The sequence below is a fragment of the Arachis stenosperma genome, chromosome 5 (assembly GCF_014773155.1).
Source record: "Arachis stenosperma cultivar V10309 chromosome 5, arast.V10309.gnm1.PFL2, whole genome shotgun sequence".
Lineage (NCBI taxonomy): Eukaryota > Viridiplantae > Streptophyta > Magnoliopsida > Fabales > Fabaceae > Arachis > Arachis stenosperma.
Window position 1 is genome coordinate 90313517 of NC_080381.1, and position 72089 is coordinate 90385605.

General features: G+C 39.7%; 1 protein-coding gene and 2 non-coding genes across 3 annotated transcripts; 2 read left to right on the forward strand and 1 right to left on the reverse strand.

Moving 5' to 3' along the window:
* Positions 1-4284: 4284 nt before the first annotated feature.
* Positions 4285-4391, reverse strand: LOC130984296 (small nucleolar RNA R71). Its single transcript, XR_009088239.1, has one exon. It is a non-coding gene; the product is annotated as a small nucleolar RNA R71 (small nucleolar RNA).
* A 13128-nt stretch (positions 4392-17519) lies between these two features.
* LOC130980961 (uncharacterized) lies at positions 17520-19029 on the forward strand. The gene is made up of 2 exons (XM_057904600.1): positions 17520-18006; positions 18068-19029. Exons 1-2 carry the CDS (start codon positions 17520-17522, stop codon positions 19027-19029), a joined length of 1449 nt encoding a protein of 482 aa, XP_057760583.1.
* Positions 19030-31663: 12634 nt separating this feature from the next.
* On the forward strand, positions 31664-31767 carry LOC130984005 (small nucleolar RNA R71). Its single transcript, XR_009087967.1, has one exon. It is a non-coding gene; the product is annotated as a small nucleolar RNA R71 (small nucleolar RNA).
* The last annotated feature ends 40322 nt before the right edge of the window (positions 31768-72089 follow it).

Below are 72089 nucleotides of genomic sequence, written 5' to 3' on the forward strand. Positions count from 1 at the left end.
TAAAATATGCTAAAAGCTATATGAAGATGATGCCAAAAAGCGTATAAAATATCCACTCATCAAACTACCTTTTGATTAATATGTTATTATTATTAACAAAATAATATTATTAATAAAATAATATTTTAATATTTTAATATTTAAATAATAATATTTTATTCAAGTTTCAAAAATTACATTTTGACCCCCGAACGTTTTGGAAATTGCATTTTGACCTCCTTAACTTTTAATATTTGAATTTTGGCCGCTCAACTTTTTCTTAATAAACATTTAACTCCAAACTTTTTAATAATTATTTTTTGACCCCAGATAATCAAAACCAAATGTTCTTCTTGTTTTTCAACAACCAAAAATCATTTTTTTCAAAAGTTCATCGGATTTTCACTTGATTTTCACCTGGTTTTTCAATCATTTCGATAACCAATTTTTACCCGATTTTTTTCAAACCAGAGCAACGTTTCAGCCATCAAATACACATAAAATAAACATCAAATATCATCAACAACTTGATTTTCAAGCATTAAACAACAAGATCTCATGTTCAAACCATCAAACAAACACTCAAATTCAAGCCTCAAGCAATAAGATCTTATTTCACACCTCAAGAACACAGCCAATCATTGATTAATTTATCATACCTTACCTCCTTTACAGCTGCCAAGAACTGAACCAAGAACAAGCTTCCAAAAGTAATTTTACGCCTATTTTAACATAAAAAACAACTTTAGAACCATATGATCCATGAAGGTTGAAGCTTCATGATGATGAAAAGAAGGTTTTTCTCACCTTAAGACAGCTAGAAATCACGTTTTCTTAGAGCTTTTGGTGAGTGAACAAGAGATCCTAAGAGAAAACATGAAGAAAATATCATTAGCTTGATTTCTCCACCATGGCTGAAACTTCATGGAAGAGGAGTAGCCATCATACCTTGATTTACTCTATGAAAAATGACATAGAAATGAAGAGGAGGAAGAGGTGAACACTTTGGTTGGATTAGATCTTTGATAGGGGTTTTAGTTTGAGAAAGAACGGAGGTTGAAGCTCAAGTGTTCATGGAAGTTTTCATGAAAGTTCTTCCATTTTTCTCTCTTGAGATTTTCGAATTTGGGCTTGCCTTGGAAGAAAAGGTGATGGTAATGATGATTCTAGGGACTCATGGTGTTAGGATAAGCATTATCCAAAATTTTGGTATAAAAATATCTCAAGAAAGGATAATTATTAAAGCTAGGTGTATTAAAACACACGTGTTTCTTACTTTTCCCTTAAGAAACCTTTGCTTGAAGAGTAAGAAAGAAAACATGTGATGGCTATCCCCAGGAGAGCCACGTGTCATAGGGTGCTGAGTCATCAGAATTTAATAATAAAATATCATTCTGAAGATAATTACTAAAACTAGACACATCAAATTACACTACTAAAGGATAAGCATGAGCTTTACTAGTATAAATGATACTAGTAACAAGATAATCATGAGAATAAAAGATATATGATGAAGCATTAGCATTGCCAAGTTCATCTAAGAATACCAGCATTATCCATTACCGGTAGATTTCTAGCTTAGTTATTATATTACTAAACATAGATCAACGTTAACCACAGCAGAGGAAATAATAATATAACATTCCAAATAAAATAATAATATATAAATATTATATTAATATAATTTTCTCTCGAAATTTTAGACCGGCTTGTCACATAGAGACTAACCACGGAAATTAGAATTTTGAAATTTGGACTCGAAGTGGCTCAAAAATGCAACTTTTCACGACGTGCCTGCTTAGATCAGGAGAGGTGTCTGGTGCAGTCAAGCTGCTGACTCAGCAGCTTGATGATGCCATACCTGTACAGTAGAGGTGCTTACATGCACTGAAATTCCTAAAAATTCCATACAAATTCTGTTTGATCCCGAAAAAGCGTCGTTGCTTCGAGGCTAGGCCGTTACATATATAAATATCGTTATTTATAACTGTTTTATCTGTTATTATTTGTGAATCAATTATCGAAGATTCCATTTATTAATCCAAATATTTTCAAAAAAAGTACCTCACAAAATAACTACACTTTTAACAACGAATCAGGCTCATATAGTAAATAATAGATAATAATTAGGAAAACAAGTTGGTAGCACTCAGTTTTCAATATGATCTCGACATACTAAAAATTGGATCATTACATTGGTGATCTAATTGTTTCTTTTATTTTGATTTATGCATTAATATGTTTTCAAGATTGAGTTTCGCTCTTCATTCTTTAATGATTAGAAGTATTCAAAAATATTCCAATTCTATTTTGGATTCTGTCATTACTTTCGAAAATTTAATATCGGAATTAGCGTGAAACTCATTCTCATAATTTTCAATTGTCAAGGATGACTAGTTTATGAATATGTGACATTAATTCAGTGATGCGTTCGCATCTGTCATTTTTTTTCTTGCTTTTATTTCTTGTTTTCTTAGGTTTAATTATAGTTTCAGCTTATAATATCATTACTTTTAATTATCTTTTTCTACTAAGGTGTTTGCTAAGTGTTTTCAAGGAAATATAATTAAAAGGAGGCAAATCAAGTAGTAAATAAAGGTTAATCAAGAGACAAAGCATTACATGAAGAATCAAGAGCCGGTCACGTATAATCAAGTCATGCAAAGCCACGCCCTGGAGTACAATGCATAGGCGTGCCACACCCAAGCAGGGGTGTGCCACGCCCTATGGACATCAAGCGAGATATGCCATGAGACAAGGGAGGCGTGCCATGCTAGTAAAGAATCAAGCCCCTGGGAGGACATTCAAACAGAGACGTGGCACGCTAGTGATCTTGGGAGCAAGCCCAATCCAGGCGTGCCATGAGCAATAAAGGGCGTGCCATGCCTAGTTCAAAATGCATATTCTAGTATGCTTCCATTGTTATATTCTCCAAGGCCCAGCTTCAAATATTTGATTTCAAATTGAAGATCGAAGAAGATTCTATAATTAATTAGTTTTGAATTTGATTTAATTCTATTTTGAATTCTAGAATTTGAATTAATTAGAGGTTATCATAATTATTTTAATTAAGATAAGATTAGGATTTAGAATTTGAATTAGAGGAAACCTAGGTAAAAAATAAGTGAATTACATTCACAGCCATAACCTAGTTCCTTCGTGACAATTTCATTGTTGATTTTCCACCCACCATGAGTCACTAAACCTTTGTCAAAGGGTTAAGAGCTCTGTTCATGTTTTGATAGTTAATTAATCTAAATTTTCTGTTGTGTTAAAGTATTGCATTGTTCTGTTTCATGATTGAGTATTTCGTTCTTCATCACTAAAGGATTAGTAGCATCAACAGGTGTGCTAATTCTGTTTTGGATTTGTTTACTAATTCAACAGAACTGATATTCAAATTGTGTTTGAAAACTTCTTCAGATGACTTTTTAAATCGACTAGAAATAGTGATTTTCTAAATGTGCGACACAATGCATGATTTTCAATTTTCCTTGTTTTAAATATGTGACATATAATTTGGATTAGGACAATTCTTGAAATTGTGTTTTCTTATAAGACTCAATCGGACAGGACTAGCTTGGATTCGTGAAGTATAATTTGACCTAAGGACTACTTTTGAATCTTATGAGGAACTGAATCAGATTTTGCACTTAACCTTTTTAATTAATCGATTGACCAATACATTGGAGGTTGGTTAATTGGGAAGAAATCGATGAGTTGAGACATCAAAAATTGATTACTTAAGATTCGTCGTTAACAGAGATTTTCATGCTTTTGAACTATGTTAACAAAGGGTAATTACCCTGGAAACATGAACATTTCTGAAACCCTAGACATTCTCCACCATTTATTTCTTCCAATTAAAAATTACTGCCTCCGAAGCACTCCACTTTCATGGTTCCAGCATTCAAGAATTCTAGGATTTTTAAAAATTCAAGGAGGACTCTTGGAGATTCTATCACTCCTACCACCGACAGTTGTGGTAGTAGCATAATGAGGTCTGCTCTTGAGGCCAACAACTTTGAGTTGAAGCCTTCTCTTATTCAATTGGCATAGCAAGACCAAGTTAGTGACAATCCATAAAAGGAACCGAATATGCATGTATCCAATTTTTTGTAAATATATGACACGATCAAGAGCAATGGAGTTTCCTCCAAAGCTATAAGATTGAGGTTGTTTCCATTTTGTTTAAGGGATAGAGCCAAACAGTGGCTACAATCTCAACCTTTGGGAAGTATAGCAACTTGGGAAAAGATAGTGAATATGTTCTTGACCAAGTACTTTCTTCCTCAAAAGCTAGCAAGGTTGAGGAATGACATTCACACGTTCACTCAAAAAGAGGGAGAATAACTTTGTGAGGCATGGGAGAGATATAAGGAGATGCTAAGGAAATGTACTCATCATGCTTTCCCTAAATGGTTGCAACAACAAAAATTCTGTGATGGAGTATCTCAAGCTTCCAAAACGTTAATTGATTCTTCAACTAGAGGATCATTGTGCTGGAAAACACCCGAAGAAGCTATAGAGTTAATAGAGACAGTGACTAATACCCACTACATGTATGCTAATGAGAGAATAGTAAAGAAAGAAGTCATGGAGCTAGACACACTAGATGCTCTCTTGGCACAAAACAAAGTCATATCTCAACAAATCAATTCACTCACTAAACAACTGGGTAACATACATGTCTCGATTGTAAGGACATAAACCACTACATGTAACTTGTTTGGAGGAACTCATCAAGATGAAGATTGTCAATTATTGAAAGACGATCAACTCTCTCAGGAGCAAGTGAATTATATGGGCAAGTTTTCAAGAAATACACAAAATGACCCATTCTCAAAGACATATAATCCAGGTTGGAAGAACCATCCAAATTTTGGGTAGAGAAATCAAGGCCGGAGGAATTTCAACACTCCATATTAACAAGGGTCATCCTCAACACAATCACAAAATTTTCAGAAGCCTTTTCCAAAGAATTCATGCAACAAACCAAGGATTTTATAATGGAGACAAGAGCCAACTTCAAGAATCAAGAGGTCTCTATAAAGAATTTGGAGATGTAAGTGGGTCAAATTTCCAAGCAATAGGCAGAGAATACCCCAAACTCTTTCCCAAGTGATACAATTCTAAATCCTAGAAAGAAGTGCAAAGTTATCAATCTGAGAAGTGAAAAAATGGTTGACAAGGAGTAAACAGTAAACAAAAGAAAAGAAGAACCATCAGAGGAGAAAAATAGGCAACAAGAAAATATTTATACACCACCACCTGAATCTCCAAAAGACACCACAAGGGAGAGAACGTATGCACCTAGAATTCCATTCCTACAAAGGTTGTAAAAGAAGACTCAGCAGCAATAATATTCCAAGTTCCTAGAGTTGTTCAAGAAGCTACAAATCAATATTCTATTTGTAAAGGCCTTCGAACAAATGCCTTTTTATGCAAAATTCATGAAGTAGTTTCTAACCAAGAAATAGACCCTCAAGGAAAATGAAAATGTGATCCTCACCAAGGAATGTAGTGCTATTATTCAAAGGAAGTTGCCTCATAAATTAAAGGACCCATGGAGTTTTCAAATCCCATGCACTATTGGAGACATTACTATTGGGAAAGCACTATGTGACCTAGGAGCAAGTATCAACTTAATGTCACTGTCCATGATGAAGAATATGCAAATAGAAAAAGTTAAGTCTCCCTCCAATTAGCTCATAGGTCAATAAAGCTCTCTCATGGAATGATGAAAAACTTGTTTGTTAAAGTAGGGGTTTTATATTCCCTGCAGATTTTGTGGTTCTTGACATGGAGGAGAGTGATAATGCTTCTATCATTCTAGGAAGGCATTTCTAAGCCACTGGACATGCATTCATAGATGTTCAAAGGGGAGAATTAACATTAAGAGGCCATTATGAGCAATTGAGTTTTAAGGTCTTCAAAACCATGAAACACCCTTGTGAAGCAGAGAATTGCATATAGATTAATCTGATTAATGTCTTAGTAGAAGAGACCATTGAAAAATGACTACTCTTTGATACTCTTGAAGACCATCAACCTTTAGTGCTAGAAGCTAATGAAGAAACGCTGGAGGAGAAGGTCAATGTGGGACAATTATGGAAAGAAGTTGCATGTTTCTCTAAAAAAGGTGGTGAAAGATTCCATGACTCTTAGAAGAGGCATAAAGAGCTACTGGAGAAAGATCCACAACATGACATACCCAAGGAGATCCTATTTTTATACTTTTATGATAGGATCTCTAGAGACTACAAAGTTGTGCTTGACGGATGGGCTGGAGGCTCAATAAAAAGCAAACAATAGAGGAAGCTTGGACATTCATAGAATAGTTAGTAGCATGTATCAAAAAGAGAATTGACATGAAGATGAAGAATGCATGCATTAACATGGATGGCACTGAAGTGTGCCATGAAGTTCCTCAAGCCTCCTAATCCCAACCTACGGGATGCAACGTGAAGCTAATGACGATAAAAGAGAACTTATTGGGAGGCAACCTAACTTTGGTTAGTCTTTACTTTTCTCTTTCGGTTTCGTTTTTCAATTCCTGCATTATTCTTCTTCCCCCTCCTCCTCTGCATGCATCTTCACTTTAATCATCATGTTTATTTTTCTGCATCTTTTTATTTTCTTATTTCGTTTAGGCATCACATTTCAAAGATAAAAATAAAAATAACAAAAAATTTGCTAAAATATTTATTCATGCATCCAATCGCCTAACGCCACACATACTTAGCATTCTACGTTCCTCCATGCTCTTCACTACTTGATAGCATGACCAAACCCTAAGTTTGGTGCTCACCAATCTATACATGGTCAAACTCCAAGTTTGGTGTTGCAATTAAGACCAAAAATAAAGATGAAGAGGGCAACAAGGACACAGAAAGAATGAGGAAATTTGGTGTATGGTGGTTAGTATTTCTTTTTTTAAGTTTCCATTACTTTTCTTACTCTTTATTCTTGCATAATGCATATTTTCTTTACTGCATTACCTATGTGTTCATACCCTGGACCGAGCTGTATTACCCTGGTTGGACGACGTTAGAGCGACCAACCTCTCGTAAAGGTTGGCTCGCAACCGATGATGCATGAAAACTTGTCTCTCAACAAATTTCCCTTCAACAAGTATAACAAACTCACAATAGAGTGAGGTCGAATCCACAGGGATTAGCGGATTAAGCAATCAATGGTTAATTGATTATCCCAGTTAGACAGTACAGATTTGGATGATGAATAGCAGGAAGTGTAAATGGCATAAAAATAAAGAAAGCAATAAAGTGTAGAAAAGTAAATGTAAGAACTAAAAATAAAATAAACATTGGGATCAAGAGATATTGCAATCCTCCGGATCAAGTTCATTCTCATCTCTTCCTCAATCAATGCATTCATTGATCTCCTTGACAATCTTAAGTGATTGGATCCCAATTCCTTGGCAATCCAATCTCTCTAAGCTTGAAAAATTTCCCAATTCCTTGATTTAATTACTCATGGGAAGAGATGAAGTTTGGTCACTGATTATACCACACACATTCATAGATCAAAGTATTGGTAGGATTACATGTCACAATATCCATCCAACCCCCAACCTAATCCAATGTGAGAGAGCATTTCTAGCATGGTTTCCTCATTCCTCTTCCAAGGTTCAGAGGAAATCCAAGTATGAGCAATTTCTCTTCCGAGACAATTACCCAATTGGATGAAGATCAAAAGCTCTCTAGTAAAATCAAGAGAAAAGAAAGAAGAAAAAGAATAAGAACTACAATTGATCCACTGAATCACAATAGAGCTCTCTAACCCAACGAAAAGAGTTAGTTGATCATTGCTCTACCAAAATAGAAAAGAAAGAAAGTGCAAAAAAGTAAAGATGAAGATTAAAACTAACATTGAAACTTCCAAATTCATGAATGAAAAGTACAAAGAAAAGAAAGAGAAGGAAAAATGTGTGAGGGGAGGGAGTCCGAAGACCCCTCTTCAATCCCCAATTCTAGAATCCCCGTTCAGGCCCTTTTGAATGTACAAACTAAGGCCTTTATATAGGCTCTCCTAAATTACAAAATGAAATTAAAAGCAAATTACAATTAAATAAAAATTCCTATTCTGGATGCTTCTTGTGGCCTTGATTGGTTGACACTTGTGGGCTTGCTTCCTTGAGGTTGGGTGGTCCTTGAAAGAGAAGTGAATGAAGTTGAAGTCCAAGTGCTTAGCGTTAGTGCTGCCGTTAGCCACACTAACGCTACAAGTGTGGCGTTAGTTCTAAAGTTATTGTGGCTAACGTTACACTTGCTACCTAGTTGGTATTTTTGGGGCTTAAAAGATGCCTCTTGTTTGTGCTCCAATTTCATGCCCACTATAGACTATTATATATCTTTGGAAAGCTCTGAATGTCAGCTTTCTAACGCAACTGGAATCACCTCAATTGGACTTCTGTAACTCATGTTAATCTCCTTTGAAGTGGACAAGGTCGCTGGCATAGTCGCTAGCGTTATTGGAAAAAGTGAGTTTCAATAACGTTAGCGATCAGGGGCTTAGTATTGCCAGGTTCTGGAGCTCAAACTTAATGTCCACCCCATACTATTATATATTGTTGGAAAGCCCTGGATGTCTACTTTCCAACGCATTTAAAAGTGCATCATTTGGAGCTCTACAACTCGAGTTATACTTCTTGGAAGATGAAGAGGTCAGCTGGCCTTACTACAGGTTGATACCATGTCCATCTTTGCACTTTCGGGGCAGGTTTTCTCCCTCAAATTCATTGTTCACCATGTAGTGCCATATATGATTGGAAAGATATGGAATCCTACTTTCCAATGCCATTGGAATCACCTCATTTGGAGCTTTGTGGCTCAAATTATTCTTGTTTGAAGAAGGTATGGTCAGGCTGCCAGGTGAGATTTTTGCCAACGTTAATGTCCACGTTAATATAACTAACGTGGCCATTAACGTGGGTCTTCCTTTACTTTGCCAACGTTAGTGGCAATCACCTTTTCCACTAATGTTGGCCCTTTTCTTCCACGTTAGTTCCCACGTTAATGTAACTAACGTGGAAGCTAACGTGGGTCTTCTTTGCTTCGCAAACGTTAGTGGCAATCACCTTTTCCACTAACGTTGGCGTTTCCCTTTTCTTCCACGTTAGTTCCCATGTTAATGTAACTAACGTGGAAGCTAACGTGGGTCTTCTTACCCTTCGCTAATGTTAGTGGCGTTCATTTTTACCACTAACGTTCCATGCTCTCCTTCTTCAAAGTTAATGGCACTAACTTTCTTACTAACGTTGGGGCTTCTCTTTTCTTCCACGTTACCTGAAGTCAATCAAACAAAGTGCATTAAAGTCTTGCTCTTAATCATGGGATCATGCATCATCCAATTTATCCTCAATTCATGCAATAATTCTCATGAAATCATTCAAATTCACAATGTTTGCTTGAATCATGGTTGATTGCATTTTCAACCAAATACTTGCTTATTTCCTAAGAAAATGCATGAAACCAACCTAAAGCATACAAAAAATGGCTAGTAAAAAACTCTTTGAGTTATTGTTTCTTTCTTTTTCTTCCTAGTAATTGATGCTCAGAGCCTTGGGCTTGATCTTTGTTTTTCTTTTTCTTTTGTTTTCTTTGTTCTGCTTCTTGGATCAATAGATGTTTGAGAAATTCCATAATACTTCTCTAAACTTCATTTCCTGTCTATGAGCTCCCATGCAAGTTTTCACAAACATGCAACCTCAATACACAATTATACAATCAGAACCTCCACTCCTCTTAACCTTTTTGCTTGCCCCATGATTTATAAAATTCTTCAACATTTTCCTTTCAAAAGAATGATTTCTTTGTTGCATTCTTAGAGATATTGGGTGCAAGTAAAACTCAAGATGATAATCATGATATCATAGCAACATTTACAAATCAAATATCAAATTATGCTTATTCACAGGAGTAATCACACTGCATACAAAGAAAATATAAGACAATCATACAATTTAAAGTGCTGGAAATAAGTAAGAGGAAAAAGGAACTTTACCACCTTGTAGTTCATCTTCATTGTTGTTGCCCTTTTCCTCCTATTCTTCCCCTTCCCACACCAAACTTAGAATGCTTGCTTATACTCAAGCAACAATTAAAACAGTGGTGATGGGGTCTATGATGGATCATGAATGTCTTAGAATGAAGTGTGAGTATGCATGTGTTTCAGCAATCAAGATTAAGGATACAATAAAGGCACAAGAGATACAAATAGAGACATTTTGATTGCATTAACAAGTGGTGTGCTTGGTACCTTGCATGAAAAATAAGTGGCAACACCAAACATAGTGTGACACTCTCAATTTCGAATATTGCAAGTACCCAGTGAAGATTGAAAATCAAATTGTTGCATGGCAACACCAAACTTAGAATGCAATCATATGCCAAATTATTGAAAGTAAACTAAGCAAAGCAAGGAAGTGTTACCTACAGTTGGGTTGCCTCCCAACAAGCGCTCTTTTAATGTCATTAGCTTTACATGTTGTTCATGACTTTCTTCCTCTTCTTCCAGTTTGTTAAGAGGAATGACCTCAAGAGGAAAGAGGAGCCAGTTAATGCCCCTTGCTTAGAGTGCCTCTCCCCAACAAGCTTTCTTTTGTTGTTAGCTTGAGGAAACTTGCTTGTTGGGGTAGGGGTGGGATGGCTTTTGGTTGACCTTTTCTTCTTCATGGATATTGTCCTTCTTTTCTTGGTCACCATCCTCTTTTTAGTGCTCATGTTGATTGCCTTCACCACCTTGATTTTAGTACTTGGGTGTTGTATGATGGTTGGAGCATCCTCTTCATCAAGAGCTTCTTGACTTGGTGGTTCAATGAACTCACCCTTTATGCAACTCTTTGTTTTATTAGAATAGTGTGGACTCTCTTGATTGACTTCCTCCCTTTCTTCTACATGATATTGCATTGAGTCTTTTGGGAGTGAGTTTGCATGTTCCTTTGTCACCACTAGTAACCTCTGTGGGTATAGAGCCTATTCCGAGGGTTACCTGAAACTAGAGGTCGATCTCGGACGAGATCTTTTATATTGATCAGAGCTGCTGAGTCCGATCTTACGGGGTGTTTGGAGTCGCGGTGTTCGACGTGTGAGACTTGGTGATAATGCTGATCCTTCGTCCCCGGAGGGTGGGGGGTACCTGAAAGGGACTCTGATGCTTAAGTTAGCAAGGGTATTAAGCAGGTATTGAGTAGTATCAGAGTATGAGTTATACCTGGGTGCTCCAGTGTATTTATAATGTCGTATAGTGACCTTCTTCGAGTTGCTTTAACCGACTTTGGAATGACTCCAGGGCTCCCTCGTTTGGGGAGTTTTTATCATCGATTTGAGTAGTATCCTTTGGTGTTGTGCCCATATTTTTGTGCGGCATTCTTTCTTCTAGATCTGAGGTGTGATCGTTGTCATGGTCATCCGCTATGGTAATGGGATGACTTCCAGGTTCCCCGGCAATGGCGCCAATGTTCCGAGGGTTACCTGAAACTAGAGGTCGATCTCGGATGAGATCTTTTATATTGATCAGAGCTGCTGAGTCCGATCTTACGAGGGTGTTTGGAGTCGCAGTGTCCGACGTGCGAGACTTAGTGATAATGCTGATCCTTCATCCCCGGAGGGTGGGGGGTACCTGCAAGGGACTCCGATGCTTAAGTTAGCAAGGGTATTAAGCAGGTGGTGTGCGAAATTGTGATCACTACTTTTCACAACTCAAATAATCTCTAGTAATGGCCCCAAGAACTTGGTGCTCAATACCATGGCATAAACACAACTTTGCACAACTAACCAGCAAGTGCACTGGGTCGTCTAAGTAATAAACCTTACGCGAGTAAGGGTCGATCCCACGGAGATTGTTGGTATGAAGCAAGCTATGGTCACCTTGTAAATCTTAGTCAGGCAGACTCAAATGGGTATAGTGATATACGAATAAAGCATAAAGATAAAGATAGAGGTACTTATGTAATTCATTGGTAGGAACTTCAGATAAGCGTATGAAGATGCCTTCCCTTCCGTCTCTCTGCTTTCCTACTGTCTTCATCCAATCCTTCTTACTCCTTTCCATGGCAATCTTATGTAGGGTTTCACCGTTGTCAGTGGCTACCTCCCATCCTCTCAGTGAAAATGTTCCTATGCTCTGTCACAGCATATGGCTAATCAGCTGTCGGTTCTCGGTCAGGCCGGAATAGAATTCAGTGATTCTTTTGCGTCTGTCACTAACGCCCCACCTGCTAGGAGTTTGAAGCACGTCACAGTCATTCAATCATTGAATCCTACTCAGAATACCACAGACAAGGTTAGACCTTCCGGATTCTCTTGAATGCCGCCATCAGTTCTCGCCTATACCACGAAGATTCCGGTTAAAGAATCCAAGAGATAAACACTAGACCCTTGTTTGCTTGTAGAACAGAAGTGGTTGTCAGTCACTTTGTTCATAAGTGAAAATGATGATGAGTGTCACGGATCATCACATTCATCAAGTTGAAGAACAAGTGATATCTTGGACAAAGAACAAGCGGAATTGAATAGAAGAACAATAGTAATTGCATTAATACTCGAGGTACAGCAGAGCTCCACACCTTAATCTATGGTGTGTAGAAACTCCACCGTTGAAAATACATAAGAACGAGGTCCAGGCATGGTTGAATGGCCAGCCTCCCAAAGTGAGTTCAATCATAAAAACATGATCAAAAGCTCTCCAATACAATAGCAAAAGGTCCTACTTATAGAAAACTCGTAGCCTAGGGTGTACAGAGATGAGTAAATGACATAAAAATCCACTTCCGGGCCCACTTGGTGTGTGCTTGGGCTGAGCAATGAAGCAATTTCGTGTAGAGACTCTTCTTGGAGTTAAACGCCAGCTTTTATGCCAGTTTGGGCGTTTAACTCCCATTTAGGTGCCAGTTCCGGCGTTTAACGCTGGAATTCCTGAGGGTGACTTTGAACGCCGGTTTGGGCCATCAAATCTTGGGCAAAGTATGGACTATCATATATTGCTGGAAAGCCCAGGATGTCTACTTTCCAACGCCGTTGAGAGCGCGCCAAGTGGGCTTCTGTAGCTCCAGAAAATCCACTTCGAGTGCAGGGAGGTCAGAATCCAACAGCATCTGCAGTCCTTTTCAGTCTCTGGATCAGATTTTTGCTCAGGTCCCTCAATTTCAGCCAGAAAATACCTAAAATCATAGAAAAACACACAAACTCATAGTAAAGTCCAGAAAATTGAATTTTAACTAAAAACTAATAAAAATATACTAAGAACTCAACTAAAACTACTAAAAACATACTAAAAACAATGCCAAAAAGGGTACAAATTATCCGCTCATCAGCAGGTATTGAGTAGTATCAGAGTATGAGTTATACCTGGATGCTCTAGTGTATTTATAATGGCATAGAGTGACCTTCTTAGATAAGATAAGTTAGTTATCTTATCTTTATCTTCGAGCGAGGTCATCTTATCTTTTAAGGGAACCGCCTTTATCTCTATAGGCTTGGGCCGCCCTTGGATTCGGGTCATGTTCTTCTGCTTGGCCCCTTTTATTGGGCTTTCCTGTGACTTGGCCGAGCTCTTTAAGAAGAGGCCGGGTTGTCCTAGCCTAAAGAGGTCGGTCGCTTTGTCTGTAGAACATCCCGGGTTGGACAGCTCGACCCAGGGTATGAACAGAGCCTTAGGCTTATATATTGTCACAACTTCCTCTTTCTTCAAATGAATCTCACTTGGTATAGCTGCCTCTTTTTCTTGTTCTTCTGATTCCTCCCTTGTTCTTGACCGTTGAATTAACTCCTCTGTTTTTGGAGAGAGTGAAGTGGTCTCTCTTTGTGATCTCAGCTCTTCAATGAATTGTTCTTCAGAATAGAGTTGTGCATTCTGTCTCAATTTTTCTTCATGGTCCCTTTTTGCTATTTTCTCCTCTTTGATTGTCTTTATTATTTCTTCAAGGAGGAGTTCTATCCTAGTGAGTCTATCTTCTTCTCTCCTTTTTTGAGTTCTTCAATGATGAGTTCCATCCTAGCAAGTCTATCTAAAGGAAGATAGGTAGGTTGTAATGGTTGGTTGGGGTTGGCTTGTGAATGGAATTGGTTGTTTTGTGGTTGTGTGTTTTGAAAGTGGTATGACTCTTGTGGGTAGTGGATTGAGTTTTGTGGATGGTGAAATGGATTGTATGGATTTGGGATAGACTTTTGTGCTGAGGCATACTCAAATGATGAAGAATTTAGGCATGTGAAACTTGGAGGTGAGGTTGTATAATTGAGAGGTGATGGCTCTTGATGAATGAGGTATGAATGAGTGAAATCTCTTTGACTTTGATCTTCCCAGCCACAACTTGAGTAGTGATCAATTTCACCAAAATATGGACCATTTTGTGGCTCTGGAAAGTACCCCATTTCATGTTCTTGATACTCCCACCCACCATGAGCATAGTAAAGTGGATCATTCTGTGGTGGTGGAGAGTTTCCCATAAAATTTGATTGACTACCATATGATGGATGCTCCTTTCTTTCCTGCAAAAAGCTCTGTCTAAAACAATAATCACCAAAAGAAATTGGAATTTCCATTGTCACAGATGAGGAAATTCCCAGTGAGGCAATATCACAAACAGTTAGTTAGCAAAAGAAAAAAAAAGAAACAAAAGACTAATCTAGTAAATCAATCAACTGGTAGTTTGTTAATCACAATTAATCCCCGACAACGGCACCATAAACTTGATGCATGAAAACTTGTCTCTCAACAAATTTCCCTTTGGCAAGTATACCGAACTTGTCGTCAAGTAAAAACTCAGAATAGAGTGAGGTCGAATCCACAGGGATTAACGGATTAAGCAATCAATGGTTAATTGATTATCCTAGTTAGACGGTTCAGATTTGGATGATGAGTAGCAGGAAGTGTAAATGGCATAAAAATAAAGAAAGCAATAAAGTGCAGAAAAGTAAAATGGCAAGAAAAGTAAATGTAAGAACTAAAAATAAAATGAACATTGGGATCAAGAGATATTGCAATCCTCTGGATCAAGTTCATTCTCATCTTTTCCTCAATCAATGCATTCATTGATCTCCTTGGCAATCTTAAGTGATTGGATCCCAATTCCTTGGCAATCCAATCTCTCTAAGCTTGAACAATTTTCCAATTCCTTGATTTAATTGCTCATGGGAAGAGATGAAGTTTGGTCACTGATTATACCACACACATTCATAGATCATAGTATTGGTAGGATTACATGTCACAATATCCATCCAACCCCCAACCTAATCCAATGTGAGAGAGCATTTGTAGCATGATTTCCTCATTCCTCTTCCAAGGTTCAGAGGAAATCCAAGTATGAGCAATTTCTCTTCCGAGACAATTACCCAATTGGATGAAGATCGAAAGCTCTCTAGTAAAATCAAGAGAAAAGAAAGAAGAAAAAGAATAAGAACTACAATTGATCCATTGAATCACAATAGAGCTCTCTAACCCAATGAAAAGAGTTAGTTGATCATTGCTCTACCAAAATAAAAAAGAAAGAAAGTGCAGAAAAGTAAAGATGAAGATTAAAACTAACATTGAAACTTCCAAATTCAAAAATGAAAAGTACAAAGAAAAGAAAGAGAAGGAAAAATGTGTGAGGGGAGGGAGTCCGAAGACCCCTCTTCAATCCCCAATTCTAGAATCCCCGTTTACCCCCTTTTGAATGTACAAACTAAGGCCTTTATATAGGCTCTCCTAAATTACAAAATGAAATTAAAAGAAAATTAAATTTAAATGAAAATTCCTATTCTAGATGCTTCTTGTGGCCTTAATTGGTTGACACTTGTGGGCTTACTTCCTTGAGGTTGGGTGGTCCTTGAAAGAGAAGTAAATGAAGTTGAGGTCCAAGTGCTTAGCGTTAGTGCTGCCGTTAGCCACACTAACGCTACAAGTGTGGCGTTAGTGCTGAAGTTATTGTGGCTAACGTTACACTTGCTACCCAGTTGGTATTTTTGGGGCTTAAAAGATGCCTCCTGTTTGTGCTACAATTTCATGCCCACTATAGACTATTATATTTCTTTGGAAAGCTCTGAATGTCAGCTTTCTAACGCAACTAGAATCACTTCAATTGGACCTCTGTAACTTAAGTTATGCTCCTTTGAAGTGGACAAGGTCGCTGGCATAGTCGCTAGCATTACTGGAAAAAGTGAGTCTCAATAACGTTAGCGATCAGGGGCTTAATATTGCCAGGTTCTGGATGTCTACAACGCCTTTGGAAGCGCATACTATTATATATTTTTGGAAAGCCCTGGATGTCTACTTTCCAATGCCTTTGGAAGCGCATCATTTCGAGCTCTACAACGCGAGTTACACTTCTTGGAAGGTGAAGAGGTCAGCTGGCCTTACTACAGGTTGATACCATGTTCATCTTTGCACTTTCGGGGCAGGTTTTCTCCCTAAAATTCAGTGTTCACCATGTAGTGCCGTATGTGCTTGGAAAGATCTGGAATCCTACTTTCCAATGCCATTGGAATCACCTCATTTGGAGCTTTGTGGCTCAAATTATTCTTGTTTGAAGAAGGCATGGTCAGGCTGCCAGGTGAGATTTTTGCCCACATTAATGTCCACGTTAATCTAACTAACATGGCCATTAACGTGGGTCTTTTCTGCTTCTTGTTACCTGAAGTCAATTAAACAAAGTGCATCAAAGTCTTGCTCTTAATCATGGATCATGCATCATCCAATTTATCATTCAATTCATGCATAATTCTCATGAATTCATTCAAAATTCACAATGTTTGCTTGAATCATGGTATGATTGCATTTTCAACCAAAAACTTGCTTATTTCCTAAGAAAATGCATGAAACCAACCTAAAGCATACAAAAAATGGCTAGTAAAACTAGCTAAGATGCCCTGGCATCAACTGACCTCTTCCTAAGGAGGTCGGCCAAATCACCATAGAGTCCCAAGTAGGCCCAAACAAAAGGACACACCCACTCTAAAGGCGGCTAGCCTAAAAGATAAGGTGACTTCGCTCTAAGATAAGATTAGATAACTAACTTATCTCAAGACAGGTCACTCTACACTATTATAAATACACTGGAGCACCCAGGTATAACTCATACTCTGATTCTACACAAAAAACCTGCCTAAAGCACGTGCTAACTTAAGCATCGGAGTCTCTTTCAAGCACCACCACCCTCCGGTGACGAAGGATCAGCAGCACTTCCCACTCTTTCAGGTCGGTCACAACATCACCGACCTGCACAAAAGATCTCGTCTGAGATCGACCTTCAGTTTTAGGTACCCTCAGAACATTGGCGCTGTTGCCGGGGAACCTGAAAGTCATCCCATCACTATGGCAGACGACCATGACAGCGATCACAACTCTGGTTTGGTGGACAGAACGCCAAATAAGAATACGAACGCTACCTCCAAAGGCACACCTCAAAAAGGGGAGGATAAGTAACCTCCAAACACGGAAATTTTGGAAGCTATTCGTGAACAACAGAATTGCCTTAAACCACTTGAACAAGAGGCTGAACATTAGCGGGAAGCTGAAAGAGACCTCCGAAGGGAAACAAGATGGCGTCAAATGCTAGAGGACAAGCTCCTACTCGATCCAATCACGAAGGTAGCCTCCACAAGCACCAAGATCCATTCACTAAAGAGATCATGAAAGCCAAAGTCCTAAAGAACTTCAAAGCTCCTGACATGACCCCCTATGACGGTATGTCTGATCTAAGCCATCATCTCAACAATTTCAGAAATCGGATGTATCTGACGGATGCCTCAGATGCAATCCGTTGTAAAGCTTTCCCGACCACTTTGACCATGACGGCAATAAAGTGGTTCGACAGTTTGCCTCCAAGGTCAGTAACAAGCTTTGATGACCTCGCCAAGAAATTCTTAGCTAGATTTTCCATCCAGAAAGACAAAGCCAAGCATGCTCCAAGCTTACTAGGAATTAAGCAAGGAGATCGGGAAAGCCTCCGCAGTTACATGGAGAGATTTAACAAGGCATGTCTGGACATGCAAAGTCTTCCAACAGAAGCCACTCCATATCTAAAAAGTACCCAACATCTCTCAACGAGGTTCAAGAGCGGGCGGAAAAATACATTAATGTGGAGGAGGAGAAACCTCAAAGAATGGATTCTCCTACCCACCCCGGGACAAGGATAAAGAGTCTAGGAAGAAAGAAGACCAACCCATTGAGAAACCTAGAAAATACCACAACTACACCCCTCTCTGGGTGTTCCTTGTGGATGTCTACCGAGAGGTATGCAACACTGAGAAGATCCCACCGCCTCGCCCGATTAAACACAAAAGAGGAGGAAGTCAAACAGAGTATTACGAATACCACCGAATCTACAGACATTCTACCAACGAGTGCTTCGACCTAAAGAATGTCATAGAAAAATTGGCACGAGAAGGGCGACTAGATCGGTTCTTAGCTAATAAAGTGGATGAACCGAGAAAGAGAAGAAGGCACGAAGAGGTCGGACGAGTTGAACGCCCACCTCACACCCCTGAGAGACATGTTCATATGACAAATGGACGATTCGCGGGAGGAGGGATCTCTAAATCATTTCGCAAAAGACACCTTAAAGAAGTATATCATGTCGAAGAAGGGGATAGGTCACCCAACCTCCCCACTATTACCTTTACCCAAGAAGACGCAACAGGCATCATCCCGGGGCATGATGATCCCATGGTCATTACCATCATACTTGCCAATGCTAATCTCCACCGAACGTTGGTAGAACAAGGAAGCTCTGCAGATATCTTATTCAAACCCGCCATCGACAAGCTCGCTCTACAAGAAAAAGAGCTCAGAGCGTATCCAAACAGCTTGTTCGGACTCGGAAATGCCCCAATTCAAACCCTAGGATACGTCTCACTGCATACAACCTTTGGAAAGGGAACCCGATCAAGGATGCTAAACATAGACTACATCGTAGTCAACGTGAGCTCATCATATAACGCCCTAATAGGACGGACAACCCTGAACCATCTTGCCACAATAGTCTCCACTCCACATCTGTGTATGAAGTTTCCAACTTCAGAAGGGATCGCCACAATAAAAGGAGACTAGAGGCTTACGCGACGCTGTTACAATGAAAGTCTGAACCTTAAAGGAAACCCCAGAGGAGAGGAAGTCAACACCATCGAACTCGGGGGAGTTCGAGCTCGTGAAGAACTTCGCCCAAAACCTAAAGGTGAGACCGAAGAAGTTCAGATCGGGGATGCCCGGGATAAAATAACAAACCTTGGGGAAACCTTAAAGGGCTACCTAAAGGAGTTATTGACACAGTTCCTAAAGGATAATGCCGATCTCTTTGCATGGAAGGCCACAGACATGCCCGGCATAGATCCCGAGCTAATGTGCCATAAACTGTGGAAGCTTGGCCCATAAAGATCCCAAGCTGCGCAAGAATAGGTACAAGCCTTACTCGAGGCAGGGTTCATAAGAGAGGTCGAGTACCCATTGTAGCTAGCCAATGTTGTCTTGGTAAAAATGTCAAATAGAAAGTGACGGATGTGTACCGATTACACCGACCTCATTAAAGCCTGCACAAAAGATCCCTACCCGCTCCCAGATATAGACACTCTAGTGGATGTCTCTTCCGGATACAAATACCTCTCTTTTATGGATGCTTATTTAGGATACAACCAAATTCCAATGTATCCACCCGACCAAGAAAAGACTCCGTTCTTAACCCCAAAAGTGAACTACTACTATATAGTTATGCACTTTGGACTCAAAAACACAGGAGCTACATATCAAAGGTTGATGAATAAGGTTTTCGCCGATCACATCGGAAAACTAATAGAGGTCTCTGTAGATGACATGCTAGTAAAGACACAAAGCAAGGAATCGTTGTTATCCGACCTTACCAAAGTATTCGACACCATAAGAAGGCATGGAATGCGACTCAACCCCGTAAAGTGCACCTTCACGGTAGAAGCTGGCAAATTCTTGGACTTCATTCTCACCCAAAGAGGAATTGAGGCAAACCCAGATAAATGCCAAGCCATACTCAATATGAAAAGTCTGACCTGCATCAAAGAGGTACAACAGCTCAACGGAAGACTAGCAGCCTTATCCAGATTCTTAGTTGGATCAGCTTTAAGATCTCTCCCCTTCTATGAAACATTAAGGAAAGGGTAAAAGCTTGAATGGACCCCAGAATGTGAACAAGCCTACCAAGATTTCAAGAAATTTTTAGGACAACCACCCATTCTTACCCGACGACGGAAAGGCGAGGAACTCATATTATACCTCGCCGTAGGAAGTCGGGCAATAGCTTCAGCGCTAGTTAGAGAAGACGGAAGTGGCCAACGACCCATTTATTGCATCAATAAAGTTCTACAAGGAGTTGAACTAAACTATCAAAAGATAAAAAAGTTCGCCTATGCCCTCATACTCACTTCTCAACGATTTTGCCCATACTTTCAAGCTCACACTATCAGAGTACGGACCAACCAGCCCATAAAAGGCATCTTACAGAAAACAAACTTAGCTGGAAGAATCCTACAATAGGCAGTCGAGTTATCTAAATTCGACCTCTAATATGAAGCTCAGACAGCTATCAAGTCTTAGTATTTGACCGACTTCATCCCAGAGTACACCGACACCCCAGGCGCCCCTACAAAGTGGAGCCTTTACGTGGATGGCTCCTTAAACAAAACTGGGAGTGGCACATATGTTATTTTAGAGAATGATCAGGGAACCCAAATCGATCTATCATTAAAGTTTGAATTCCCCGCCTCAAATAACCAAGCTGAATACAAGGCCCTACTGGCTGGTCTATAGATGGCTAGGGAGCTAGGAGCTCAAAAGCTCACCATTTTCAATGATTCTCAGGTAGTCACCTCACAAATAGAAGGTAGCTATCAGGCTATGGATCCCACCATGAATAAATACCTAGACAAAACTAGAAAATAGCTCGGACAATTTAGGGAATATGAGGTCAGACAAATACCCTGAGAGCAAAATGCCCGAGCTGATGCACTCTCAAAATTAGCCAACACCAAACCAGGGGGGAATAACAGAAGCCTCGTCCAAGAAACATTGCAAAATCCATCAATCTCAGAAGGAAAGAAGCTCCTAACCATATCAGGGCAGGATCAAGGGTGGATGACTCCCATAATCAACTACCTCAAGTCTGAAACACTCCTCACATAAAAAGAAGGCGAAAAGGTTAGTACGAGAAACAAAGTACTACACCATAGTAGATGACATCCTATATGGGAGAGGAATCTCCATACCTCTCCTAAAATGTATCCCGGCCTCTTCAATAGGGAAAGTTCTTGATGAAGTTCACAGTGGTATATGCGGCAACCACCTCAGGGCGCGAGCTCTATCCAAAAACATACTCCGAGCAGGCTTTTACTGGCTGACCATGTAAAAGGAAGCAACAGAGTTCGTCAAAAAGTTCCCAGCATGTCAAAAACATGCCAATTTTCATGTGGCACCACCTGAAGAGCTCATTTGTGTTACATCGCCCTGGCCATTCACAAAGTGGGGGCTCGACCTCCTCGGACCCTTCCCCTAAGGTTCAGGGCAAGTTAAGTTCCTCATTGTGGGCATAGACTACTTCACAAAGTAGATTGAGTCAGATCCACTAGCTACTGCTACCGCCCAAAGAAGTCGTAAGTTCCTATATAGCAACATTATCACAAGGTTTGGGGTTCCTTACTACATTACCACAGATAATAGCACTCAGTTTACTGATATAGGTTTCAGGAACTTGGTAGCTGACTTAAAAATAAAGCACCAATTCACATCTGTAGAACACCCACATGCCAATGGACAGGCAGAAGCTGCCAATAAAGTCATACTGGCTGGGTTAAAACGGAGGCTACAGGACGCAGAGGGAGCTTGGGCTGATGAACTCCCACAAGTCTTATGGGCGTATCGGACAACTCCACACTCCACCACAGGAGAATCAACCTTTCGACTCGCTTATGGAATGGAGGCAATGATTCCAGTGGAGATAGAAGAAGGATCCCCCAGAATGATCCTCTACAATGAAGAGGCCAACTCCCAAATTCAAAGGGAGGAGCTCGACCTACTTCCAGAAGTCCAAGAAAGAGCTCGGATTAGAGAGGAAGCACTCAAGCATCAAATGGCTTTAAGGTATAATCAGAAGGTAGTCCAGCGAAGCTTCGCCACCGACGATCTCATCTTAATCTGAAATGATATCGGAGCAGGTCGATCAGGAGAAGGGAAGCAAGCAACTAACTGGAAAAGACCATACCGAGTTATAGAAGTACTAGGGAAAGGTTACTATAAGGTGTCCAACCTCGAAGGGCGAGAGCTACCAAAATCATGGCATGCCTGTAACCTAAGAAGGTACTATAGCTAGAAAATAGTAAAGGTCTTAAGTCAAGGCGCACACTTTTTCCTAAAAAGGTTTTTTAATGAGGCGCCAGGGCAAGACCTAAAAAATTGGCCGACCTAGAAGGGTAAGCACTCACATGTATACACTCTTATTTATATTTCTATCTTTTATTATTATTTGAATGAAAGTTATCAATTCCCTAAAAAGTTTCCTACCAAGACGCATTAATTTACACTTAAAAGCAAAATTCATCGACCAATTATAAAGAGCTTAGCAAGGTGAAGCGATAAAAGCTCGAATTAATGCAAGGAGTTATAAAAAGTAACCCATAAAAAGAGACCTGACGAGGTCTGACTAGAAATGGAATTACTAAAAATAACTCGAGAAGGCCCGACAGAGAAGTTGGCCCAATATGAAAGGATCGCTAAAAAGGGACCAAATAGATCTCACAAAGGCCAAAGAAAGGCCAGAAGTTCTTCGCTGAAAGGTATAAGTCTTAAAGAATGACATTACTTAAAAAGTGAAGGCACAGATTAAAATGGCACTAAAAGGTCATCCAAACAAACTATAAAGAAAAGGTTTCCCCTCGGAACACTACCTAAAAAGTTGTTGGATTATGACTAAAAAGCCTGAGCAAGCAAAGACAAGTAAGTCGGCACCCAAAAGACGTAAAGGGACAAAAACGACCTCAACATAGGGAACAAATGAAGATCAACATGCTCAGGTAAAAGGTGTAAGCCCTAACGAAGGATGTTACCTAAAAAGCAAAGGAACAAGTCAAAAGAAGGTGCTACTCAGAAAAACACAGTCTTTAAACAAGGCTAAACGCCCGAACGAACTAAGAAGTGTGTTATACCTAAAGTTAGTTCGACTAAAAAGCCCGGGCGGCCAGCAATCAAAATGATACAGCAGATGAAAAGATGGTGTCAAGGCAGCCGAAAGGCATAGCCTAGAAGCCCTAAGGCACCTCTAATCAACGAAAGGCTAAGCAGATACAAACATATCAACATCAAATGCATCATTATCCACATAAAACATTAAAGACTCAAGGACTGCCTAAGTGGCAGCCCAAGAGTTTGAAGTGTTGTTTCAAAATAAAAGTTGCTAGGAAGCAACAAAGTGACAGAGGTCATCCATAAGAACTTACAAGTTCAACAAAAAATCTGCAAATACATAGCCAAAATAAAGATATAAAAAGAGATCACAAAGGAGCCAATGTTGCGTCAGCAGCTGCATCTTTAGGAGAAGGAGGCCTGGTAGCGAGAGGGGTGGCATTGACAACTCCATCTGGGCCATTCAGTATTTCTACATCAGGATCGGACTCAAGAGGAATCACCTCGGCAGAAGCAGTTGAAGAGGTTGAAGCTGCAGAAGCTTTGGCTGATGGCATAAGAGGAGGATCCTCATCATCATCGGGGTCAGGTATGATCTTGCCGTCCTCCACCATATTATCAAGACTGAACAGGGTAAGGTCGAGCTCGGGAGCAAGAACCCGGACCTGGGCTTTCAAGTTTTCATATGCATCAGTCATGCTGTCCACCATTTGACCTTGGAGCTTGGCATAATCAGCATGGGTGGACTGAAGCCTTTCCCTGGCCTCCAACAACTCGCCATATGTGCAGGTGTAGCTCTCTTTTGACTTTTTAGCCATCTCCTCAGCCAGGTTAGCCGACGCCTCTGTAGCAGTAGCTCGGACCTTATTCTTTTCTACATCAAGGTCCAACTTGGCAACCCTGGCATCAAGCTCCTCCTTCAAACCCTTAATTCTATCAAACTCCGACTTGGCATCCTTAGTCGCACGAACTGGGGACTCCTGGACAACTCGGGATAACGCCGCACCAAGATTGGCCATCCGAATACTATTGCTCGTTATGAAGTCAAGATGGTGAAGAATAGACACGTCATCAGTCGAAACCTGGCCGTAAGGAGCAACCAACTCAGTTGCAAAGCCCACACCATCTAAGTCCTTATCATCCAGATCATAAGTACCAACAGTTTTCTACCCCTTGAGAGGAGGACCAGCTGTAATAGGGGAAGAAACAGCACCCGAAGTCTCAAAAGGCAGACCAGAAGAAACAGACCAACTCTGGGGGCCGGGATAACTTTCCTCGTTCCTTGGGAGTCCGACATAGGCACTTTCGGCGGCAATTGAAAAGAACCTTCCCCGACGACTTTGCCGTAAAGCTCTAGGAAACCATCTCCTTCTTGGCCTTCCGGAAGGCCTTCATGGAATCCGAAGATTTCACCATCTCTGAAAAAGAAGCCAGGAAAATAGTCACACAAATAAGATTCAAGAAATAAAGACCATGAATAGCAAAAGGTAACTGCTTCTATATAGAAAGAGGTCGGACACACTACCTAGTTTGTCACGAAGTAGGGAAGGATCCCTAAAAACCTCTTAGTGTCCAGATGAGGAGGTTCTCCCTAGTTCTCCTCCAAGACACCCACAAAAGCTTGCTCCACCTCACTCAAACTCTCCTAAGGAATTTGGCTACCACTGTATCCTTTTGCCACCATAAAGGGAAGGTGGGCTCATTATTCTCATCTAAAAAGAAAGGGCGAGCATCCCCAACAGCTCGGACCTTAAAGTAGTAGTTCTTAAAATCACGAAAAGATTTGTCAAACATCAAAAATACCTTTTTTCCCTGGGTAGCTCGGAAGGAAATCCAAGAGGCCTTCTTCTTGGCCACCCCAGGCTTGGTCAATACAAATAGGTAAAGGAAGAGAGATAGGGTAGGTCGAATGCCCAACTCCTGACACAACAACTGAAAGATCTTTATAAATCACCACGAGTTCGGATAAAGCTGAGAAGGGGCCACGTTACAGGTCCATAAGAGGTGGTGCACGAAATTGTGATCATCAACAATGGCGCCAAAGACTTGGAGCTCTCAAACGTGAATCACACTTTGTCACAACTTCGCACAACTAACCAGCAAGTGCACTGGGTCGTCCAAGTAATACCTTACGTGAGTAAGGGTCGATCCCACGGAGATTGTTGGTATGAAGCAAGCTATGGTCATCTTGTAAATCTCAGTCCGGCGGATTCTAATGGTTATAATGGTTTTCGAATATAAAGATAAATAAAGCATAAAATAAAGATAGAGATACTTATGTAATTCATTGATGGGAATTTCAGATAAGCGCATGAAGACATTGTGTTCCTTCTGAATCTCTGCTTTCCTATTGCTTTCATCCAATCCTTCTTACTACTTTCCATGGCAAGCTGTATGTTGGGTTTCACCGTTGTCAATGGCTACCTCCCATTCTCTCAGTAAAAATGGTCCAAATGCTCTGTCACAGCACGGCTAATCATCTGACGGTTCTCGATCATGTCGGAATAGAATCCATTGATTCTTTTGCGTCTGTCACTACGCCCAACACTCGCGAGTTTGAAGCTCATCACAGTCATCCCATCTCAGATCCTACTCGGAATACCGCAGACAAGGTTTAGACTTTCCGGATCTTAGGAATGGCCGCCAATAATTCTAGCTTATGCCATGAAGACTCTGATTAAGGAATCCAACAGATACACGCTCGATCTAAGGTAGAACGGAAGTGGTTGTCAGGCACGTGTTCATAGGTGAGAATGATTATGAGTGTCACGGATCATCACATTCATCATGTTGAAGTGCAGGGAATATCTTAGAATAAGAATAAGCTGAATTGAATAGAAGAACAATAGTAATTGCATTAATACTCGAGGTACAGTAGAGCTCCACACCTTAATCTATGGTGTGTAGAAACTCCACCGTTGAAAATACATAAGTGATGGTCCAGGCATGGCCAAATGGCCACCCCCCATGAAAGTCTAAAATCGCATACACTAATTAAAGATCAACCAAAAGACAAGACGCTAGTACAATAGTAAAAAGTTCTATTTATACTAAACTAGCTATTAGGGTTTACAGAAATAAGTCTAAGTGCAGAAATCCACTTTCAGGGCCCACGTTGGTGTGTGCTTGGGCTGAGCTTGAGCTTTACATGTGCAGAGGCTTCTCTTGGGGTTAAACGCCCAGTTGTAACATGTTTTTGGCATTTAACTCTGGTTTGTGACATGTTTCTGGCGTTTTACTCCAGAATGCAGCATGGAGCTGGCGTTGAACACAAGTTTGCGTCATCTACACTCGAATAAAGTATGGACTATTATATATTACGTCATCTAAACGCAAGTGAGAGCGTGCCATTTGGAGTTCTGTAGCTCCAGAAAATCCATTTCGAGTGTAGGGAGGTCAGATTCCAACAGCATCAGCAATCCTTTTTCAGCCTGAATCAGATTTTTGCTCAGATCCCTCAATTTCAGCCAGAAAATACTTGAAATCATAGAAAAACACACAAACTCATAGTAAAGTCCATAAATGTGAATTTTGCATAAAAATAATAAAATCATGCCTAAAAGTAGCTAGATCTTACTAAAAACTACCTAAAAACAATGCCAAAAAGCGTATAAATTATCCGCTCATCACAACACCAAACTTAAATTGTTGCTTGTCCCCAAGCAACTGAAAATCAAAAAGGATAAAAATAAGAGAATGTACTATAAATCTCAAAATATCAATGAATATTAGTTCTAATTAGATGAGTGGGACTTGTAGCTTTTTGCTTCTGAACAGTTTTGGCATCTCACTTTATCCTTTGATGTTTAGAATGATTGGCATCCATAGGAATTCAGAGTTTAGATAGTGTTATTGATTCTCCTAGTTAAGTATGTTGATTCTTGAACACAGCTACTTTTATGAGTCTTGGCCGTGGCCCTAAGCACTTTGTTTTCTAGTATTACCACCGGATACATAAATGCCACAAACATATGACTGGGTGAACCTTTTCAGATTGTGACTCAACTTTGCTAAAGTCCCCAGTTAGAGGTGTCCAGAGCTTTTAAGCACACTCTTTTTGCTTTAGATCATGACTTTAACCACTCAGTCTCAAGCTTTTCACTTGAACCTACATGCCACAAGCACATGGTTAGGAACAGCTTGATTTAGCCGCTTAGGCCTGGATTTTATTTTCTTGGGCCCTCCTATCCATTGATGCTCAAAGCCTTGGATCCTTTTTACTCTTGCCTTTTGGTTTTAATGTCTATTAGCTTTTTCTGCTTGCTTTTTTTTCTTTTTTTTAATTTTTTTTCGCAAGCTTCTTCTTTTTCACTGCTTTTTCTTGCTTCAATAATCAATTTTATGATTTTTCAGATCATCAATAACATTTCTCTTTTTCATCATTCTTTCAAGAGCCAACAATTTTAACATTCATAAACAACAAGATAAAAAATATGCACTGTTCAAGCATTCATTCAGAAAACAAAAAGTATTGTCACCACATCAATGTAATTAAACTAATTTCAAGGATGAATTCGAAACTCATGTACTTATTATTCTTTTGTATTAAAAACATTTTTCATTTAAGAAAGGTGAAGGATTCATGAAATTATTCATAGCCTTAAGACATAGTTACTAAATACTAATGATCATGAAATAAAGACACAAACATAGACATACATGAAGTTAAAAAAAAACAAAAAACAAAGAGATAAGAACAAGGAAGTTAAGGAATGAGTACACCTTAGTGATGGTGGCACCTTCTTCTTGAAGGACCAATGGTGTTCTTGAGCTCCTCTATGTCTCTTCCTTGCCTTTGTCGCTCCTCCCTCAAAGCTCTTTGATCTTCTCTAATCTCATTGAGAATGATGGAGTGCTCTTGGTGTTCCACCCTTAATTGGTTCATGTCATGACTCAATCCTTCTAGAGAAGTGTTGAGTTGTTTCCAATAGTTTTTTGGAGGAAAGTACATCCCTTGAGGCATCTCAGGGATTTCTTGATAATGAGCTTCCTCATACGTCTCTTGAGATCCATGAATGGGCTCTCTTGTTTTCTCCATCCTTTTCTTAGTGATGGGCTTGTCCTCTTCAATAAAGATGTCTCCTTCTATGACAACTCCAGCTAAGTAGCATAGATGGCAAATGAGATGAGGAAAAGCTAACCTTGCCAACGTGGAGGGCTTTTCGGCTACTTTGTAGTGTTCTAGAGAGATGACTTCATGAACTTCTACTTCCTCTCCAATCATGATGCTATGGATCATGATGGCCCGATTCACAGTTACTTCGGATCGGTTGCTAGTGGGGATGATGGAGCCTTGGATGAACTCCAACCATCCTCTAGCCACAGGCTTAAGGTCTAGTCTTCTCAATTGAACCGGCTTGCCTTTTGAGTCTCTTTTTCATTGAGCTTCTTCCACACATATGTCCATGAGGACTTCGTCCAACCTTTGATCAAAGTTGACCCTTCTAGTGTAGGGGCGTGCATCTTCTTGCATCATAGGCAAGTTGAGCGCCAACCTTACGTTCTCTGGACTAAAATCTAAGCATTTCCCCCGAACCATTGTAAGCCAATTCTTGGGTTTGGGTTCATGCTTTGATCATGGTTCCTAGTGATCCATGCATTAGCATAGAACTCTTGAACCATTAAGATTCTGACTTGTTGAATGGGGTTGGTAAGAACTTCCCAACTTCTTCTTAGGATCTCATGTCGGATCTCCGGATACTCATTTTTCTTGAGCATGAAAGGGACCTCAGGGATCACCTTCTTCTTGGCCACAACTTCATAGAAGTGGTCTTGATGGACCTTTGAGATGAATCTCTCCATCTCCCATGACTCAGAGGTGGAAGCTTTTGTCTTTCCTTTCCTCTTTCTAGAGGTTTTTCCGGCCTTAGGTGCCATAATTGGTTATGGAAAAACAAAAAAGCTATGCTTTTACCACACCAAACTTAGAATATTGGTCGTCCTCGAGCAAAAGAAGAAAGAAGATGAGAAGAAGAGGAAGAAAATGTGGAGGAGAGGGAGAGAAGTGTGGTTTCGGCCAAGGGGGTTAAGAGAGGGTTGAATTGTGTGAAAATAAAGAAGGATGGAGGGGTTTATATAGTGGAGGGAGAGGGTTTCATGGTTCGGTCATGTAGGGTGGGTTTGGGTGGGAAAGAGATTTTGAATTTGAAGGTAGGTAGGGTTTATGGGGAAGAGAGGATGGATGCGAGTGGTGAAGAGGTGATGGAGAAGAGTGATTGAGGTGATTGGTGAATGATGTTTGGGGAAGAGTGTTATGAAAAGGTGTGAGAAAGAGGGAGAAGGTAGGTGGGGATCCTGTGGGGTCCACAGATCCTGAGGTGATCCTGTGGGGTCCACAGATCCTGAGATGTCAAGGATTTCTCATCTTTGCACCCTTTAGGCATGTAAAACGCCCTCTATATGCAATCCTGGTGTTTAACACCAGACTGATGCTTGTTTCTGGCGTTAAACACCAGCTCTATGTTTGTTTCTGTCGTTAAACGCCAGCTCTATGCTTGTTTCTGCCGTTTAACGCCAGCTTTCCTCAGGGTGCAATCCTGGCGTTTAAACTCCAGACTGCTGCTTGTTTCTAGTGTTCAACGCCAGCTTCATGATCTGTTCTGGCGTTAAACGCCAGCCAGATGCTCCTTACTGACGTTTAAACGCCAGTAAGCTCTTCCTCCAGGGTGTGCTTTTTCTTCTGCTATTTTTGATTCTGTTTTTAATTTTTGCAATTATTTTGTTACTCCACATGATCATAAACCTAATAAAACATAAAAGAACAATAGAAATATAGATAAATAAAAATTGGGTTGCCTCCCAATAAGCGCTTATTTAATGTCAATAGCTTGACAGTAAGCTCTCATGGAGCTTCACAGATGTTCAGAGCATTATTGGGACCTCCCAACACCAAACATTAGAGTTTGAATGTGGGAGTTCAACACCAAACTTAGAGTTTGGTTGTGGCCTCCCAACACCAAACTTAGAGTTTGATTGTGGGGGCTTTGTTTGACTCTGTATAGAGAGAAGCTTATCGTGCCTCTTTTCCATGGTTGCAGAGGAAGATCCTTGAGCTTTAAACACAAGGTAGTCCCCATTCAATTGAAGGACTAGCTCTCCTCTGTCAACATCAATCACAGCTCCTGCTGTGGCTAGGAAGGGTCTTCCAAGGATGATGCATTCATCCTCATCCTTCCCAGTGTCCAAGATTATGAAATCAGCAGGGATGTAAAGGCCTTTAACCTTTACCAACACGTCCTCTACCAATCCATAAGCTTGTTTTAGTGACTTGTCTACCATCTCTAATGAGATTCTTACAGCTTGTACCTCAAAGATTCCCAGTTTCTCCATTACAGAGAGTGGCATAAGATTTATACCTGACCCTAGGTCACACAGAGCCTTCTCAAAGGTCATGGTGCCTATGCTACAGGATATTAAGAATTTACCAGGATCTTGTTTCTTTTGAGGTAGAGTTTGCTGAACCCATGTATTTAGTTCACTAATGAGCAAGGGATGTTCATCTTCCCTAGTCTCTTTACCAAACAACTTGGCATTCAGCTTCATGATGGCTCCTAGATATTGAGCGACTTGCTCTTCAGTTGCATCCTCATCCTCTTCAGAGGAAGAATAGTTCTCAGAGCTTATGAATGGCAGAAGGAAGTTTAATGGAATCTCTATGGTCTCTATATGAGCCTCAGATTCCTTTAGGTCCCCAATAGGGAAGTCCTTTCTGTCTGGAGGATGTCCCATGAGGTCTTCCTCTTTGGGATTCACGTCCTCCCCTTCCTCTTTGGATTTGGCCATTTTAATTATATCAATGGCCTTGCACTCTCTTTTTGGATTCTCTTCTGTATTGCTTGGGAGAGTACTAGGAGGAGTTTTAATGATTTTCTTACTCAGCTGACCCACTTGTGCCTCCAAATTTCTAATGGAGGACCTTATTTAATTCATGAAACTTAAATTGGCCTTAGATAGATCAAAGACTATATTTGCTAAGCTAGAGGAGCTCTGCTCAGAATTCTCTGTCTGTTGCTGAGAAGATGATGGAAAAGGCTTGCTATTGCTAAACCTATTTCTTCCACCATTATTAAAGCCTTGTTGGGGCTTTTGTTGATCCTTCCATGAGAAATTTGGATGATTTCTCCATGAGGAATTATAGGTGTTCCCATAGGGTTCACCCATGTAATTCACCTCTGCCATTGCAGGGTTCTCAGGATCATAAGCTTCTTCTTCAGAAGATGCCTCTTTAGTACTGTTGGATGCATTTTGCCATCCATTCAAACTCTGAGAAATCATGTTGACTTGCTGAGTCAACATTTTGTTCTGAGCTAATATGGCATTCAAAGCATCAATTTCAAGAACTCCCTTCCTCTAAGGCGTCCCATTACTCACAGGATTTCTCTCAGAGGTGTACATGAATTAGTTATTTGCAACCATGTCAATAAGTTCTTGAGCTTCTGCAGGCATTTTGTTTAGGTGAATGGATCCACCTATAGAATGGTCCAGTGACATCTTAGAAAGCTCAGATAGACCATCATAGAATATAACTAAAATGGTCCACTCTGAAAGTATGCCAGAAGGACACTTTTTGGTCAACTGCTTGTATCTTTCCCAAGCTTCATAGAGGGATTCACCATCTTTTTCCTTGAAGGTCTGAACATCCACTCTAAGCTTGCTCAGCTATTGAGGAGGAAAGAACTTGGCCAAGAAGGCCGTGACCAGCTTATCCCAAGAGTCCAGGCTATCTTTAGGTTGTGAGTCCAACCATGTTCTAGCTCTGTCTCTCACAGCAAAAGGGAAAAGTATATGCCTGTAGACTTCAGGATCTACTCCATTAGTCTTAACAGTATCACAGATCTGTAAAAACTCAGTTAAAAACTTATAGGAATCTTCTGATGGAAGTCCATAAAACTTGCAGTTCTGTTGCATTAGAGCAACTAGTTGAGGCTTCAGCTCAAAATTGTTTGCTCTAATGGCAGGGATTGAGATGCTTCTTCCATAAAAATTGGAAGTAGGTGTAGTATAACACCAAGCATCCTCCTTGCGCCTCCACCATTGTTATTGGGTTCGGCCATGTCTCTTTCTTTTTCAAGATTCTCTGTAAGGTTTTCTCTGGATTGTTGTGCTTTAGCTTCTCTTAGCTTCTTCTTCAGAGTCCTTTCAGGTTCAGGATCTGCTTCAACAAGAATGTCCATGTCCTTGCTCCTGCTCATATGAAAAAGAAGAGAACAGAAAAGGAAGAGGAATCCTCTATGTCATAGTATAGAGATTCCTTTATGTGAGTAGAAGAACAAAAGAATAGAAGAAGGATGAGAAAAATTCGAACATAGAGGATAAGAGAGAGTTCTAATTTTTAGATAAAGAGAAGAGTGTTAGTAATTAAATAAATAAATAGAAGAAAATGATAGAGAGAAATTTGAAAATTGTTTTTTTGAAAAATAGTTAGTGATTTTCGAAAATTGAGAGAAGAAGTACAATTAAAATTAAAATTTGAAACAATTAGTTAATTAAATGAATTTTGAAAAAGAGTGAGGAATTTTCGAATTTTAAAAGGAGAAAAGTGGTTAGGTGGTTTTGAAAAAGATAAGAAACAACAAAAAGTCAATTAGTTAGTTGAAAAAGATTTGAAAATCAATTTTGAAAAGATAAGAAGTTAGAAAAGAGTTTGAAATCAATTTTGAAAAAGATACGATTGAAAAAGATATTTTGAAAAATTTTTTATTTTTAAAATTAAAATTGATTATTTGACTAACAAGAAACTAAAAGATATGATTCTAGAATTTAAAGATTGAACCTTTCTTAACAAGAAAGTAACAAACTTCAAATTTTTGAATCAATCACATTAATTGTTAGTAAAGTTTTTGAAAATTATGAAATAAAATTAAGAAAAAGATTTTGAAAATTAATTTTAAAATTTTTTTGAAAATAATTAAAAATGAAAAAGATTTAATTTTTGAAAAAGATTTTGAAAAGATAGGATTTTTAAAATTGAAATCTTGACTTGACTAACAAAAAAACAACTTATTTTAAAAATTTTTGACCAAGTCAACCCAAAGATTTTGAAAATTATGAGTAAAACAAGGAAAATATATTTTTTATTTTTTTTAATTTTTAATGAAGAGAGAGAAAAACACAAATATGACCCAAAACATGAAAATTTTGTATCAAAACCACTAATGCATGCAAGAACACTATGAATGTCAAGATGAACACCAAGAACACTTTGAAGATCAAGATGAACATCAAGACTTATTTTTGAAAAATTTTCAAGAAAAAGAAACAACATGCAAGACATCAAACTTAGAAGTTCTTAATGCTTAGACACTATGAATGCAAAAATGCATATGAAAAACAACAAAAGACACAAAACAAGAAAATATGAAGATCAAACAAGAAGACTTACCAAGAACAACTTGAAGATCATGAAGAACACCATGCATGAATTTTTTTTCGAAAAATGCAAGAAACATAGAAACATGCAATTGACACCAAACTTTAAACATGTCACAAGACTCAAACAAGAAACACAAAATATTTTTTGATTTTGATGATTTTATTAATTTTTTTTGTATTTTTTTTTGTTTTTCGAAAATTATTTTTTCGAAAAACGAAAATAAATAAAAAATTTTGAAAGATTTTTGAAAACTTTTTGAAAAGAAAATTACCTAATCTGAGCAACAAGATGAACCGTCAGTTGTCCAAACTCGAACAATCCCCGGCAACGGTGCCAAAAACTTGGTGCACGAAATTGTGATCATCAATAATGGTGCCAAAGAATTGGAGCTCTCAAACGTGAATCACACTTTGTCACAACTTTGCACAACTAACTAGCAAGTGCACTGGGTCGTCCAAGTAATACCTTACGTGAGTAAGGGTCGATCTCAAGGAGATTGTTGGTATGAAGCAAGCTATGGTCATCTTGTAAATCTCAGTTAGGTGGATTTTAATGGTTATAATGGTTTTCGAATATAAAGATAAATAAAGCATAAAATAAAGATAGAGATACTTATGTAATTCATTGATGGAAATTTCAGATAAGTGCATGAAGACACTGTGTTCCTTCTGAATCTCTGCTTTCCTATTGCTTTCATCTAATCCTTCTTACTCCTTTCCATGGCAAGCTGTATGTTGGGTTTCACCGTTGTCAATGGCTACCTCCCGTCCTCTCAGTGAAAATGGTCCAAATGTTCTGTCACATCACGGCTAATCATCTGTCGGTTCTCGATCATGTCAGAATAGAATCTAGTGATTCTTTTGCGTCTGTCACTACGCCCAACACTCGCGAGTTTGAAGCTCGTCACAGTCATCCCATCTCAGAGCCTACTCGGAATACCACAGACAAGGTTTAGACTTTCCGGATCTTAGGAATGGCCGCCAATAATTCTAGCTTATACCACGAAGACTCTGATTAAGGAATCCGAGAGATACACGCTCGATCTAAGGTTGAACGGAAGTGGTTGTCAGGACGCGTTCATAGGTGAGAATGATGATGAGTGTCACGGATCATCACATTCATCATTTTAAAGTGCAGCGAAGATCTTAGAATAAGAATAAGCTGAATTGAATAGAGGAACGATAGTAATTGCATTAATACTCGAGGTACAGCAGAGCTCCACACCTTAATCTATGGTGTGTAGAAATTCCACCATTGAAAATACATAAGTGATGGTCCAGGCATGGCCGAATGGCCAGCCCCGATGAAGGTCTAAAATCGTATACACTGATTAAAGATCAACCAAAAGACAAGACGCTAGTACAATAGTAAAAAGTTCTATTTATACTAAACTAGCTACTAGGGTTTACAGAAATAAGTCTAAGTGCAGAAATCCACTTTCGGGGCCCACTGCTGAGCTTGAGCTTTACACATGCAGAGGCTTATCTTGGGGTTAAACGCCCAGTTGTAACGTGTTTTTGGCGTTTAACTCCGGTTTGTGACGTGTTTCTGGCGTTTTACTCCAGAATGCAGCATGGAGCTGGCGTTGAACGCCAGTTTATGTCATCTAAACTCGAATAAAGTATGGACTATTATATATTGCTGAAAAGCTCTGGATGTCTACTTTCCAACGCAATTGAGAGCGCGCCATTTGGAATTCGGTAGCTCTAGAAAATTCTTTTCGAGTGCAGGGAGGTTAGAATCCAACAACATCAGCAATCCTTTTTCAGCCAGAATCAGATTTTTGCTCAGATCCCTCAATTTCAGCCAGAAAATACCTGAAATCACAGAAAAACATAGAAACTCATAGTAAAGTCAAGAAATGTGAATTTTGCATAAAAATTAATAAAAACATCCCTAAAAGTAGCTAGATCTTACTAAAAACTACCTAAAAACAATGCCAAAAAACGTATAAATTATCCGCTCATCAAGAGGTCAGTCTCAAAAGCAGTAAAAGGGATCATGATATTCAGATGACTAAAGAAATAGTCATAAGCATAGAAGAAGGGTGGTGGACGCAATTGTGATCATCAATAATGGCTCTTTGGTATGTGCATCTGTTAACTCAGCACTTTCTTTCCACAACTTCGCTCAACTAACCAGCAAGTGTACTGGGTCGTCCAAGTAATAAACCTTACGTGAGTAAGGGTCGATCCCACAGAGATTGTTGGTATAAAGCAAGCTATGGTCACCTTGTAAATCTCTGTCAGGCGGATAATAATTGATTATGGAATTTTGAAAATCAAATAATAGTAAATAAACATAAAATAAAGATAAAGTTACTCATGTAATTCAATGGTGGAAATTTCAGATAGGTATATGGAGAGGCTATGATCCTTCTGAATCTCTGCTTTCCTACTGCATCCATTCAATCCTTCTTATTCCTTTCCATGGCAAGCTGTATGTAGGGCATCACCGTTGTCAATTGCTACATCCCATCCTCTCAGTGAAAAATGTCCAAATGCTCTGTCACAGCACGGCTAATCATCTGTCGGTTCTCAATCAGGTTGGAATAGAATCCAGTGATTCTTTTGCGTCTGTCACTAACGCCTAGCCTTTAGGAGTTTGAAGCTCGTCACAGTCATTTAATCCCGGAATCCTACTTGGAATACCACAGACAAGGTTAGACTTTGCGGATTCCCATGAATGTCGCCATCAATTCTAGCTTATACCACAAAGATTCTGATCAAGGAATCCAAGAGATATAAGCCCGGTCTAAGGTAGAACGGAAGTGGTTGTCAGTCACGCGCGTTCATAGGTGAGAATGATGATAAGTGTCACGGATCATCACATTCATCAAGTTGAAGTACAACGAATATCTTAGAACAGGAATAAATTGAATTGGATGAAAAATAGTAGTAATTGCATTAAAACTTGAGGTACAACAGAGCTCCACACCCTTAATCTATGGTGTGTAGAAACTCCACCGTTGAAAATATATAAGTGATCAAGGTTCAGGCATGGCCGAATGGCCAGCCCCCAAAACGAAAACCAGGATGTCAAAATCCAAATATGGAACCAAGATAACCAAGATCTCTAATAGACTAGTAAAAAGTTCTATTTATACTAAACTAGCTACTAGGGTTTACAAAGGTAAGTAATTGATGCATAAATCCACTTCCGGGGCCCACTTGGTGTGTGCCTGGGCTGAGCTTGATCTATACACGAGCTGAGGCTTCTCTTGGAGTTGAACGCCAAGTTGTAACGTGTTTTGGGTGTTCAACTCTGGTTCGTGACGTGTTTCTATCATTTGACTCCAGAATGCAGCATAGAACTGGCGTTGAGCGCCAGTTTACGTCGTCAAATTCCAAATAAAGTATAGACTATTATATATTTCTGGAAAGCTCTGGATGTCTACTTTCCAAAACCGTTGAGAGCGCGCTAATTAAAGTTCTGTAGCTCCGGAAAATCCATTTTGAGTGCAGGGAGGTCAGATTCCAACAGCATCAGCAGTCCTTTGTCAGCCTCTTATCAGAGTTTTGCTCAGGTCCCTCAATTTCAGCCAGAAAATACCTGAAATCACATAAAAACACACAAACTCATAGTAAAGTCCAAAAATGTAAATTTAGCATAAAAACTAATGAAAACATCCCTAAAAGTAACTAGATCATGATAAAAACTACCTAAAAACAATGCCAAAAAGCGTATAAATTATCCGCTCATCACAACACCAAACTTAAATTGTTGCTTGTCCCCAAGCAACTGAAAATCAATTAGGATAAAAAGAAGAGAATATACTATAAATCTCAAAATATCAATGAATATTAATTCTAATTAGATGAGCGGGACTTGTAGCTTTTTGCTTCTGAACAGTTTTGGCATCTCACTTTTTCCTTTGAAGTCTAGAATGATTGGCTTCTATAGGAACTTAGAATTTCAGATAGTATTATTGATTCTCCTAGTTAAGTTTGTTGATTCTTGAATACAGCTACTTTTATGAGTCTTGGCCGTGGCCCTAAGCATTTTGTTTTCCAATATTACCACCGGATACATAAATGCCACAGACACATGACTGGGTGAACCTTTTCAGATTGTGACTCAGCTTTGCTAGAGTCCCTAGTTAGAGGTGTCCAGAGCTCTTAAGCACACTCTTTTTGCCTTGGATCACGACTTTAACCTCTCAGTCTCAAGCTTTTCACTTGGACCTGCATGCCACAAGCACATGGTTAGGGACAGCTTGATTTAGCCGCTTAGGCCTGGATTTTATTTCCTTGGGCCCTCCTATCCATTAATGCTCAAAGCCTTGGATCCTTTTTACCCTTGCCTTTTAGTTTTAAGGGCTATTGGCTTTTTCTACTTGCTTTTTCTCTTTTTTTTCTTTTTTTTCCCAACTTTTTTTTTCGCAAGCTTTTGCTATTATTGCTTTTTCTTGCTTCAAGAATCAATTTCATGATTTTTCAGATTATCAATAGCATTTCTCTTTGTTCATCATTCTTTCAAGAGCCAACAATTTTAACATTCATAAACAACAAGATCAAAAATTATGCATTGTTCAAGCATTCATTCAGAAAACAGAAAGTATTGTCACAACATCAATATAATTAAACTAATTTCAAGGATAAATTCGAAATTCATGTACTTCTTTTTCTTTTGAATTAGAAACATTTTTCATTTAAGAGAGGTGAAGGATTTATGGAATTATTCATAGCCTTAAGACATAGTTACTAAATACTAATGATCATGAAGTAGAGACACAAAACATAAACAAACATAAAGCATAAAAACAGAAAAACAAAAAAAATTAAGAACAAGGAATGAGTCCACCTTAGTGATGGTGGCGCTTTCTTCTTGAAGAGCCAATGATGTTTTTTGAGCTCCTTTATGTCTCTTCCTTGCCTTTGTTGCATGATCCCTAGTGATTTTGGTGCTCCTATCCTTAGTTGCTCCCAAAATTGTGTGGCGGAAAATGTATCCCCTAAGGTATCTCAGGGATCTCTTGATTTGCAGTCAAATGTTCTACCATTGAGCTATGGACCCTTGAGATGAATCTCTCCATCTCCCATGACTCAGAGGTGGAAGCAATTGTCATCCCTTTTTCTTCTTTTTTTTTAAGGTTTCTCTGGCCTTAGGTGCCATCAATGGTTATGGAAAAGCAAAAAGCTATTCTTTTACCACACCAAACTTAGAATGTTGCTCGCCCTTGAGCAAAAGAAGAAAGAATAAAAGAAGAAGAAGAAGAAGATATGGAGGAGAGAGAGAGAGAGATGTGTATTCGGCTATGTAGCGTGGGTTTGGGTGGGGAAGATATGGATGTGAGTGATGGAAAATAGAAGGGATGACCGTGAATGGAGAGAAAGAGGGTGAGGTAGGTGGGGATCCTGTGAGGTCCACAGATCCTGAGATGATTTTGTGGGGTCCACAGATCCTGAGGTGTCAAGGATTTACATCCCTGTACCAATTAGGCAGGTACAATGCCTTTGCATGCAATTCTGGCGTTTAAACACCGAGGTGATGTATGTTCTGGGCATTCAACGCCCAACTGCAGCATGTTTCTGGTGTTGAACGCCAGTTCCATGCTTGTTTCTGGCGTTCAGCGCCAGCTCTATGCTCTGTTTTGGCATTGAACGCCAGCCAGATGCTCCTTACTTGCGTTTAAATGCCAGTAGGTCCTTCCTTCAGGGTGTGATTTTTCTTCTGCTGTTTTTTATTCTGTTTTTAATTTTAATATTTTTTTCGTGACTCCACATGATCATGAACCTAATAAAACTTAAAAGAACAATGAAAATAAAATAAAATTAGATAAAAAAAATTGGGTTGCCTCCCAATAAGCGCTCCTTTAATGTCACTAGCTTGACAGTGGGCTCTCATGGAGCTTCACAGAAGTTCAGAGCATGATGAAGGCCTCCGAACACCAAACTTAGAGTTTGAATGTGGGGTCTTCTCAACACCAAACTTAGAGTTTGGTTGTGGCCTCCCAACACCAAACTTAGAGTTTGATTGTGGGGGCTCTGTTTGACTCTGTACTGAGAGAAGCTCTGCATGCTTACTCTCCCTTGTTATAGAAGGATAGCCGTGTGCCTTAAACACAAGGTAGTCCCCATTCAATTGAAGGACTAATTCTCCTATGTTAACATCTATCACAGCTTCTGCTGTGGCTAGGAAAGGTCTTCCAAGGATGATGCATTCATCTTCCTCCTTCCTAGTGTCTAAGATTATGAAATCTGCAAGAATGTAAAGGCCTTTAACTTTTACCAACACATCCTCTACTAATCCATAAGCTTGTCTTACTAACTTGTCTGCCAATTGTAATGAGAATATGGCAGGCTGTACCTCAATGATCCCTAGTTTCTCCATTACAGAGAGAGACATAAGATTTATGCTTGACCCCAGGTCACATAGAGCCTTGTTAAAGGTCATGGTGCCTATGGTACAGGGTATTAAGAATTTGCCAGGATCTTGTCTATTTTGAGGTAATGTTTGCTGAACCCATGTATCTAGTTCACTAATGAGCAAGGGAGGTTCACCTTCCCAAGTCTCATTACCAAACAACTTGGCATTCAGCTTCATGATAGCTCCTAAATATTGAGCAACTTGCTCTCCAGTTACATCTTCATCCTCTTCAGAGGAAGAATAGTCTTCAGAGCTTATGAATGGCAGAAGAAGGTTTAATGGAATCTCTATGGTCTCTATATGAGCCTCAGATTCCTTTAGGTCCTCAATAGGGGACTCCTTCTTGCTCAGAGGACGTCCCAGGAGGTCTTCCTCACTAGGATTTTCGTCCTTTCCTCCCTCTACATTCGGCCATATTGACTATATCAATGGCCTTGCACTCTCTCTTTAGATTCTCTTCTGTATTACTTGGGAGAGTACTAGGAGGAGTTTCAGTTACTTTCTTATTCAGCTGGCCCACTTGTGCCTCCAAATTTCTGATGGAGGACCTTGTTTCACTCATGAAACTTAAAGTGGCCTTAGACAGATCAGAGACTATATTTGCTAAATTAGAGGAGCTCTGCTCAGAATTCTCTAACTGTTGCTGAGAAGATGATGGAAAAGGCTTGTTATTGCTAAACCTGTTTCTTCCACCATTATTAAAGCCTTGTTGAGGCTTTTGTTGATCCTTCCATGAGAAATTTGGATGATTTATCCATGATGAATTATAGGTATTTTCATAAGGTTCACCCATGTAATTTACCTCTGCCATTGCAGGGTTCTCAGGATCATAAGCTTCTTCTTCAGAAGATGCCTCTTTAGTACTGTTGGATGCATTTTGCCATCCATTCAGACTTTAAGAAATCATGTTGACTTGTTGAGTCAACACTTTGTTCTGAGCCAATATGGCATTCAGAGCATCAATTTCAAGAACTCCCTTCCTCTGAGGTGTTCCATTATTCACGAAATTCCTCTCAGAAGTGTACATGAATTGGTTATTTGCAACCATGTCAATAAGTTCTTGAGCTTCTGCAGGCGTTTTCTTTAGGTGAATGGATCCACCTGCAGAATGGTCCAATGACATTTTGGAAAACTCAGATAGACCATAATAGAATATATCTAATATGGTCCATTCTGAAAATATGTCAGAAGGACACTTTTTGGTCATCTGCTTGTATCTTTCCCAAGCTTCATAGAGTGATTCACCATCTTTTTGCTTGAAGGTCTGAACATCCACTCTAAGCTTGCTCAGCTTTTGAGGAGGAAAGAATTTATCCAAGAAGGCCGTGACCAGCTTATCCCAGGAGTCCATGCTATCTTTAGGTTTTGAGTCCAACCATGTTCTAGCTCTGTTTCTTACAGCAAAAGGGAAAAGCATAAGCCTGTAGACTTCAGAATCTACTCCATTCGTCTTAACAGTCTCACAAATCTGCAAGAACTCAGTTAAAAACTGGTAAGGATCTTCAGATGGAAGTCCATGAAACTTGCAGTTCTGTTGCATTAAAGCAACTAATTGAGGTTTCAGCTTAAAATTGTTTGCTCCAATGGCAGGAATTGAGATGCTTCTTCCATCAAACTTGGACGTGGGTTTAGTAAAATCACCAAGCATCCTCCTTGCATTATTGCTGTTGGGTTCGGCTGCCATCTCCTTCCCTTGTTCGAAAATTTTAGAAAGGTTGCCTCTGGATTGTTGTAATTTAGCTTCTCTTAGTTTCCTCTTCAGAGTCCTTTCAGGTTCAGGATTAGCTTCAACAAGAGCGCCTTTTTCCTTGTTCCTGCTCATATGAAAGAGAAGAGAACAAGAAAAGAAGAGGAATCCTCTATGTCACAGTAAAGAGGATCCTTATTATTAGTAGAAGAAGAAAGGAATAAAAGTGAAGAAGAACCCAAACACAAGGGTGAGGGTAGAAGCAGTGATTGGAGATGAAGAGTGGTGAAGATAAGTGTTAGTAAATAGATAAATAAATAGAAGAAGATGAGAGAGAGAATTTCGAAAATAATTTTGAAAAAGTAGTTAGTGATTTTCGAAAATTAAAGATAAGATATAATTAAAATTAAAATTTAAAACAATTAAAAAGAATTTTTGAAAAGGAGATGAGATAATTTTCGAAAATTAAAGAGGGAAAAGTAGTTAGGTGGTTTTGAAAAAGATAAAAAACAAACAAAAAGTCAAATAGTTAGTTGAAAAGGATATTAAAATCAAATTTGAAAAGATAAGAAGATAAGAAGTTAGATAAGATATTTTGAAATCAAATTTTTGAAAAAGATAAAATTTTGAAAAAGATATTATAAAAAGATAAGATAAGAAGATATGATAAAAAGATATGGTTGAAAAAGAATTTAATTTTTTTAAAATTAAAATTAATTACTTAACTAATAAGAAACTAAAAGATAAGATTCTAGAATTTAAAGATTGAACCTTTCTTAACAAGAAAGTAACAAACTTCAAATTTTTGAATCAATCACATTAATTGTTAATTAAGTTTTCGAAAATTTGAAATAAAATTAAGAAAAAGATTTTGAAAAATTTTTTAAAATTTTCGAAATTAATAAGATAAAAATGAAAAAGATTTGATTTTTGAAAAAGTTTTGAAAAGATAGGATTTTTAAAATTGAAAATTTGACTTGACTTGTAAGAAACAACTAATTTTAAAAATTTTTTACTAAGTCAACTCAAATTTTTGAAAATTATGAGAAAATTAAGGAAAAGATATATTTTTATTTTTGAATTTTTAATTATGAGAGAGAAAAACACAAATATGACCGAAAACATAAAAATTTTGGATCAAAACACAAGATGCATGCAAGAATACTATGAATGTCAAGATGAACAGCAAGAACACTTTGAAGATCATGATGAACATCAAGAACATATTTTTGAAAAATTTTTTATGCAAAGAACACAAGAAAAATCCTTAATGCTTGGACTCTAACAAACGAAAAATGCATATGAAAAATAAGAAAATACACAAAACAAGAAAACATCAAGATCAAACAAGAAGACTTACCAAGAACAACTTGAAGATCATGAAGAACACTATGAATGCATGAATTTTTGAAAAATGCATAATAATTTTAAAAACATGCAATTGACACCAAACTTAAAAATTGACTAAAGACTCAAATAAGAAACACAAAATATTTTTGATATTTTTCTATTTTTTTTGTATTTTATTTTATTTTTTCGAAAAATATATAGGAAAAAGAAAATAAGAAATTCAAAATCTTTAAGAAGAATTCCAGGAATCTTTCAATATTAGCCCAAAGCTCCAATCAAAAGGTTGGACGGCTTAATAGCCAATCAGCTTTAGGATGGAATTACATGCATTGTGGTGATTAGTTGAAGACCAATTCCAAAGGAGTTTGAATATGCCTTTGCAGCCAGCCAGGATACAACATTCTTCATAAAACTCTGGAATCCATTCTTAAATGTTTTGAAGCCATAGAATGATTTATTTTAAAAAAATTTTCGAAAATAGGAATAAAAATTTTTTTGAAAGATTTTTGAAAAGTTTTTGAAAAGAAAATTACCTAATCTAAGCAACAAGATGAACCGTCAGTTGTCCATACTCGAACAATCCCCGGCAACGGCGCCAAAAACTTGGTGGACGAAATTGTGATCATCAATAATGGCTCTTTGGTATGTGCATCTGTTAACTCAGCACTTTCTTTCCACAACTTCGCTCAACTAACCAGCTAGTGTACTGGGTCGTCCAAGTAATAAACCTTACGTGAGTAAGGGTCGATCCCACAGAGATTGTTGGTATGAAGCAAGCTATGGTCACCTTGTAAATCTCAGTCAGGTGGATAATAATTGATTATGGAATTTCGAAAATCAAATAATAGTAAATAAACATAAAATAAAGATAAAGTTACTCATGTAATTCAATGGTGGGAATTTCAGATAAGTATATGGAGATGCTATGATCCTTCTGAATCTCTGCTTTCATATTGCATCCATTCAATCCTTCTTATTCCTTTCCATGGCAAGCTGTGTGTAGGGCATCACCGTTGTCAATGGCTACATCCCATCCTCTCAGTGAAAAATGTCTAAATGCTCTATCACAGCACGGCTAATCATCTGTCGGTTCTCAATCAGGTTGGAATAGAATGCAGTGATTCGTTTGCGTCTGTCACTAACGCCAGCCTTCAGGAGTTTGAAGCTAGTCACAGTCATTCAATCCTGGAATCCTACTCGGAATACCACAGACAAGGTTAGACTTTCCGGATTCCCATGAATGCCGCCATCAATTCTAGCTTATACCACGAAGATTCTGATCAAGGAATCCAAGAGATATGCACCCGGTCTAAGGTAGAACGGAAGTGGTTGTCAGTCACGCGCGTTCATAGGTGAGAATGATGATGAGTGTCACAGATCATCACATTCATCAAGTTGAAGTACAACGAATATCTTAGAACAGGAATAAATCGAATTGGATGAAAAATAGTAGTAACTGCATTAAAACTTGAGGTACAGCAGAGCTCCACACCCTTAATCTATAGTGTGTAGAAACTCCACCGTTGAAAATACATAAGTGATCAAGGTTCAGGCATGGCCGAATGGCCAGTCCCCAAAACGAAAACCAGGATGTCAAAATCCAAATATGGAACCAAGATAACCAAGATCTCTAATAGACTAGTAAAAAGTTCTATTTATACTAAACTAGCTACTAGGGTTTACAGAGGTAAGTAATTGATGCATAAATCCACTTCCGGGGCCCACTTGGTGTATGCTTGGGCTGAGCTTGATCTATCCACGAGCTGAGGCTTCTCTTGGAGTTGAACACCAAGTTGTAACGTGTTTTGGGCGTTCAACTCTGGTTCATGACTTGTTTCTGGCGTTTGACTCCAGAATGCAGCATGGAACTGCCGTTGAGCGCCAGTTTACGTCGTCAAATTCCGAATAAAGTATAGACTATTATATATTGCTGGAAAGCTCTGGATGTCTAATTTCCAACGCGGTTAAGAGCGTGCTATTTGGAGTTCTGTAGCTCCAGAAAATCTATTTTGAGTGTAGGGAGGTCAGATTCCAATAGCATCAGCAGTCCTTTGTCAGCCTCTTATCAGAGTTTTGCTCAGGTCCCTCAATTTCAGCCAGAAAATACCTGAAATCACAGAAAAACACACAAACTCATAGTAAATTCCAGAAATGTGAATTTAGCATAAAAACTAATGAAAACATCCCTAAAAGTAACTAGATCATGCTAAAAACTACCTAAAAACAATGCCAAAAAGCGTATAAATTATCCGCTCATCAAAGGGCCATTCTCCTTAAGTTAAGGGAGGGAAACTTACCCTCTCCTCATGGTCGGGCGACAATGTTTATAATTCTTTTCATCATCCCTATTGCTACAGATCCTATGGAACCTCCTAAGCCTCTCACAGTATTTTGGATCAGCCACAGTAACACACATCAAGACTATAGAGTCTAGCCAGTCGGCCATTCCAGCGAGGACCTTGGTAGACATCTAGACAATGTTGTTTCGGGAAGACATATAGCATACTACACCTACAGCAAAGGAAGATAACAAGGAGTCACTACCAAAACAACTCGGGCAGAATCGAAAAAGAGATGGAACAACCAACAAAAAAAAGGTAGGGCAACAAAAAGGGGACCTCAGGGTCTACAAAAACAAGAAATTATCGGTAAAACCCAGGGGCACCCTTTGGAGGCAACAACACGAGAGCACAGAAACAATGCAAAAAATCAAAACCCTACAACCCTCAAACAAAAGCATACTACCAGAGATAGCAACGGAGACCTAAAAGGCGCACATTTTTAAAAAATGGAGCAGCAGGGATAAGAAAAAGCACAACTTTGACGCAATCTTTTCAGAAAGGTCTAACCTTTTCAAAGCAAACTCAACGAAGATCAAGACTTTGTGCGTAAAAACAAGCATGCAACAGTAAAAGTAGACATAAAGATAACTATCAATGCATAAAAGAGAAGAAGAATACCAACCTGCAAAGAAAAGGAGCAAATGCAATAAATGCCCAAACGGAAACACAGGCAATCCACACCAACGAGCGCTAGTAGGAAGCTTGGGGGCAAGAAATCAGACGAGCCAGATGGACAAAATATCTCGCAAACAATGAGTGAAGAAGTAAAAGGGAGAAAGAAACTGAAAGTGAGAGCAAAAACCTCTTCTTTGATTTCAAAATGAAGTACAAAGTGGGAAAAGGGGAAATGGCAAAGAAAAATGAAAGGTTAGTCAAGGGGCATTAAATGCACGTGCATATTCCCAAGGAAGTAACCCCCTCAAGGAATAAAGTGCAATAAAGGAGGCCAAAAAGCAAAAAAAAAAAATGCTTCACATTCAAAACACAACGCAAAATTCGGGCACGGAAGAATGGATTAGACCAAGAGATCGAAGCTCTGAAAAGAACGATCTCATGGAAAGGTCCGAACTCAAGCAGGGGCACTGTTCATACATTGGACCGAGCTGTATTACCTTGGTTGGACAACGTCAGAGTGACCTACCTCTCGTAAATGTTGGCTCACAACCGACCACTACCTAAAGTGGTTGACCAAATCACCATAAAGGCCCAAGTAGGCCAAAACAAAAGGACACAGCCCACTCTAAAGGCGGCTGGCCTGAAAGATAAGGTGACTTCGCTCAAAGATAAGATAAGATAACAAACTTAACTCAAGACAGATCACTCTACACTACTATAAATACACTGGAGCACCCAGGTATAACTCATACTCTGATTCTACACAAAAAAACTACCTATAGCACATTCTAACTTAAGCATCGGAGTCACTGGCAGGTACCACCACCCTCTGTTGATGAAGGATCAACAGCACCTCCCACTCTTTCAGGTCGGACACAGTATCACCGACCTGCATAAAAGATCTCATCCGGGATCGACCTTCAGTTTTAGGTAACCTTCGGAACACTATGCTTATTGGTGCGCAAAATTGAACTCCGCAAGTTTTGGCACAGATGAACCGGGTCGTCCAAGTAATACCTTAGGTGAGTGAGGGTCGAATCCCACGGAGATTATCAGATGGAGCAAGCAATGGCTGTCTCGTAGATCTTAGTCAGACGATTAGAAAGGATGGGTGTCTGTTTAAAGTATAAATAAAATAGTAAAGAACAAAATACCAGGATGGTGTGAAAACAATGATAGATATACAATTAAGGCTTCGGAGATGCGTACTCTTCCTGGATTAACTTTTCTTACTGTCTACTTCAATAACGAATGATTCATTCAATGGCAGCGTGTAAATGATTAACTCATGTCCTCTCATCAAGTTAATCTCTTCTAAACCATAGCAGTCTGGTGGACGAAATTGTGATCCTTAATTAGTGGCTTCTTGGCGTGTGCCAAGGAGAACTAATTTAACTAACTGATTAGGGAAGCTCACAACTCCGTTCAACTGACCAGCAAGTGTACTGGGTCGTCCAAGTAATACCTTACGTGAGTAAGGGTCGAATCCACAGAGATTATTGGTTTGAAGCAATCAATATTTATTTTATCAGTCTTAGTTAGGATGTCAACAAAGATTAATTTGGATTAAAAGTGAAATTACTGGATTTGATAAAAGAGGGAACAATGTTACTTTGATTTGCAGCACTGGGGAATATGTTGGAGTTTTGGAGATGCTTTGTCCTCTGACTTCAACTCTTCCTTGAAATCCTCTTCTCACACGCAGGTTCCTTCCATGGCAAGCTCTATGTAGGGTGTCACCGTTGTCAGTGGCTACTTCCCATCCTCGCAGTGAAAACTATGCTCACGCACTCTGTCACAGTACGGCTAATCACCGGTTGGTTCCCGCTCCTACTGGAATAGAATCCCTCTTTTGCGTCTGTCACTAACGCCCAGCAGGTTAAAGTTTGAAGCACGTCACAGTCATTCAATCCCGGAATCCTACTCGGAATACCACAGACAAGGTTTAGACTTTCCGGATTCTCATGAATGCCGCCATCAATCCAGCTTATACCACGAAGATTCTGATTAGGGAAGCTAAGAGACATTCATTCAATCTGATGTAGAACGGAGGTGGTTGTCAGGCACACGTTCATGGATTGAGGAAGGTGATGAGTGTCACGGATCATCACCTTCTTCACAATTAAGCGCGAATAAACATCTTAGATAAGAACAAGCGTGTTTGAATGGAAAACAAAGGAATTGTATTAAATCATCGAGACGCTGCAGAGCTCCTCACCCCCAACAATGGAGTTTAGAGACTCATGCCGTCAAAAGTATGTAATTCAGATCTGAAAATGTCATGAGGTACAAGATAAGTCTGTAAAAGTTGTTTAAATAGTAAACTAGTAACCTAGGTTTACAGAAAATGAATAAACTAAGATAAATGGTGCAGAAATCCACTTCTGGGGCCCACTTGGTGTGTGCTGGGGCTGAGACTAATGCTTTCCACGTGTGGAGGCCTTTCTTGGCGTCAAACTCCAGGTTTTGACGTGTTTTGGGCGTTCAACTCCGGATCATGACGTTTTTCTGGCGTTTAACTCCAGACAGCAGCATGTACTTGGCGTTCAACGCCAAGTTACGTCGTCTATCCTTGCGCAAAGTATGGACTATTATATATTGCTGGAAAGCCCTGGATGTCTACTTTCCAACGCCGTTGAGAACGCGCCAATTGGACTTCTGTAGCTCCAGAAAATCCATTTCGAGTGCAGGGAGGTCAGGATCCAACAGCATCAGCAGTCCTTTTTCAGCCTAAGTCAGATTTTTGCTCAGCTCCCTCAATTTCAGCCAGAAAATACCTGAAATCACAGAAAAACACACAAACTCATAGTAAAGTCCAGAAATATGATTTTTGCCTAAAAACTAATATTATTTTACTAAAAACTAACTGAAACATGCTAAAATCTACATGAAATTACCCCCAAAAAGCGTACAAAATATCCGCTCATCACAACACCAAACTTAAACTGTTGCTTGTCCTCAAGCAACTAGATGCATAAAATAGGTTCTAACAGAAATTAAGAAGTAATAATATTTTAGAGTTTTAAATGAAGCTCAGGTTCGTATTAGATGAGCGGGGCTTGTAGCTTTTTGTCTCTGAACAGTTTTGGCATCTCCCTGTATCTTTTGAATTTCAGAATGATTGGCATCCTTAGGAACTCAAAATTCAGATAGTATTATTGACTCTCCTAGTGTAGTATGTTGATTCTTGAACACAGCTATTTATGAGTCTTGGCCGTGGCCCTAAGCACTTTGTCTTCCAGTATTACCACCGGATACATAAATGCCACAGACACATAACTGGGTGAACCTTTTCAGATTGTGACTTAGCTTTGCTAAAGTCCCCAGTTAGTGGTGTCCAGAGCTCTTAAGCACACTCTTTTGCTTTGGATCACGACTTTAACCACTCAGTCTCAAGCTTGTAACTTGGACCTGCATGCCACAAGCATATGGTTAGGGACAGCTTGGTTTAGCCGCTTAGGCCTGGATTTTATTTCCTTGGGCCCTCCTATCCATTGATGCTCAAAGCCTTGGATCCCTTTTTATTCTTAGCTAGTGCTCATGGCTTGTTTTTTTTTTTTTTTTTTTTTTTTTTTTTTGGACTGCTTTTTCTTGCTTCAAGAATCAATTTCATGATTTTTCAGATCATCAATAATATTTTTCGTGTTCCTCATCCTTTCAGGAGCCAATATTCATCAAATTCAAAGTACAATTTATGCACTGTTCAAGCATTCATTCAGAGAACAACAAGTATTGCCACCACATATAATTAATTATAGTCTTTATTACTAAGAACTCAAAAATATAAATTACTTCTTTATTCTAAAAAAATCTACTACTTTATTCATGCCTGATGATGATGAGAAAAATAAATTATAGCTTAATTGGAAATAAAATCAAAATAGATATGCTAAGTACTACTACTCCTATATAACTTCTAAGGTAAAATCTTATAATAATACTATCACAGAGTTAAAGCTGGAATTAGAACTTAACAACCTGTATTTTGGGAAGTGGATGTTCCTTTAGTCTGTGGGATGCCTTCAAGAATTAATTTCTGATGCTTCAGCTCCCTTAAGTTCACATCCTTGCTCTTCCTGTTCTCTTAGGTGCCATGATCTTAATGAGTTTTAGCTCAGTGATCATGGCAAATCACACCAAACTTAGAAAAGAAAGGAAAGGAGAGGAGTTTGCATTAAGATGAGTAAAAAGATTTTTGAAAAAGAATTGATTTTTGTTTGAAAAAGAACATTTGATATTTTTGATTTGGTTTTAGAAAAGGGTTCTTAGAAAACCAAATTGATTTTGAAGGATGATATTTTGAAACATGTTTATGCAAGAAATCATGAATTGAAACTTAAAAATTTAGAAAATTGTAAAGAAAAACGAATTTTACCTCCTCCCCACCATCCTGGCGTAAACGCCCAGGATGCTAGCAAACTGGCGTTAAACGCCCAGAAGGTGCATCTTTCTGGCGTTTAACGCCCAGAAGATGCTCCTTTCTGGCGTTTAACGCCCAGATGGCTACCCTTACTGGCGTTAAACGCCCAGTGGGAGCTTCTTTTGGGCGTTTAACGCCCAAAGTATTTCTTACTGGCTTTTTCATGCCAGTGAGCTTCCAAATTTCCTTGTAACTCTGTGACTTCAACCAATTGCTATTTCACCTTTTGAAGATACTTGGACTCAAACCTGTAAAGAAAATCAATACGAATAAAATTAAATTTTGTGATTGGCTGGGTTGCCTCCCAGCAAGCGCTTCTTTAATGTCTTTTAGCTGGACTGAGTTTTAATCAAGTCTCAGTTTTGAGCATTCTTGCTCAAAATTGCCTTCAAGATAATGTTTGACTCTTTGTCCATTAACAATGAACTTTTTGTTAGAGTCATTATCCTGAAGCCCTATGTATCCATATGGTGATACGTTTGTAATGACATATGGGCCTCTCCACCGGGATTTTAATTTCCCAGGGAATAATTTGAGCCTAGAATTGAATAGCAGAACTTTCTGCCCCGGCTCAAAGACTCTGGATGACAATTTCTTATCATGCCATCTTTTCGCTTTCTCTTTGTAAATCTTTACATTTTCGAAAGCATTGAGTCTAAATTCCTCTAGCTCTGATTCGAGACTCTCAGCCATATTGACCTCTCTTACCAGAGAGTCAATTATATCAACACTCATGCAGTCATTTGGGGTGTCTGGATGTTGCATGGCTTTAACAACATTCAGCTTGAACTCTTCCTCATTGACTCTCAAGGTTACTTCCCCTTTTTGGACATCAATGAGGGTTCGGCCAGTTGCTAGGAAAGGTCTTCCTAGAATGAGAGTTGAATTTTTGTGCTCCTCCATTTCCAGCACCACAAAGTCAGTAGGAAAGGCAAATGGCCCAACCTTAACTATCATGTCCTCAATCACGCCTGATGGGTATTTAATGGAGCCATCAGCAAGTTGAAGACATATCCTGGTTGGTTTGAATTCTTCAGTTAAACCAAGCTTTCTGATAGTAGATGCAGGCATTAGGTTGATACTTGCTCCAAGATCACATAAAGCTTGCTTGGTGCAAGTGCCCTCTAATGTGCATGGTATCATAAAGCTCCCAGGATCTTTAAGCTTCTCAGGTAAGCTTTTCAGAATGACTGCACTGTATTCTTCAGTGAGGTAAACTTTTTCAGTTTCCCTCCAATCCTTCTTATGACTTAAGATCTCTTTCATGAACTTAGCATAAGAGGGTATTTGCTCAAGTGCTTCTGCAAACGGAATCTTTATTTCAAGAGTCCTGAGGTAGTCTGCAAAGCGGGCAAATTGCTTATCCTGTTCCGCTTGGCGGAGTTTTGAGGATAAGGCATTTTGGCTTTGTATTCCTCAACCTTAGTTGCTGCAGGTTTATTACCTACAGAAGTGGGTTGGGAAGCCTTTTTAGAAGGGTTGTTATCAGCACTTGTATGTGACTGATTCCCCACTGGTATTTGAATGCCAGTGGTGGGAGCTGGAGTGGCGTTAGACGCCCCTTCCTTGTTTGTTACTGGCGTTTGAACGCCAGCTTTGTCCCTTTCTGGGCTCGGACTGTCTTTAGGAGGATTCTGAGTATCCACTTGTTCATTTCTTGGTTTCCTACTGCTTTGAAGTGAGGTATTTAATGTTTTCCCACTTCTTAATTGAACTGCTTTACATTCTTCTGTTATTTGTCTTGACAGTTGTTTTTCTGTCTGCTTTAATTGTACTTCCATGTTCCTGTTAGCCATTCTTGTTTCCTGTAATATTTCCTTGAATTCGGCTAGCTGTTGAGTTAGAAAGTCCAATTGCTGATTGAATTCATTAGCCTGATCCACTGGACTGAGTTATGCAGTTACTGTTTTAGCTTCTTCTTTCATGAAAGATTCATTGCTTAAGTACAGATGTTGATTTCTGGCAACTGTATCAATAAGCTCTTGAGCCTCTTCAATTGTTTTTCTCATATGTATAGATCCACCAGCTGAGTGGTCTAGAGAAATCTGAGCTTTTTCTGTAAGCCCATAGTAGAAGATGTCTAATTGCACCCATTCTGAAAACATTTCAGAGGGGCATTTTCTTAGCATCTCTCTGTATCTCTCCCAAGCATCAAAAAGGGATTCATTATCTCCTTGTTTGAAGCCTTGGATGTTTAGCCTTAGCTGTGTCATCCGTTTGGGAGGGAAATAGTGATTCAGGAATTTTTCTGATAGCTGTTTCCATGTTTTTATGCTGTTCTTAGGTTGGTTATTTAACCACCTCTTAGCTTGATCTTTTACAGCAAATGGAAACAGTAGTAATCTGTAGACATCCTGATCCACTTCCTTATCATGTACTGTATCAGCAATTTGCAGAAATTGTGCCAGAAACTCTGTAGGTTCTTCATGTGGAAGACCGGAATACTGGCAGTTTTGCTGCACCATGATAATGAGCTGAGGATTCAGCTCAAAGCTACTAACTCCAATGGAGGGTATACAGATACTACTCCCATATGAAGCAGTAGTGGGGTCAGCATATGACCCCAGAGTCCTCTTGGACTGTTCATTCATACTTACTTCCATAATGGAATACAAGTTGAGAATTTATATGTTAATTTTAAAAAAATGGAATAAGTAATAACAATATATAAAAAAAAGAGTTAAAATATATATATATATATATATATATTTTTTTTTAATTAATTTTTTTTTAAAAATTAAAATAAAAACGAAATAAATAAAAGAAAGTGGAAATATTTTAAAATTGAAAATTGAATTTTTATAAATGATTTTCAAAAAAAATAGTTCAAAATTAGTTAGAAAAACAAAAATTTTTTTTGAATTTTGAAATTTTATGATGAAAGAGAAAAACACACAAAAGACACAAGACTTAAAATTTTTAGATCTAATGCTCCTTAATTTTCGAAAATTTTTGGAGGGAAAACACCAAGGAACACCAAACTTAAAAATTTTAAGATCAAGACACGAGAAAAACTCAAGAACACTTTGAAGATTCACAAGAACACCAAGAACAAAAGAAAGAACACCAAACTTAAAATTTTTAGAAAACTTTAATAAAATTTTCGAAAATTGTAAAAAGATTAACAAGAAAACACCAAACTTAGAGTTTGGCACAAGATTAAATCAAGAAAAATTTTTTTTTTTTTTTTTTTGAAAAAAAGATTTTCAAAAGTATTGGTGCTCCCTTATCAAGAATATGACCCTTCTATTCTAGCCAAATGGTCAAAAAGGGTAACAAATTGTTATGAATGGGTATATTCCTCTTAGAAGACTAATACTTTGGATTAGTATAAGAAAAACGAGAAAAGCCACAAAACAAGAAAAATTAAAGATCAAACAAGAAAAATAGACAAGAACAACTTGAAGGTTAAGGAAAAACAAAGAACAATAACACGAAAATTTAAAGAAAAATATAAAAGATGCAATTGACACCAAACTTAGAACAAGACACTAGACTCACGAAAAACTAACAGTTAATAAGGAAAAAGTAATATTTTCGAAAAATATTTTTGAAAAGGGAATAAAAGACTCAAATTTAATGACTCTGTAGCATCAATACTATATTCCTAATCTAAGAAATAAAATAAGCCTTTAATTGTTCAAACTCAATAATCCCCGGCAACGGCGCCAAAAACTTGGTGGACGAAATTGTGATCCTTAATTAGTGGCTTCTTGGCGTGTGCCAAGGAGAACTAATTTAACTAACTGATTAGGGAAGCTCACAACTCCGTTCAACTGACCAGCAAGTGTACTGGGTCGTCCAAGTAATACCTTACGTGAGTAAGGGTCGAATCCACAGAGATTATTAGTTTGAAGCAATCAATATTTATTTTATCAGTCTTAGTTAGGATGTCAACAAAGATTAATTTGGATTAAAAGTGAAATTACTGGATTTGATAAAAGAGGGAACAATGTTACTTTGATTTGCAGCACTGGGGAATATGTTGGAGTTTTGGAGATGCTTTGTCCTCTGACTTCAACTCTTCCTTGAAATCCTCTTCTCACACGCAGGTTCCTTCCATGGCAAGCTCTATGTAGGGTGTCACCGTTGTCAGTGGCTACTTCCCATCCTCGCAATGAAAACTATGCTCACGCACTCTGTCACAGTACGGCTAATCACCGGTTGGTTCCCGCTCCTACTGGAATAGAATCCCTCTTTTGCGTCTGTCACTAACGCCCAGCAGGTTAAAGTTTGAAGCACGTCACAGTCATTCAATCCCGGAATCCTACTCGGAATACCACAGACAAGGTTTAGACTTTCCGGATTCTCATGAATGCCGCCATCAATCCAGCTTATACCACGAAGATTCTGATTAGGGAAGCTAAGAGACATTCATTCAATCTGATGTAGAACGGAGGTGGTTGTCAGGCACACGTTCATGGATTGAGGAAGGTGATGAGTGTCACGGATCATCACCTTCTTCACAATTAAGCGCGAATAAACATCTTAGATAAGAACAAGCGTGTTTGAATGGAAAACAAAGGAATTGTATTAAATCATCGAGACGCTGCAGAGCTCCTCACCCCCAACAATGGAGTTTAGAGACTCATGCCGTCAAAAGTATGTAATTCAGATCTGAAAATGTCATGAGGTACAAGATAAGTCTGTAAAAGTTGTTTAAATAGTAAACTAGTAACCTAGGTTTACAGAAAATGAATAAACTAAGATAATTGGTGCAGAAATCCACTTCTGGGGCCCACTTGGTGTGTGCTGGGGCTGAGACTAATGCTTTCCACGTGTGGAGGCCTTTCTTGGCGTCAAACTCCAGGTTTTGACGTGTTTTGGGCGTTCAACTCCGGATCATGACGTTTTTCTGGCGTTTAACTCCAGACAGCAGCATGTACTTGGCGTTCAACGCCAAGTTACGTCGTCTATCCTTGAGCAAAGTATGGACTATTATATATTGCTGGAAAGCCCTGGATGTCTACTTTCCAACGCCGTTGAGAGCGCGCCAATTGGACTCCTGTAGCTCCAGAAAATCCATTTCGAGTGCAGGGAGGTCAGGATCCAACAGCATCAGCAGTCCTTTTTCAGCCTAAGTCAGATTTTTGCTCAGCTCCCTCAATTTCAGCCAGAAAATACCTGAAATCACAGAAAAACACACAAACTCATAGTAAAGTCCAGAAATATGATTTTTGCCTAAAAACTAATATTATTTTACTAAAAACTAACTGAAACATGCTAAAATCTACATGAAATTACCCCCAAAAAGCGTACAAAATATCCGCTCATCACAGTCCTCCAGATCCGAGCAACTCATGTCCTCTCATTAAGTTATCTCATGGCTTCCCACTATGGCCGAAGGTGAAGCACTAAGCAATATACTCCCCTTTGCGATCCTACTCAAAATGCCACAGACAAGGTCGGATCTTCCGGATCAGAGAATGCTGCTTCTCTGACTCTAGCCTTAACGCCACAAAGGCCTCAATAACACACAGTCAACTGGATTTTATGTCACTTATCCAAAGTTACCCAGGTACTCTCTTGGAATCCGCAGTGCACTCTCTAGCTGTGGTTCAATGCTATCCGGGTCAAGACACTCACATAACCCATGTAGAACAAAGATGAATGTCATGGTTCATTCTCAGTTCATGAGATGAAGAACGAAAATGCACAAGAGAATGGAATTACACATGTGTTGAAATAGAAATAGTAATATTATTAATCTATGAGAATCAGCAGAGCTCCTAACCCTAATTTAGGAGGTTTAGTTGCCCAAAGCTTACAGAAAATAGTGTATTCGAAAATAGGGTGGTAGAAGATCCTAAACATGGGTGATCTTCTCCTATATATAATAATCTAAAAACTAAGAAATACAAAAGTATGATAAACTAGACTAAAGGTGCGAAAATCCACTCTTGGGCCCACTTTTGTCGAGTACTTGGGCTGAGCTTGGCATCCAACTTGAGGAATGGGCGTTGAACGCCCATTATGGGGTTGATCCATGCTGCCTTGTGCTTCTTGGTGGGTGTTGAATGCCCCAAAGGGGGTGATTGGGCATTCAACGCTGGCTTGGGTTCCTTTGGGGCGTTGAATGCTAGAAAGGGGGTAGTCCTTGGGCGTTCAACACCCAATATGGGCAGGCTCCTTCGAAGAAAAGTATAGACCATTATATATTGCTGGAAAGCTCTGAAAGTTATCTTTCCAACGCTATTAAAAGAGCATCATTTAAACCTCTGCAACTCCAGAAATGTTTGTTTGAGTGCATGGAGGTCAGAATCTGACAACATCTGCTACGCTTTCCTTACCTCTGAATTGGGCTTCGCCAAAACTCCTCAATTTCAGCTAGAAATTACCTGAAATCATCATAAAACACAACAACTCAAAGTAGAATCCAAAAACGTGAATTTTTCACTAAAACCTATGAAAATATAAAAAAGCTTAAACAAAACTTAACTAAAACAATATGAAAATGATGCCAAAAAATCGTATAAAATATCCGTTCGTCAGAACACCACAATTAAATTGTTGCTTATCCCCGAGCAACCAAAAACAAAATAGGATTAAATAGAAGAGAAGGATACAATAAATCTTAGAGATTTCAATGAAGCTCAGTTCCAATTGATGAGCGGGGCCAATAACCATTTACTTCTGAACAGTCTTGGCATCTCACTATCCCTTGAATCTCAAAAGTATTGGCGTCTTTAGTACTTTAGAATCTGGATGATATTATTGACTCTCTTAGTTTAATTCTTTTTTTTATTCTTGAACACAGCTTCTTTTTTAGCCTGGCCGTGACCCTAAGCGTTTTGTTTTTCCGTATTACCACCAGATACAAAAATGCCACAGACACTTAACTGGCTTTGCTAGAATCCCTAGATAGTGGTGTGCAAAGTTCTTAGGCAAACTCTTTTGCTTTCTGGATTACGATTTTAACTACTCAGTCTCAAGTTTTTCACTTGACACCTACACACCACAAGCATTTAGTTAGGGGAAGGAGCTCATTTGAACTTTTTAGTCCAAGATTTTATTTCTTTTAGGCCCTTGATGAGCGGATAATTTATACGTTTTTTGGCATTGTTTTTAGTATGTTTTTAGTATGATTTAGTTAGTTTTTAGTATATTTTTATTAGTTTTTAATTAAAATTCACTTTTCTGGACTTTACTATGAGTTTGTGTGTTTTTCTGTGATTTCAGGTATTTTCTGGCTGAAATTGAGGGACCTGAGCAAAAATCTGATTCAGAGACTGAAAAGGACTGCAGATGCTGTTGGATTCTGACCTCCCTGCACTCGAAGTGGATTTTCTGGAGCTACAGAAGCCCAATTGGCGCGTTCTCAACGGCGTTGGAAAGTAGACATCCTGGGCTTTCCAGCAATGTATAATAGTCTATACTTTGCCCGAGATTTGATGGCTCAAACCGGCGTTGCAAATCAGCTTCAGAATTCCCAGCGTTTAACGCTGGAACTGGCATAAAAATTGGAGTTAAACGCCCAAACTGGCATAAAAGCTGGCATTTAACTCCAGGAAGAGTCTCTACACGAAAATGCTTCAATGCTCAGCCCAAGCACACACCAAGTGGGCCCGGAAGTGGATTTTTCTGTCATTTACTCATTTCTGTAAACCCTAGATCACTAGTTCACTATTAATAGGATCTTTTGACATTGTATCTGTACCTTATGACACTTTACACATTTCTCATTGTATCTTCTACAGCATGAGTCTCTAAACCCCATGGTTGGGGGTGAGGAGCTCTGCTGTGTCTTGATGGATTAATGCAATTACTACTGTTTTTCATTCAATCATGCTTGCTTCCGTTCTAAGATATCACTTGTTCTTAAATCGGATGAATGTGATGATCCGTGACACTCATCATCATTCTCAACTATGAACGTGTGCCTGACAACCACCTCCGTTCTACCTTAGATTGAGTAGATATCTCTTGGATTCCTTAATCAGAATCTTCGTGGTATAAGCTAGAATTGATGGCGGCATTCAAGAGAATCCGGAAAGTCTAAACCTTGTCTGTGGTATTCTGAGTAGGATTCAATGATTGAATGACTGTGACGAGCTTCAAACTCGCGATTGTGGGGCGTTAGTGACAGACGCAAAAGAATCACTGGATTCTATTCCGACATGATCGAGAACCGACAGCTGAATAGCCGTGCCGTGACAGGGTGTGTTGAACATTTTCACTGAGAGGATGGGAGGTAGCCATTGACAACGGTGAAACCCTACATACAGCTTGCCATGGAAGGAGCCTAGCGTGCTTGAAGAAGAAGACAGTAGGAAAGCAGAGGTTCAGAAGACAGAGCATCTCCAAAACCTCAACCTGTTCCCCAATACTACAAAACAAGTACTTATTTCATGTTCTTCTGCTTTTTACAATCAACCCTGATAATTATTGATATCCTGACTAAGAGTTACAAGATAACCATAGCTTGCTTCAAGCCGACAATCTCCGTGGGATCGACCCTTACTCACGTAAGGTATTACTTGGACGACCCAGTGCACTTGCTGGTTAGTTGTGCGGGATTGCAAGAGCTATTGATGCTCAAAGCCTTGGATCCTTGCTCTTGCCTTTTGATTTAAAGAGCTATTGGCTTTTTCCTTTTCTTTTTCTTTCTCTTTTTTTTTTTTCGATTTTTCTTTTTCTTTTTCTTTTTGCTGCTTTTTCTTGCTTCAAGAATCAATTTTTTTTTTTGGATTTTTCAGATTACCAACAATACTTCTCCTTTTCCATCATTATTTCAAGATCTAACACACTTTACTCTAATATCAAATATGCACTGTTAATTCAAGCATTCAAAAAGTGAAAGTGATGCCACCACATCAAATAATTGGACGATTCTTATTATATAACTCCAGATCATGCATCTTACTTATCTTTTTCAAATAAGATTTTTCTTTTAAGCATGGTGAGAGATACATGGAATATTTCATAGCCTTAAGACATAAACAAAGATGATCATGCATTAAAAATAAGAAACAGACAATAAGATAAAATACCATGAAAAGCAGAAAAATAACATAGGCAAGGGAATCGAATGTGACTACCTTAGCGATGGCGACTACTGCTCCTTCTAGTGGATCCAATGGAGCCTCTAAGCTCCTATATGTCTTGTCCCTGTCTTTGCTGCTCCTCCCTCAAAACTCTTTGATCTACTCTTATTTCATAAAATGGTGGACTGCTCTTCACGTTCCATCCTCAGCTGATCCGTGTTAGAACTTAGTTCTCCTAGAGAAGTATTCACTCGGTCCCAATAGTCTCTAGGAGGAAAATACATCCCTTGAGGCATCTTAGAGATTTCTAGAGGTGGCTACACAGGCTCTTGTGCAAGCTCTCTTACATGCTCCATCCTTCTTTTAGTGATGGACTTGTGCTCCTCAATGGGGACATCTCCTTCTATGACAACTCGAGCCAAATTGCATAAGTGACAGATAAGATGTGGGAATGCCAACCTCACTTGGGTAGAGGGCTTTTCTACCACCTTATATAGCTCTTGAGATATCACCTCATGTACCTCTACCTTATTTCCAAGCATAATGCAGTGAATCATTATTGCTCGGTCAATAGTAACCTTAGAACAGTTACTTGTTGGGATGATAGAACATTGGATGAACTCCAACCATCCTCTAGCTACGGGCTTGAGGTCAAGCCTTCTTAGTTGGGCAGGCTTGCCTTGAGCATCCCTCTTCCACTGAGCTATTTCCATACAAATGTCTGAAAGGACTTGGGCCAGCCTCTGATCGAAATTAACTCTTCTAGTGCAGGGGTGTGGGTCTCCCTGTAGTTGTGATAATTGGAGCACCAGCCTTATACTTTCCGGGCTAAAATCCAAGAGCCGCTCTTGAACCATGGTGCGCAAATTTTTGGGATGTGGGTTGACACTAGTGTCATGCTTTTTGGTGACCCAAGCATTGGTATAAAACTCTTGCACCATCAAGATCCCAACTTTCGGGATACGATTGGTCAGAACTTCCCAACCTCTTCTCCAAATTTCTTGTTGGATCTCTGGGTACTCATCCTTATTAATCCTAAAAAGGACCTCGGGGATCACCTTTTTCTTTGCCACTACTTTATAAAACTGGTCTCTATGAGCCTTGTGTAACACCCTACCATACAGAGTCTTATGCTTAAGTCATAAGTCAGAGATGGCAAGATATTACGACCTTTAAAATAAAATTTAGTATGTATAGAAGTATGAATGATTGATTATAACTAGGAGCCTTTGTAGAAAAAGGGGTAAACAAAAAAACCGCAACTCAAAAGCGCAACACTCCGATCGATAACGTAACGAACAAGGATAAACCAACGCGAGATTATATATATATACAAAGGAGTGTCAAAAATAGGAATATCAAGACTCAAGATCCGGCTGCGAAGATAACCGGTCCGAGCATAGCAATATATACATATGATAAAATAAGGAAAACCCCAAAGGAAACCCAAAGGGACACAAATACATAAAACCTATTCTCTAAAATCTCCCATAAGAGGAGTCATCACAGTTTGTATTATTTAATGGAGATAAAAGTATCTAAGCAAAACATATAAACTAAACAGAGTCCCCAAGAACAAAGAATCTTCGCGAATCTAGAAGTCTCCAGCATACTTCAGCGGGAAACCTCACGTCCTGCATCTGAAAACCACAAAATCTGCATGGGTGAGAACCAGAGGTCCCCAGCATGGTAACAGCTTCCACATATATAATACATAATAATAGAGGAAAGCCAAAGGCAATCCTAGAACTTCCTCCATACAATTCAAAGCTTATAAACAAGCTAAACCATATAAGGGCATCTGACTAAAGATTCTTCAGTCTAACTAATACTTCCCTTTCCAATTCCTTCTCACCTCCCAACCACCAGCAAGAGTATAAAGTAGCAAACACAGTTATATCAGACAAAGAATATACAAATAGGAGCAGTTAAGACATTTAGACAATTAGCAAATAATATGCAGTCAAATAGGCAATCTCAAAAAATTCACATAGTATGCATATGATGAATGCCTGTCCCTAGTGGCTGATGATATCATCTTGTCGGTTATAGAGCCAACCCGACAAGTCCTGGTCGCTAACCATTGGACTGTCCCTCTGTCGCGCATCCCCAAATCGAGTTATACTCGTTATAAACTTGATCATAAACATGATCCATATCCATCACCCTCACTGGTGAATATTTCGGGGGCGAGCTCATCCGGGTCTTTCACAGTGCCCGGCCACACTTACGACATAGGGTCAACAGAGTCTCGAGCCTCCACCTGGAGCACGTGGTGGCTAGCCACTGCTTCCTCCCAGGGATCTCGTGCCTCTGATAGTGGAAGTGCAAATCTCAATTATCAATAATTCAGCATAAACATGCATGAATTCTCGTTCATGGATCAACATCCATATCAGCCATCCGACTCACGGTTCAGTCCAGAACCAGCCAATATTCATATCATACACAGCCTTTCCGGCTCACGGTTAAATCCATAACTAGCCGTTTCATTAACAATTATAGCCTTTCGGCCAAGGGCATAACAAGCACTTCCACCACCATCATCCGCATCTCACATAATCATCTTTGATCCTCATTGATCATTCATTTTTCCCTTGCTTCACTCGCAAGTCACCTCATTCACTAGCTCTTTTTTAACAGCTAGGCATGTCATAATGATTTAAGACATAAATGGTGAGATCGGAGGCTTAGAAGTATGAGATTTGGCTTTTAAAACTCAAAAATCAACTTTGGGATGAAAACAGGGCCACACGTACGCGCATTCCACGCGCACGCGTGGATGGCCTTAAAAACTCATCGACGCGCAAGCGTCATGCACGCTAACGCGTGGATTCAAAATTTGCCAATCGACGCACACGCGTCAACCACGCGTACGCGTGGGTGTTCTCATGCCCCAGGCACAACACTGGCACAGTTCTGGCATAACTCTCTGGAAAATGGCTGGGCATTGGGTGCAGCACAATCGGCGCGCCCGCGCACATCACGCGCACGCGTGGATGGCACTTTTCGGAAGAACGGCGCGTACGCGCCAAGTGCGCCCACGCGCAAGGGGTCATTCTGCTAAAAATTTTCTAAGTTAAAAGCTACAGAATTCACAGATTTAAACCCCAATCTTCCAACGGACATAACTTCCTCATTTTAAATCATTTTTCACCCGTTCTTTGAACGGTATGGACATCCCGGATCCAATTTCATTTCTAAACAGGTTTGGTACAAAACAGAGATCCGTAGTCCAAGTTATGTCCCGCCAAAGTGTGCCCAAAAACCACATTTTCATACAAAACCACAAAGTGCCATTTTCAAAACAAGCCATTTCCAATTCTTTTCAAAACCAATCAAAACATGCCAAGTTCATCCCTTTTCTTTGAAATCAATCAAAATATATCAAATTCAACATCAAGCCTCCTCAACTCACACATTGACACATTACCACAATTTACCAAAATTACTATCTCATCATTTTACCCCACTTCACCCAAGTGGCTCAAACTCAAACACATTGACATATCATATACTATTCCTCATGCCAATTCTCAACAACACCAATTCCAATAAATCATTATTGTACACAATCAACATCATACTCTCCATCAACATGGTTCAACCCACAATTCAACCATAACCAATCATCAAGCATATATCACAACATGCATATTTCTCATACATCATACCACCAAGGCATCAATAATCATCATCACATATATGACCACATCATATATCTCAATCATTCAACAACATCAACAATTCAATGCCTATCTTAGGGCCTCTAGCCTAAGTATTTCCTACCACATTACATATTAGATACGGGAAACCAAAACCATACCTTAGCCGAATTTTCCAAGCTAAACCGGAGCACTTCCAAATCACTTATCCACAAGCTCTCAAGGCCTCAACACCTCCAAGAACAGATTTTTCACCACCAAACCCTTTCCAAGCTTTTCAAAATCACCAATCAAGCTCCAATATCCACACATATACAACCTAAGCCACAACCATCATACCCATACACAACATCTCAAAACCCAAACATCATAAAACAACAAATCACACTAGGGTTGAGAATCTTACCACACCCAAGGTCCAAGGAGACAAGTTTAACCTTCTCCTTCAAGAGAGTTGGGTCCTATAACATCAAAGAACCCAAAATCTCAACATTTTACCCATGAAAGTCGAAAATAAGGGCTGGAATTTCGAACAGAAACACGTGGCTTACCTCAAGATTGATTGTATGGGTTTTTTAGAGCTCTCCGTGGTGAACGCGTGGCCGCAAACGGAGCGGCAATCGGAGCTCTAGATCAAAAGTTATGGTGGTTTGAAGATCAAGTGAGAGACAGAGGTTTGAGAGAGTGTTCTTCCCCCATTTCCTCTCTTTTTCAGCGTGTTTGGTGTTGTGTGAGGAGAGAGAATGCTGAAAACTAGGGTTTTGGTTTAGTTATGTTGGGCCAAGGGCCCACTTTGGGTCTGGTTGGCCCGGTTTGGCCCGTTCGGTCCAATCTTGGTCCGAATTCTATAAAATTGGTACCAAAATTCTCGTCTCAGTCTCCTCTATCACATTTAGCCATAAAAATCACATTTTAGGCATTCTAGAATAAATTCTCATTTATGGGTTAATTAGCCATTAATTAACCGGGTTTTACATTCTACCCACCTAATTGGGAATTTTGCCCACAAAATTCAAATGCAATTACCTGAGAATAAATGCGGATAATCCGATCGCATCTCTGACTCGAGTTCCCAAGTGTGTTCCTCAACACCGCCTCGACTCCAAGCCACTTTGACTAATGAAACCTCTTTTCCACGCAACCGTTTGATACTAGTATCATCAATTCTGACTGGAGCCACTGGAAGCGTCAAATCTTCCCTTAACTGGACCGACTCAGGTTCTAACACATGGCTAGCATCAGGAGTATACTTCCGAAGCTGCGACACGTGAAACACGTCGTGCAGGTTCGAAAGATGAGGTGGTAGAGCCATTCGATACGCCACCGGTCCAACCCTCTCCAGGATCTGAAATGGACCAATGTATCGAGGATTCAACTTCTTTGCTTTAATCGCCCTACCTACTCCCGTAGTCGGAGTAACCTTAAGAAAAACATGGTCTCCTTCCTCAAATTCTAAGGGCTTTCGCCTCTGATCGGCGTAACTCTTTTAACGACTCTGCGCCGTAAGCATCCTATCTCGGATTTTCTTGACTTGTTCAGTAGTCTCAGCTATCATTTCTGGTCCCAACAAGCTTTTCTCTCCAGCTTCATACCAACATAGCGGAGATTGACATTTTCTCCCATACAAGGCCTCATACGGAGCCATTCCAATGCTCGCATGATAACTATTATTGTATGCAAACTCCACTAATGGCATATACCGATCCCAACTCGCCGGTTGGTCCAAAACACAAGCTCTCAACATATCCTCTAGTGTTTGGATCGTCCTCTCAGATTGACCATGTGTTTGAGGATGGTAAGCCGTGCTCAAGCTTAATCGGGTTCCAAAAGCCTTCTGAAATGCACCCCAAAACCTTGAAGTGAAACGAGGATCTCTATCAGAGATTATAGTAGCAGGTACACCATGAAGTCTCACAATCTCCTTTATGTATAACCGTGCTAGCTCCTCAAGGATGTAAGTCATACGAATGGGCAAAAAGTGAGCTGACTTCGTTAGTCGGTCCACAATCACCCAAACAGCATCAAAACCAGCCCTAGTCCTTGGCAATCCTGACACAAAGTCCATTGCAATACTTTCCCACTTCCATTGTGGAATCTCTAAAGGTTGCAACATACCGGCAGGCTTTTGATGTTCAATCTTTACCTTTTGACAAGTTAAGCACTTTGAAACATATTCCGCCACATCGTTCTTCATACCCGGCCACCAAAACATCGCCTTCAAATCATGGTACATCTTAGTACTTCCGGGTGAATGGAGAATCCGCTTTTGTGTGCCTCCTTTAAGATATCTTGCCTCAAAGTGCCAACATCCGGCACAATGATCCTACCCTTGAATCTCCATAACCCATCTTTTTCTTCCGACACTCTCCACTATTTTCCTTGCTCAACGGCCGGTAACACTTTCGATAACGCTTCATCATCTTGATGAGCCTTTAGGAGTTCGGACTTAAAGTCACTTGAGATTTCTAGTCGGCTCAAACACAAGGTTCCGGATACCTCTCGAGCACCAATTTTAAAACTCTCGAATCCCTTGAGCAACTTCTCCTCTTGAAGTATCATCCAAGCCGCGTATAACGACTTCCGACTTAACGCATCTGCCACTACGTTCGCCTTTCCCGGATGGTAATGCAATTCAAAGTCGTAGTCCTTCAACAATTCCATCCACCTTCTCTGCCTCATATTAAGCTCTTTCTGATCAAAGAGGTACTTCAAGCTCTTATGATCAGAGAAAACTTGGAACTTAACCCCATAGAGATAATGCCTCCACACCTTCAAGGCAAATACAACCGCAGCGAGTTCCAAATCGTGCGTAGGGTAACTAACTTCATGAGGTCTCAACTGTCGTGAGGCATACGCCACCACATTATGGTGCTGCATCAGCACGCACCCTAGACCCTTCAATGAGGCGTCACAATACACCTCAAAAGGCTCATTCAGCTCGGGTAACACTAACATAGGTGCAGTGGTAAACTTTTTCTTCAATGTTTGAAAGCTCTCCTCGCACTCAGGAGTCCAAACAAACGGAGTGTCTTTGCGGGTTAACTTTGTCATTGGCAAAGCTATCTGTGAAAAGCCCTTGATAAACCTTCGGTAATAGCCAGCTAAACCCAAAAAACTCCTTATCTCTGTTACGGTAGTTGGTTGTTTCCAATCCATTACAGCCTCCACCTTAGTTGGGTCTACGGCTATTCCCTTCTTACTCACCACATGACCCAAAAACTTCACCTCACTCTTCCAAAACTCACACTTAGACAGTTTTGCATAGAGTTTCTTCTCCTTTAGAATCTGCAACACGGTCCTCAAGTGTTCCGCATGCTCTTCTTCAGTCTTGGAATAAATTAGTATGTCATCAATGAAGACAACAACGAATTTATCCAGAAATGGACGGAAAACTCTATTCATGTAATCCATGAATACCGCAGGAGCGTTCGTCAACCCAAAAGACATTACAGTGTACTCGTAATGACCATAACGAGTTCTGAAAGCGGTCTTAGGGATATCCTCACCCCTCACCCTTATCTGGTGATAACCAGATCGCAAATCAATCTTGGAGAAAACTCTAGCTCCTTGCAACTGATCCATGAGATCATCAATTCTCGGCAGTGGGTACTTATTCTTTATTGTAACCTTGTTCAACTGCCTGTAATCCACACAGAGCCGCATACTCCCATCTTTCTTCTTCACCAGTAACACTGGAGTGCCCCACGGAGAGACACTTGGTCGTATAAAATTCTTTCCCAACAAATCCTCTAACTGAGACTTTAGCTCGTTCATCTCTAACGGTGACATCCTATAAGGAGCACTTGAGATTGGTCCCGCCCCGGGCACCAATTCAATAGCAAACTCAACCTCTCGGTTAGGTGGAAACTCATCAATATCATCGGGAAACACTTCCGGAAACTCACACACAACCGGAATCTGTTCCAACCTTTGATCATCTCCCGAAACGCCCGCGGTTAACAACATGATACCCTGATATTCGATTACAGAACAGTTCACCATCATCGAGTTCAAGTAATAATTATTCACCACGACCGGCCCTTCTGTATCTTCCGGCATAAAGTACACCGACTTTGTAGAACAATCAAGCAGAACATCGTTCTTAGATAACCAATCCAATCCCAAGATAAGATCAAGACCGACCATCGGCAAGCAGACTAAATTATGAACAAAATCACACTGCTTGAACCTAAAGGAAACTTCCGGGCATCCTAGCCTAGTTACCGTGGCTTCATGGGTAGCATTGTACACTCTTAGATCATAACCTAAGGTTACAATCTTCAATCCTAACTCATGGGCTTTCTCAAATGCAATGAATGAATGTGATGCTCCCGAATCAAATAAAGCATTTAAAGTTTGACCAGCCATTTCACAGTTACCTCGAATAAGTGTCTCGGATCCCTCGGTACCTATAGCTGAAGTGGTGAACACCCGACCAGTCTGTTGTGCCTTCCCAGTACCTTGTTTTTGCCTCTCAGGACAACTTGCGGCTTTATGCCCCGCCTTTCCACAATTGTAGCACAAACCCCATCCGGCCTTGCATGGTGCTCCCGGATGGTGACTTCCACACCTAGTACAAGCTTGATCATTCTGAGGCTGCTTCCCAAACTTCTTTCCTTGGGAGTTGTTGTTGTTGGGCCTCCTGAAAGAGCCTCCCCTCTTGAAAGACGGACCTCTAGGTGCAAAGCTCTTCCCTCGGTTCTGTGGAAATGAACCTTTGTGACTCCCTTTCTCAGCGGTTGCCCTTTTCACACACTCCTCAGCAACCCTACACTTGTTCACTAATTCGGAGAAAGTCCTAATCTCCATTGGTCCCACTGAACTGAAGATATCACTCAGAAGTCCTCCTTCATACTTAACACACTTCCAATCCTCATATTCCACCGGAGTCCCTTGGCACATACGAGAGAACCTGAACAGCTCCTCAAACTTGTCAGTATACTCTGATATGGACATAGTACCCTGCTTCAGCTGTAACAATTCAAGTTCCTTAGCCGTCCTAGCAGAAGTCGGAAAGTACTTCTTATAGAACTCTTCTTGAAAGACATTCCAGGTGATATAGTCATCACCCTGCTGCAGAAGACGTCGGATGCCTTGCCACCAATGCGACGCTTCACCGGTGAGCATATAAGTGGCAAACTCGACACGCTGTCCTTCAGGCACCACTTGTGCTTGTAATGCTCGCTCTATAGCCTGAAACCATGTATCAGCCTCAGTCGGGCTAGTAGTTCCCTTGAACTTAGGCGGATTAACCTTCAAAAAGTTTGCCAGAGTCATCGGGCCTTGAACTCCACCTCCATCATTACCATGGTTGTTCATCTGTTGACCAAGAGCCTCAACAGTGGCTTGCATAGCAGCAGCCATGTTCTCTAACGCAGCCATAAAGTTCACCGGGTCATTAGGGTTATTCTCCGGTGCACGAGCATTCATACGACCCCTCGCACTACCTCTACCGTGTCCACGAGTCTTATGCTTAAGTCATAAGTCAGAGATGGCAAGATATTACGACCTTTAAAATAAAATTTAGTATGTATAGAAGTATGAATGATTGATTATAACTAGGAGCCTTTGTAGAAAAAGGGGTAAACAAAAAAACCGCAACTCAAAAGCGCAACACTCCGATCGATAACGTAACGAACAAGGATAAACCAACGCGAGATTATATATATATATACAAAGGAGTGTCAAAAACAGGAATATCAAGACTCAAGATCCGGCTGTGAAGATAACCGGTCCGAGCATAGCAATATATACATATGATAAAATAAGGAAAACCCCAAAGGAAACCCAAAGGGACACAAATACATAAAACCTATTCTCCAAAATCTCCCATAAGAGGAGTCATCACAGTTTGTATTATTTAATGGAGATAAAAGTATCTAAGCAAAACATATAAACTAAACAGAGTCCCCAAGAACAAAGAATCTTCGCGAATCTAGAAGTCTCCAGCATACTTCAGCGGAAACCTCACGTCCTACATCTGAAAACCACAAAATCTGCATGGGTGAGAACCAGAGGTCCCCAGCATGGTAACAGCTTCCACATATATAATACATAATAATAGAGGAAAGCCAAAGGCAATCCTAGAACTTTCTCCATACAATTCAAAGCTTATAAACAAGCTAAACCATATAAGGGCATCTGACTAAAGATTCTTCAGTCTAACTAATACTTCCCTTTCCAATTCCTTCTCACCTCCCAACCACCAGCAAGAGTATAAAGTAGCAAACACAGTTATATCAGACAAAGAATATACAAATAGGAGCAGTTAAGACATTTAGACAATTAGCAAATAATATGCAGTCAAATAGGCAATCTCAAAAAAATTCACATAGTATGCATATGATGAATACCTGTCCCTAGTGGCTGATGATATCATCTTGTCGGTTATAGAGCCAACCCGACAAGTCCTGGTCGCTAACCATTGGACTGTCCCTCTGTCGCGCATCCCCAACTCGAGTTATACTCGTTATAAACTTGATCATAAACATGATCCATATCCATCACCCTCACTGGTGAATATTTCGGGGGCGAGCTCATCCGGGTCTTTCATAGTGCCCGGCCACACTTACGACATAGGGTCAACAGAGTCTCGAGCCTCCACCTGGAGCACGTGGTGGCTAGCCACTGCTTCCTCCCAGGGATCTCGTGCCTCTGATAGTGGAAGTGCAAATCTCAATTATCAATAATTCAGCATAAACATGCATGAATTCTCATTCATGGATCAACATCCATATCAGCCATCCGGCTCACGGTTCAGTCCAGAACCAGCCAATATTCATATCATACACAGCCTTTCCGGCTCACGGTTAAATCCATAACCAGCCGTTTCATTAACAATTATAGCCTTTCGGCCCAGGGCATAACAAGCACTTCCACCACCATCATCCGCATCTCATATAATCATCTTTGATCCTCATTGATCATTCATTTTTCCCTTGCTTCACTCGCAAGTCACCTCATTCACTAGCTCTTTTTTAACAGCTAGGCATGTCATAATGATTTAAGACATAAATGGTGAGATCAGAGGCTTAGAAGTATGAGATTTGGCTTTTAAAGCTCAAAAATCAACTTTGGGATGAAAACAGGGCCACGCGTACGCGCATTCCACGCGCACGCGTGGATGGCCTTAAAAACTCATCGACGTGCAAGCGTCATGCACGCTAACGCGTGGATTCAAAATTTGCCAATCGACGCGCACGCGTCAACCACGCGTACGCGTGGGTGTTCTCATGCCCCAGGCACAACACTGGCACAGTTCTGGCATAACTCTCTGGAAAATGGCTGGGCATTGGGTGCAGCACAATCGGCGCGCCCGCGCACATCACGCGCACGCGTGGATGGCACTTTTCAGAAGAACGGCGCGTACGTGCCAAGTGCGCCCACGCGCAAGGGGTCATTCTGCTAAAAATTTTCTAAGTTAAAAGCTACAGAATTCACAGATTTAAACCCCAATCTTCCAACGGACATAACTTCCTCATTTTAAATCATTTTTCACCCGTTCTTTGAACGGCATGAACATCCCAGATCCAATTTCATTTCTAAACAGGTTTGGTACAAAACAGAGATCCGTAGTCCAAGTTATGTCCCGCCAAAGTGTGCCCAAAAACCACATTTTCATACAAAACCACAAAGTGCCATTTTCAAAACAAGCCATTTCCAACTCTTTTCAAAACCAATCAAAACATGCCAAGTTCATCTCTTTTCTTTGAAATCAATCAAAATATATCAAATTCAACATCAAGCCTCCTCAACTCACACATTGACACATTACCACAATTTACCAAAATCACTATCTCATCATTTTACCACACTTCACCCAAGTGGCTCAAACTCAAACACATTGACATATCATATACTATTCCTCATGCCAATTCTCAACAACACCAATTCCAATAAATCATTATTGTACATAATCAACATCATACTCTCCATCAACATGGTTCAACCCACAATTCAACCATAACCAATCATTAAGCACATATCACAACATGCATATTTCTCATACATTATACCACCAAGGCATCAATAATCATCATCACATATATGACCACATCATATATCTCAATCATTCAACAACATCAACAATTCAATGCCTATCTTAGGGCCTCTAGCCTAAGTATTTCCTACCACATTACATATTAGATACGGGAAACCGAAACCATACCTTAGCCGAATTTTCCAAGCTAAACCGGAGCACTTCCAAATCACTTATCCACAAGCTCTCAAGGCCTCAACACCTCCAAGAACAGATTTTTCACCACCAAACCCTTTCCAAGCTTTTCAAAATCACCAATCAAGCTCCAATATCCACACATATACAACCTAAGCCACAACCATCATACCCATACACAACATCTCAAAACCCAAACATCATAGAACAACAAATCACACTAGGGTTGAGAATCTTACCACACCCAAGGTCTAAGGAGACAAGTTTAACCTTCTCCTTCAAGAGAGTTGGGTCCTATAACATCAAAGAACCCAAAATCTCAACATTTTACCCATGAAACTCGAAAATAAGGGCTGGAATTTCGAACAGAAACACGTGGCTTACCTCAAGATTGATTGTATGGGTTTTGTAGAGCTCTCCGTGGTGAACGCGTGGCCGCAAACGGAGCGGCAATCGGAGCTCTAGATCAAAAGTTATGGTGGTTTGAAGATCAAGTGAGAGATAGAGGTTTGAGAGAGTGTTCTTCCCCCATTTCCTCTCTTTTTCAGCGTGTTTGGTGTTGTGTGAGGAGAGAGAATGCTGAAAACTAGGGTTTTGGTTTAGTTATGTTGGGCCAAGGGCCCACTTTGGGTCCGGTTGGCCCGGTTTGGCCCGTTCGGTCCAATCTTGGTCCGAATTCTATAAAATTGGTACCAAAATTCTCGTCTCAGTCTCCTCTATCACATTTAGCCATAAAAATCACATTTTAGGCTTTCTAGAATAAATTCTCATTTATGGGTTAATTAGCCATTAATTAACCGGGTTTTACACCTTGGTGATGAATCTCTCCATTTTCCAAGATTTGGAAGTGGAAGCAATTGCTTTTCGTTTCCTCTTTTTAGAGGATTCTCTGATTTTGGGTGTCGTTAGTGTAATTGAAAAGTAAAGAGCAACACTTTTCCAATACCAAACTTAAAAGATTTCCTCGTCCTCGAGCAAAATAACAAGAGAAGAAGAG

Excerpts from the sequence above, each read along its gene's own strand:
- LOC130980961 (XM_057904600.1), top strand. The coding sequence starts at position 17,520 with ATGGCGTCAAATGCTAGAGGACAAGCTCCTACTCGATCCAATCACGAA. Across the intron at positions 18,007-18,067 it reads AGCCACTCCATATCTAAAAA|GAGAAACCTCAAAGAATGGA; the intron begins GTACCCAACATC and ends AATGTGGAGGAG.